The sequence below is a fragment of the Ambystoma mexicanum genome, chromosome 1q (assembly GCF_040938575.1).
Source record: "Ambystoma mexicanum isolate Mex_15411 chromosome 1q, UKY_AmexF1_1, whole genome shotgun sequence".
NCBI lineage: Eukaryota > Metazoa > Chordata > Amphibia > Caudata > Ambystomatidae > Ambystoma > Ambystoma mexicanum.
Genome location: NC_090922.1, coordinates 519,771,351 through 519,843,439, shown reverse-complemented (window position 1 = coordinate 519,843,439; position 72,089 = coordinate 519,771,351).

The following is a 72,089-nucleotide window of genomic DNA, read 5'->3' as shown; positions in this document are numbered from 1 at the left end:
ACCCCATTAATAATTCAACACTTTCATTTTCCCCAACAAATAAATAATGAAATAGTTCCACTTCCTCCCTAACTATACCTTGGTCCCTACCATCTCCTTACCACTTCTCAAGGCATCCCGCTTTCTCCCTGGGGCCATGCCCCTCCAGGTTCAATACCTGTTCTCCCGGGGTAGCCCTTTTGTGCAAACAGCACCACCCCCATCCTTTCCCGCGCCATTCCCCCATTGTGCTTCCCTCCCCCCACATCTAAGGGGCCATGCCCCCGGCAACAGAAAAACCCTCCACTGAGGTGTTCTTTCTGCCCCACCCCACCATTTCTTTCTACTTCCAACTCCTTACAATCTCTTCCACCTGCAAGGTCAAATCCACCGGATAATAACTACTCCCGAAAACTGACAAGTGGACGCCATCCTCTCTGAATATCATGAATCCTTCATAAACTATTTCTTTGTGTTCCAAAACCTTTACCGCCGCCGAGGTACACATTTTTACCATCTCTCTATTTACACTTCCTTGCCTGCTCTATTGCTGCCTCACTTCTCGCTCCTCTCCAAACTATCCGCAGCAACAACTAAGTCCAAACTACACATGCTTGGGGCCATATTTCCTGCACCCATACCAAATCCCTTTTCATTTTTCTTCGAAGAGCCACACCTGTATCTCTTACCAGGTTATTTTCCCCTGCATGAATGATCACCCCCTCTGGAGACTCATAGCGTTCCCTCAACCCCGCCAACATAGGCAGCAGCTGATCCCAGCGAAGCCCCCTAAACCGGACCATTTTACCAATGCCACTTTGTAGCTTCAACCCAATTGCCTGCCAAAGACCTTTTTCTCTGCCTCCTTCCCCGCCCACTTAACAATAGACTGGCCCACAATCCATATCTGTGGCATCTCCCCCGGCCTCCGAGCCGCATCTGAAAAAGAAATTACAATGTCACTTACCAAATCACAACCATCCTACCACATTTGACACTCCTGAGATCCTCCAAAACCTTCTTTCAAACGTCCCCATAACCAAGTCCCTGACATACCCTTTGTATCTCCCGGACTTCCACCGGCCCAAACCTTTTACCTTATTCTTCGATAAGCCCAATCTACTACCTTCAGATGCTGCACCCATCCTAAATGAATGAGTTCCAAACTCCTCTGCCTTTTCCCCTACCGCTACCAAAACCTTTCGTAGCACCCCCAAAACTTGCGCCACTGATACTGCCGCCCCATCCTCATGCTGAAAAACCAAACCTGTCCTCCCCCACAACGCTCCTTCCATACCAAACCTGTCCGAACCGGGCACAAATCCCTGCTCCCCCGACCCAGTAAAACCCAGGAGCCCTTTCCTTTTTGATCTGTCTTAGCCTCTTAATCTTGATGTCCAACCCTAACTCGGTAAAATGAACATCTTCCCAAAGAAGTCCACTTACCCCACTTTTTCACCCCACCAGCTCAGAAACACTAAAGGCCCCAACGAATAGCCATGTAAAGCAAGTCGCAAACATCTCTACTTCCCAGGCCAACCAGCAAACCCCCACCCTCAGCCCGACACAACCTTGCTATCAGTTCCACCAATACCGGTCTCCTCTTGTCCTTTTCCCTCTAACTTTCCCTTGCCCAACCTTCCAACATCCTGTTTGCCATTTCTCCACCGCTCGGCTGAAAACCCCAAAACCATTTCCCATGGAAAGCGATCCCTGCCAATTTCCCGTTATAGTTGCCCTAGACAACCCCTATCCATGCACCTCAAGAGGAAGTTATTCACATCATCCCTTCTCCGCTCTTCCGCATCCCCCCTACCATTCCAACTACGAGCTCCCCCTCCTATGAAATCCTCCCAAGCTCTCCTGTATGCCTCCCTAGATGCCGGGGCAAGCAAACCCTCCACCAATGCAAGCGCTCTCAGCTTCCTATCTTCCACGGCTCCTCCGGAATCCACTGCCCCTTCTGTTCCGCTTCTGGAGCCAATCCACGGAATCTCTGCCATTGAAAACGAGATAATGCATCAGCGATGCCATTATCCTTCCCGGGCACATGTGTTGCCTTAAACACCACATTCCATTCCATGCAACTCAGAACAAACTCTCTCATCAGTCTCGCCACCCAATGATCCCTTGCTGACTGCCTGTTCACTACATGAACCATGCCTTCGTTGTCAATGTTGAAATTCACTTTCCTGTTCTGCAACTCCTTCCCCCACAACTCCAATGCAACCAGCAAAGGAAAGAATTCAAGGAATGCAATGCTCCTTCCTTCCTTCAACCAAAGCGATGGCCACTTCTCCGTGCACCACTTTCCTCCCCAAAACACTCCAAAACCTCCCGCACCTGTTGCATCTGAAAATATCTGCACTTCCCATGACACCGGATCTCCCTGTAACAACATGGACACCCTGTTAAAACTCTCCAAAAAACGCAGCCAAATCCTACAATCTTCCCAAACTGCACCTGATACCCTTACCCGATGATGTGGGCACTTTGCTCCTACCATAGACCTGCCATGTTTCTACAAAAATTCCACCCTGGGGCCACCACCTTGCATGCAAAATTCAAATGCCCCACCAAACTCTGCATTTCCACTAGCATCATCTTCCGGGCCCCCACAGCTTTCTCCAGCAATCCTACCAGTTTGCTCACCTTGTCGTGCGGCAAGCGTGAGATCATGGCCACTGAGTCCATTTCAATTCCTAAAAAGGTCAACACCACTGCCAGCCTCTCTGTTTTATCTACTGCTAAAGGCACACCCAACTCCCCCATCAAGTCCTGAAACATTTTTAGCATCTCCCTGCACTCCCTCTCTCTGTCTGCCCTGCTAATGAACAGAAAATCATCTAGGTAATGCAATACCCCTTCCAACTGGAACTGTATGAGAAAACCCACTGTAAAAAGGAACTGAAACGCTCAAACAAGGCGCAGGAAATTGCGCACCCCATTGGCAAAGCTTTGTCGATGTAGATGCAGTCCTCAAATTGCATTCTCAGCAGCCAAAAATCCTCCGGGTGCACCGGCAACAACCTGTAAGCCGCCTTAATGTCACACTTGGCCATGAAGGCCCCACACCCAGCTTTCCTCACCAAATCCACTGCTTGGTTCACACTTGCATATACAACCCCGCACTCCTCCGGGGCAATTAAATCATTGACAGACATGCCCTCAGGCCATGACAAGTGGTGTATCAATCTAAATTCCCCCGGGGCTTTCTTGGGTACAACACTCAGTGGGGATACTACTAAATCAACCGGCAGATGATCATATGGCCCTATGACCCTCCCCTCTGCTATCTCCTTGCCCAATTTCTCTCTCACCACCTCCTCATTATCCTTGGCGGACTTCAAATTTTCTGCCCACCGACGCACCTTTGGCCCCTGGTAACCCAGCGTGAAACCATGACAAAAACCTTCTCCCAAAACCTGAGCCCCTTCCCTGTCCGGATATAATTTCAATCACTTCTCCAACACATCCAATTTAATTGGCGTAAAAACCTTTCCCCACAACCCCTCTGCCGGATCCTCTCCCCCTTCCCCTATCTCCTTGTTGGAAACACTGCGTGAGTGGGTGCTTCCCTGCACATTTGCTACATTCATGTCTGAACCTACATAAACTCCTTGTGCAGCCATCCTTGTTAAATGCCCAATATGCCGCTGAGGGCTGCCCTCTGCCTCCTCCCCCACCCCCTCGTGGGCGGGGTGACCAAGAAAGGGCCGGAAACGCACAACCAAACCACTTGCTGTGTGCAATGTCGGGGCAGGCCCCGTCGGTGCCATCCACTGCAGCCATAGATGGATGTCTATTTCCCCCCAGACCGCCTGGCTATCCTCTGCCATCCTTGCTCTAAATTCTTCATCGTAACGCACCCATGCAAATCCCCCAAAACGTGTAAATGCCTTTCTAATCACATCCATGTATTTTAGCAGAGCCACGCAATGCTCCAGGAATTTCTCGCAATAGACACTGGCGTAGATAGTAAATGCCAACGTCCAATTTTCAATTGTCAATGGGACCCTTGGGAGCGAGGCCAATTCCCTCTCCTCTTCCTTAGAACCCTCCTTTGCCCTTCCTTCCCTTTGAAGCAGCTTAAAAATATCCACAAATTCACCTGCCTGAATCTTATCCTTAGTCGCTGTCATCAAGGGTGCTCCCAAAGGTTTTGTAATGCCCATGTATGGTAGCTTTTTCTCCTTGCCCTTCACTTCAACCTCTTTTTCTTTTGAATCCTGTACCTCGAGCGCCAATGGCTCAATTACCTTGTCCGTTTGTACCTCCACCGAGCAATTTTTCCCTTCTCCCACCAAGGCTCCAATTGTCATGACCACTGTGAGGGGGTACACTTTGTGCCACAAGCAGGCTCCCACCAGAACCCTGAGGGCCTTAAAACCACTGCAAAAGGACTCCTGGGGCCAGTCCTGGTGCCTTTGGCCCCAGGCTCATATGTAGGAAGGAAGGGCTGTTCAAACTAGGTCCCATTTATGTACATGGGCCTTTAAATCCATCATGGAAGCACCCACAGAGCCTAGTTCTAAGAACCAAGCTATGCGGTCTAGTGTTTGGGTGTGGTAGGCCTGGAACTACATTCCCTGGTACTAATTTACCTGGGCTATATAAACCACACCCTGACAGCAGAACACGCTTCGCGTTATTCTGCAACCAGCAGCATGACACTCACCGTGTCCAGCTCCTGGTCTTCAGCATCTTTCTGTAGTCCTGCAAGAACAAGAACAAGATTATTCTGTCTTACCTGAGAAAACACCATCCAGCACTCAGCATCTCAACCGGGCTGCAATCTGTGGAAACCGAGAGAAGAAGAAACATCACTCACCTGTGAGTACTAGCTTAAGGACTTCTGGTGAACCGCTACCACAGCTGCTGCTCGAACATCACGACCTGCAATAACGAGAAAAGGAAAAACAATATTAGAACGTGCGTGCTTCCAAAACATCGAATTCCATCAGTCTGACCTGAATTCCATCGCGCTACGCCGCGCTTCCATCCGGAGCACCTCAGCAACATCTGTAAAGGAAAAAGAGACATATTCAGGTTCGCTTTCAATATTAAACAACCGCACAGCGCTGTACTTACCTTAACGGATTCCGGGGGCCTGTTTTTCATAGCGCTTTCATCCACTCGCAGCACCACAGTGGCCTGTGAGGAGAAGAAGGAGAAAACACAGGGTAGCTTTAAAAGACAATAAAGGCGCTGCGCTTCGTGCTTTCTCTTACCTAGAAACTTGCCTCTCCATCGGCACGCAAGTATCAAGGCCTTCGCACCTGAAAAGAAGGAGATAAAGACATTAACGAATTCCCACAATAAACAGAACAAAGACTTACAATTAACAAACCTACCTGCCTACTAGCAGATTCGGGGTCACAGCAGGCCTGGGCCCAAGGAAGGCGCACTGCACCAGTGAAGCAACTCGGGCAGCTCGCCAACACACGTCAAGCTCCCCTGCACAAGAAACGCAGGACGGATAGCTCACACTACAAATAACTCAGGTGAGAAAAGAACCCAGTGGGAAGGGAATCGGTCAGAGGGAGGTGGGAGATTCCGTTCTGTAATTGCAGATTCATTATTCATCACTGGGCAACAACGCATCCAGGGTTCCAGATCTCAGAACCTTCCAGACACCCCCTGGGGATATCAGGTGAGCGTAACACCAATAGCCTGTACACCAATCTCTCTCCTTACCCCTTGCAATCCAGACCCTTCACTTCTTACCCCCGCTCTCGTGTCCCCCCTCTGCCATGCAGTTGACCAGTCCCCTTCCCACTCACCTCTTTCCGCCCTGCCATCGCGCGTCTGCAGCCTGGCCTCCACTCCGATGCTTTTTATCTCCTTCCTTAATGGGCTCCTGCTGCGGGGACAAAACATGTAGGCAGTCTCACCCAGCCAATTGTTCCCCGCCCTCTTGCCCCCCAAACCTCTTGCTCTTTTCTTTCACAATCCCACCTAAAGCCCCTTCTCGCTCTCCCCCTCCTCCATGCCGACCTATATCCTTCATCCTCACAATGCCCCATATATTCTTCCATCCCTTCATCATCACCCATGAAATACCATTGCTGTTGCGAGCACATGCTCAGATAGAGTAGATTTTCTTTTCGTGAGCCCGGGGCGTCCGCCCCGCCACTCCTTCGCATCTTCTCGGCAGAAACCCCTTCCTGGTCCTCTTCTCTCGGGTGAGGGGTCCTCTCCTCCACCCTGTGTTCTTCCTCGCTAGGGGCTGTGCTGTGCCCTCTAGACTGCCCTTGCGCAGCTCGAGGAGGGGCCATTCCTAAACCCTCTCCATATTCATCATCTGCGACAGCAGGGGCTGCTCTGTGCCCTCCGCCCGAAATCCTCCTATCCATGAGGGCCGTTCTGCACCCCTCCCTAACATCACTAATTGATGGTGACCGTTCTCTCCTTCTCCCACCTGCACTCTTCTGCAGGTATTTACCACCCTTGCCCCTCTGCCCTGGCACCCCCCTCTGCATCCCTTCACTTCCAGTTTCCTGTCCCACCCAACCTACACCTTTCTGAGCACTCCTGACATCCCCTGCATCCTCCCGCTCATCCTCTCCCAAACCCCTATCCGTCCGCACTCCCAACTGCACTTCCCCCCCTGGACGCTCTCCTGTCAATCTCCCTCCTCATCTTCCTCCCCCTGGATTCCCATTCCTCCCCTCTACCTGCCGAAGGGCTACAAGCCACCATTGCCGTGAGGGCCCCATCTGCCGCTGCTCTCCGCTGCAACCTTCCCACCCTTTCCTCCACTTCCCCCGTAACTTCAACCACAGCCCCCTCCAGCTGGGCCTTGGATGCCCTACTAATGATCTCCAATGCTCCCCTCAGGGCCTTAGCATCCACCAGACCCTTCTTTTTTGCCCCCCGCCCCACCATCCTTAAGCAGTGCAACTCCGCACTTGCGCAATGCCCCGCTGAAAAACCTACCTAGCCCCGAGTCTTTCCCCCCTTTAAAAACGCTGGGAAAAGAGGGGGCTACGTGCCAGAATATGCCGACAGCAGCCCCCTACAGATAAAACCGACCAAACTTAGCAATTGAAAACTGGCAGGTAGCCAAAGATAACAGGCCTGCCAAATTAATGTATTGTGTATTTTAAAACGTATTCAATTATTTATCCTGTGTAACAGCCTACCAGGACCACAAGCGCAGCAAGCAGGACAATATAGTAAATAGTAACACAAACTGAAATATAATAATGATGGCTAACTGTGCCAGTAGAAAAAACTAAATTAAGATTTTTTTTCTTTAATTCATTAAATGCCCTCACTAATTTGGCAAACTGATAAGGAGGGCCCCTTGAAACACCCCACCAGCAGGCAGCCCCCGATGGAGCACTGAGAAGAGCCAAAACCGGAGGCTCAAAAAACGCTCCTCGCTAAAAGGAGCGCGGCTCCTTTAACAGGGCTGTACTGCCGCTCAAGGACACAGGAAGCCACCGCGTATGCAGCCGCAGCCCGTTGGGAAATGCAGCTAAAAGTCTGCTTCCCTCAACTTTACTACGCGGGCACAGCAATTACCAAAATGCTGTTTTACCCGACAGAAACCCGCGGGGTACCGGCAATGACCTTAGAAACAAACTGAGCTTTGCACACAGCGAAGACAAGCCTCCACCTTTTCCTGCTAAACTCCTGCAGCCGCGGAAGACCTGCTGAGCTCTACCTTCAGAAGCTACGAACAAAGAGACCGCAGCCGCCGCTTTCCTCACCCAGAAGCCCAAAAAACTGCCAAGCCACCTAACAGGGGAGACTGACAACACAGCGGCAAGAGGGGGTACCTTATGTATGTTACTCCCGGCTATGCAATATACGAAATTATATTACTGAAATTATACTAAAACTATATCTACCCACCCGCCGACATTAGCTAAACCCCACACCTCACCTCCACTACCGTACACCCCACAGGCCCAAGAAAGCAGGGAAGGCTCTGGAGCAGGCGACCAGGTCAAACTCATGTACCAACCGTCGCCTGCTCCAGAACCTTCCCTGACCCCTTAAATACCCCGGAGGGCACTCTATGCGCAGGCCAGCTCGCTGGCCTGTGCAGCACCAAAAATCACCCCGGGGGGAAACGCTTTGCGTTCCCCCCAGGGCTCCCCCTTTGAAGCACTGCTCTTCGTTTTCTATAACAGTTTTATTGAAGTTTGTAATAATCAGCAGCAAGTGAGCGACACTGCATTAGTAATGAAATAATACCAGAATATGCACATGCACAAGGTAACAAGAAACAGTTAATCTCAAAGCAGTCTAATGCGAGAACAACATGGACATAACAACATCTACAGTGTTGATTATAATTTCTTTTACTTAGCGGCAGCTAGAAGCAAGGAGCGGTCAAAACTCCACAACTATGCCAAGAACACACCGGACAATGAAAAAATGAACACAATGAAAAAACACAACAAAACATAAGGTAAACAAATCATCAAAGGCTGACCAAACAGTTTGATATCCTGTTTTTGAAATACATATTTTTTGCACCAGTTTCACCCCAACCCATTGGGCAGCATGAGTTGCAAAAAGTGTGAATTTTCCTGCTATGTCCGCAGCCCACCTCTGCTTCTCAGGAGAACTCCCCTGCAACCTCTGCACTTTCCTTTGTGCCCCCCACCCCTGCACCAAATTAGGGGACAAATGCAGAACGCCTGCCACTCACCTACCACCTTGTCCACCTTAGTCCCCCCTCACCTTACAACCTCACCCTCAACTCCCAAACCATCCTCCGCACTTACCTCATCTCCACTGGCTGAGCCTGTCCTGTGCATGTTGAGTGCATGTGCTGGCAGTGATCCGGCATTAATCAAAGCCCAGCTCAGTGCGGAGGGGGGTGAGGAGGTTGCCAGGCTAGTGTTGGGGGCTGCTCTGTTTGCCGGGTTCTTGGAGGAGCCCTTTGACGGTGTATGCATGGGAGGGTGAGAGTCAGTGTTGCTGTGTGTAATGGGTTTCAATGCGGGCACATAGACAAGAGTTTCTGGCATGAAGTGAGGGGGAAAGGAGGAGGGGGCATCTGGTGCATGGGTACAGCAGGCTACGTTTGTGAGTATTGAGGGGGGCATCGGTATTTGGTGGTGCTTTGGATGGGATTGAGAAATGCGTATATCTGGAAGGGGGCAGGGTAGTGGTGTGGAGAGAAGGGGAGGAAAATTGCATGAGAGGAAGGAGGAAGCTAGTGGGAGGTGGCATGGTTGTGAGTGCAGCGCAAGTGGGTGTAAAGAGGGTTTCGCAGCTGTGGAGAGTTGGCTTACTTGGGAGAGGTAATACAGAGTGCAGCAAGGAGGCAGAGAAGGCTGGTATGGCTGAGATGGGGAGATCTTGGACAGTAGGCCAGAACAGGTATGGGCATCCATGCCCAGACAGGCCAAGACAGGAGCTGGCCTTTGTTGTGGGCCTTGAGTAGTGGCCGGCTTCACCTGCCGGCTCCCTTTTAGGCTCAGGAAGTGGTCATGGTGGTTGGTGGCCAGCCATTCAGTGTGAGCAGTGGGTGGGACCTCAGGAAGTTCTGTAGGTAGCTGGGAGTTGGATGGGGCAGCCGTAGGAATCTTGGAATGGAGCAGATGGAAGCATGTTGCTTTATCTCACCTTGCAGGGGGGTCGAAGCACAGGCCAACACAGGAGCTGGCCTATGTTTTGGGTCTTCAGTGGGGGTCGGCTTCACCTGCCCGCTCCCTGTTAGGTTCAGGAAGTGATCACAGTGTTTGGTAGCCAGCCAACCAGTGCGGGTGGCAGGCGGGACCTCAGGAAGGTCTGTGGGTAGCTGCGATGCAGCAGGGACAACAGCAGACATCTTGGAACAGAGTGGATGCTCCAAATTCAATGTGGTGGGCCCAGCAGGGCTTACCTTGTAGCAGGTGGAAGCAGGCTGCTTTATCTCATTGTGCAGGGGGGCCGGAGCACAGGCCAATACAGGAGCTAGCCTGTGTTGTGGGCCTATGTTGGGGGCCTGCTTTGCCTGCCAGCTCCCTGTTAGTCTCAGGAAGTGGTCATGGTGGTTGGTGGCCAGCCAATCAGTGTGGGTGGTTAGCAGGACCTCAGGAAGATCTGTGGGTAGCTGGGAGGCAGCAGGGGCAACAGTGACATCGTGGAACAGAGTGGATGCTCCGAATTCAATGTGGTGGGCCCAGCAAGGCTTACCTTGCAGTAGGTGGAAGCAGGCTGCTTTGTCTCATCTTGCAGGGGGACCGGAGAACAAGCCAAGACAGGAGCTGGCCTTTATTGTGGGCCTTCGGCATGGCACCTAGCCTGGCTTCCACTAAGAGGTTCCCAGCTTTTAAGAACATTGCTCATCCACACATCCCCAACTTTATGAATATTTGTCATTCTCCTTGGTTTCAAAGTTATCTTTTTATTATTGACTTTGTGGCAGGATCATGGGGTTCACATTGGATGGGGACATGGGGGCAAGGACACCAGAGGAGGTGTGGTGGAGCTGAGCAGCAGCTGCTGATGGAAGGAGGTGTCAGATGACGGGACGTGTGCGGCAACAGAGGGATTTATACTGCTGACGAGTTAATCACTGCCGAGAACACAAGGCACTTTTTTCGGCGCTGAGCAGGATAGGTGGGTGAGAAGAAATTTTGACAAACAGAATGCCGTACCAGTGGACCAGGCGGGCATTTACAAGATTGGATGTTATAACGCTTGGAAGCCCTTGTGATAAGTTGACAAGATTGTGATCTATTTGTGAAGACACCCTCACAGTACCGGTTAATGAAGTATTAATTTTGAAAATACTGGGTCTGGACATATAAGCTGCAATAGTGGTGATGGTTTTCTCTACTTCAAAATTGAGTGCTAATTAACCAAATGCTGTTGGTCCCCTGAAGAAGTTCTGTCAGAATATGTATAATTAAATACAGTGGATTGAATTTACTTTTAAGTTGTGTTAGAACCCTCATGGCATATAGGGATTTGTTTAATTGATCTCATTTATGGGGAGATAAAGAGATTAGAAATACCTTATTCACTTTATCTGCCAGACAACATTGGTTGAGGTTTTTTGCACTATAGAGGTTATAGCAATTTGTCAAAGTCGTTTTATGCATACTATGTGTTTTTATGCAGTTTGTGACATTTTGCAGTGTGTTTTAAATGATAATTGTGATATGAATTGATATGTATTTTTATGTGTTTTATTGAATTGTGCACATTGTGTTGAATTAAAATGTAATAAAATGTAATAGAATTTTACATTATATGGATAGGATACTGGACAGTTCTTTATGTGTTCCATGAACTGTATGTTTAATGTCTAGCCTATAAGGAGAAAATACAGAAACTAGACAGTTTTGTAGTATTTAATTGTCTATGGTGTTCCCTTAGGGGATAAACTCTTGGGTCATTAAACTTCCCTAGTCTCTTTGTGTGTTGTTGGAGCTGAGTTTCTGGCTCCGATATGCATGAAGCTATGCATGTACCTCTTTCCTGAACCCAGTGCCCATCAGCCTCTGTCCAGGCCAGGTCTCATCTAGTCTCTCTCAGTTGGCTCCCAAGAGACTTCAATTACCAGCATACATCAGACTCCTCAGACATCTGGATGGCAGCAACATCCCAAAACCCACAAGTACCACAGTGCACCTAGGCACAACCGACGGGACCCAGCTTGAAGAAGGAGGAACTGACCTGTTGCCAAAATGAAAATGGACTAGTCTCCCCCATTTCGGAGCTGGATGGGAGACCAAACACCTACAGCAGTCTGCCCAGGCATTCTTCAGGGGAGCTGGAACCAGCAGAGCATGACAGTGCCCTAGGGGGACCAGGGAACTCGCCCCAGTGCATTTCTAAACATGACCTTACTTGATAGAGAGAGAACAACGGACCCCATTGACCACAAGGCTGGCTGGGAGAAACTGGAGACAGAAAAAGGGTCAGGCTAAATGACCTTATGCAGACTTCCTGGGAAAATCCCAACTCACAAGCAGAGGAGATGGGAGGGGTTGGGAGTAGTTTAGGCAGAGATGAGCCCAGGGAACCAGGTAGCCAATGGGTGTGGAGAGAAGCTTTCAGGCAGGAAGTGTATAGGACTGATGTCCATAAGTCAGGTGAATGCTGCCTTCCTTATATTTTGTATAGGTGGAAGTTAATAAATCAGACACACACTTGGCCCAATGTGTTGCAGCGAGATGGCACCAGGCAGACACCCAGGTAATTAAGAACAGCCAAGAGAGAGAGAGAGATTAAATTCATGATTAGAAGTCCAAGTTCAATTACAACACGCTCTGGATTCCACAAATCAGCGCAAACCATAGTGTGTCGAATGAGCAAAAGGAGGATTAAGAAGAAGTATAACCAAAAAGTAAATGTATCCCCTATTGCCTGTCTGAGATCAAATAAGGTGCTGGGTCCAGGTGGCTTCACAGTCAATTTCTGTAAACACTTTTTCAAGACACTCCTGCTGCCTTTCCTAAACCTATGGAACGTTCAAGGCAAACCGGAGGTGTGCTGGATCCTATGACAGAAGAGATGCCAGCTAGTAAATTAGCTAAATTGCTACATATCCCAGCCTCTTCTGATCAGACCCCCTTTATTACAGGGAGACAGACTTTCAATAATGATCAGACAGTGGCACCTCTGTTGGGTGACTCTTGGTAGTTCCATTAGGGCCCTGCCAATAAGTTCTCTGTAGATGCGAAACGGCGTTTGACAAGCTCCTCTGTGCCTTCCGGTCTTTTAACTTGAAGGAAAATTACTTAAGCCTGCAATTCATAAAATGTATCTTTGCAAACTACATACATCCTGCTTCAATGATAAGGGTTAATGGAGGCTCATCTGAAGGCATTCACCTAGGTGTGCCAATGGTGCCCACCAAAACTCTTTTTCTGTCCCATTTAATGAACCCATTTGCCAGGCAGGTCAGATATAATGATAAGATACAAGGAATCATATTCAGCAACAATTAATGTAGTTTAAGGTTAGGTTAAGTTCAACTTGTAGAGCTGTCATGAGTTTCCCACATTGTCCCATATAATGCCTACCTGTGGTTGTACTGAGGAGTTGCCGCTTACATCCTTTTTGGTTCCTATGGGGCAGGCAGCAGCAATGAAGTGGGCAAGGGTCGGCAATGAGCAGAGTCGCCTCTGGGAATCATCATGTACTGCACTTATGTGCAATCTTTGGGCACAGCTGTTACATCTTTGGTACGAATTCGAGAACAGGGTGTGGCTGCACATTCACAACGGGGAAAGCATCCAAGTCGCTATGGCTACTCGCGCTGTCATCAGGGAGCCTCATTTTAATGGTGACGTCTTCTTATCTGGACACTATCTTTAGAGAATGCACAACTTAACTCAGTTCTAGTGCTCGCTTGATCCCTGAGAGTAATTCTGGGTTTCTATTCTCCTTGCACCAGTCTTCCTCACCAGTCTGCGCCACCTTTCTTTCCTGGTCCTCCCGAAGGTTAGTCTTCTCCTCCCCCTTGCCCTGGCCGGTACTTTCCTCCTTGCCCTGCCATCATCTGGATTCATCTGCCGTTGTAGCCTCTGTTCATCCGATTCTCCTGCTGGCTGCTTCGGAGACTTCCAATTCCACAGTCTCATTGCCCATATTGCCTTGTAGCCAGATTGATTCCTCTTTGGTTTTCCTGTCCTGGATTCCTGTCCTTGGACACTTGGTTCATCTTGTTATACGCAACCATCTAGGCTTCCCCAATCTGTGCTTGCACTATCCCCACGCCACATTAAACATGGGAGGCTGTCCCGTGGTTTGGGGTGTTGGTCCCGTTCAATCCCTGGGCTTCCTTGACCTAGGCACGGCAAGAGCCTTGGTCGCTGTAATACCAATTGCCCCAGGAAGGAAGGCCAACTACCTGGACTCCACCAGGAGGAAACTGACTAAGACATCAGGTACTCGCAGCTTGACAAGAGCGCAGATACACTGCAGAGTGAATTTGTGGGCACTGTCATCCATGGCAACCGAATGGGGAAGATGGAAAAGAGGCAAGACAAATTAGATCTGGAAAATAACCATGTTTAAAATGCCATCTCAATGAAGAGAAACAGGGTAAGGAGAGTAAATTGAGAGGAAGGGGATTCCATTCTACAGTCTCCAGGTTAGAAAAAGCGCATCCTCCCTCATGGCCATAGCGGAAATGAGGAGCTTTCAGAAGGAATTGATTAGTGGGGCAAAGTGCGCTGATAAGGGCTTATCTGGCAAATCCATGGAAGAGAGTGGGGGAAGCTTTGGCATTAAAAGCATGAGGGGCGATGCAATATACTTAAAATAAAAAACTCTGCCTCATGGGGGTCTCGCAAGAAAGGGGAAATGTGCTCAAAGTTCCTACTTCTAGTAATTAATCTTGCTGTAGTATTTTCAGTTCTCAGTTTAAGTCGATTTGAAGTGAAATGGGAGGATGAAATAGAGCGGTTTGCCATAACTAAGATTCCATTGTACTGGTGCGGTCACCGGGGAAGTACATGTGGACAAGGAGAAATCTGGTGATGGAGATTGGGCTGAAATGCACAGGAAGGGGATCCCTGGTTACCCTGGGGTGAATAGAGGCAGATCTTGAGAAACTTTTAAACAGAGTTTGTTTATTACCAATGAGACATTAATAGACAAGGCATCAGTGAGGGGGCCACATCCAAGGGTTCCTGGTGAGTGTATGTCCTCCTCAACATCCTGAGCTCTGTGTTATCTGACTCAAGTTTTAAAGCCCTGTGGCTTATCTAGTCAGAAGCAGCAGATGTAACATGATGTGTGGTGGCCCCCAGATCACCATCAAAACAGAAGAGGAGTTGGATGTCATGTCCATAAATGTCAATCAAAAACTCAAATTATGGGAGGAGCATGGCAAGAGGCTGCACATATAGGTTATAACTGGGGAGGGGAAAGAGAGGATCCTTGGGGGACCTCACAGGTGAGGGTGTGAAGTGGGTCAGGAAACAGCTTAAATACAATCAGAAAAAAAGGAGGGAACACAATCAATGGAAGAGCCTTGGAGGCCTGCTGAAAAGAGGTAGTTGGACAGGATGGCATGGTCAACGGTATGAATGGTGGCAGAGAGAGCTAGAAGGACCGATGCAGTAACACCATTTATTTATTTATTTATTTTATTGCATTTGTTACACGCCCAGACCCTTAGGTATCACTGCGAGGTTACAGACAGCTTAATATAACATACATTGAATAGGACATTATGGCACAATTACAGTAGAATTTACGGCCATGCAGTGGTACAGATCCAGAGAGATTAACAACCAGGCATGAACAGCGTGGAGAGCATGGTTATTTACAAACGTAATACAGACAGATTCAGAAATATTTACATGTACAATGATGGTAGTTGTTATTGGTGTAAGTTAAATAGCCAAGTTTTTAACATTTTTTTTAACCCTGTGAAGGTTTCCTCATTTTTAATCCACTTGCATTACAAGTTGGAGGTCATTGAGAGTGGCTACCTTGATGGATTCAGCACCCCTTCCATTGGGAAAACCATGCTTGCATAAGATGGAGCCGAGAATGAGTTTGGGGAAATTCTTACAAATACCAGGTTCAGAGGGCGTACATGGTCATACCTGGGCTATGCAGGATGGAATTAGGCGGAAGGTTTTGCGATGCCAAGTGATCAAGAGAAGGTTTTTTTTAGGAGAAGGGAATAACTTGTAGTTTTAAAAGTTAATAAGAGTGAGGTGTGTCAAGTCAACCAAGGATACTGTGTGCTCTGGTGGAAGAGCACTGTTTAAGGAGCCTGAAGGGGAAGCCAGATTTACTGCACACAATCAGCATTGTCTCAAAATACAGTGAAACCCGGACAAAAGGCGCGACAGCAGCGAGAGAATCAGGCAAGAAACATATGTGATAGGGTCAGAGGCGGGTGCTAGAAATGTTAGTTTGAATGGCATGGTGGATTTTGATGGAAAAAAAGAGTAGCATGTTGCTTTGCCTGCAGAGCTCCAAAGATACCGGAAATGGTCGAGGCACTTGCAGGAGGTTTGATAGTTATTGAGAGCAGAGAAGGACACTTTTTTGCTTATTGTTGCCAGCCTCAATAGGAGTCAAATAGTCCCGTTTTTTGGTATTGGGTGACATTTTTGATTTATTTTAAACTAAAAACAAATCAATGTAGAAAGACCGCTCTGAGACCGGAAGTGTCGTATTTCAGCATATTGAAGCCGCACATTATCTACCGAAAAAAACCTGCATTGCTGTGTTCGGCCTTTGATATGCACAAACATCACATAGAAACAGTTAATTCTAGATGTTCACCTGGATATTACATATGTCATTGGTGTCTTTGCTGGAAATGGAGCCACGTGAGTCTTTCAGCTGCCCTATTAAGTGGTCTTACTTCAGAAAGGAACCTAGCATGAGGTTTAGTGTTGCAAAAGCTTAATGCAGAATTTTGAACCCAAGCAGTAACAGTCAGGGCATCCATATGACTATAAGATCTTCCCACAGGACCCCATAAATATATGACTTTTTCAATGAGCCCTTGTGCTCTCAACAAAATGTAAGAAGTCTCATTTGGCTCTACGAAAATAGAATACCATGATTAAAGCGACCAGAGTGGTCTTATAGGACTAGAACCTATGAAAATGTGTCAGAGCCAGCATTTCATTAATTGCAAAACCAGATATGTTGTATTATCTGCATATCCCTTTTTATATTGTCCACACAATAGTATAACTTCAGGAAAGACTGAAAGAACACATTAAAGTGGTCAGAGATGGAGAAAAACGTTACCCGAAGGCATGACACTGGAAAATATGCATATGACTGATAACAGCTTAGAACTCTGCTACATTAGAATCCGCCACATTAAAAGGCCCCAGAGAGATGGTGACAGAAGGCTCGAACTAGGAAGCAAACACACTGAGTATACTGTGTAAGAGCAACAAAGGTTAACCTGAATTTACACCCAGAACTGCCGTTCGTTTTGAATTAAGTGCAATATTATCTTGATCATTGCATATTCCCTGTGCTTTTTCCCGCAGCTTTATACTGTAATTTTGCTCTCGTTTTTAAGTACAGAACGCTTATCAACCAATTACTTTGGCAATGCCACTGCTGTCATAATTTGGCATCAGAATCCATGACATTAAGAAGGGGTGGCTTTACCATCTCAAATCACTAATTATGTACATTCATTTTCTGAAGACATTCCTCGATTCCGCTATCTCAGATACATATCACATTTTACTGATGTGAAATATTGTAATTACTCATGTTCTTAATTACCTAGATACATATTCACACTTGTAATCAGGGCTAAACATTAACCATTTGTCTTTTGTTAATTAAAATACATATATACTTCACAGTTGACATGGCACCTAAAGATGGCTGCCAACATTCTTGACAGAAAACAGTAATGTTTTATGTTCTTGAATGTTTCATATAGATATTGAGTGCTGGTTTGCATACTTTAAGAAATACAGTACTAGTTGTTCTCCATGTGTGGGCTCCATTTGTGATTTTGACACAAACAAACCTTTTAGAATATCAACCATCAGCTATGATGGAATGTGGGATATCAGTGCACCAAATACACTGCAACCCTGGCCTTCTCATACTTTACCTCTTTCATCTTTAAGAAAGAAATGCCATCAATAACTGAAGACAGCTGACATTTGGTGTGAGAGACTACACATGTCCCGTTTCTATATTTAACGCCATTTTTAACGCCATGTGACTTCATCTCTGGAGATCTGTATTGGTGAAAAGCAGTACACTCACAAAGCATACTCGCTTACAGGCAGCAGAAGTTGCAATGAAAGTGTTGAAAGGGTTGAGTGGGGGGCTAGAACCCTTTTATTTATAAGCTGGGAGGCTCATCGAGGGGTTCCAGGCTGGTGTCTTGTTGCCAGTCAGCATGGCATTTCTTTTCTGAGTTGATGATATCTCTGGGGCTCTGGTATCCAGGAGGGATACCGCCAGAAGCGATACGGCTGAGCCTGCCAGCTAAGAGAATTGATCAAAAGTACCCGCAAAGGGTAATTTGATAACCACACCCTTATGAACTCTTACGCTTTTCGGTTGGTATGGGTGAAAAAGAAGATTCACATATAAACCTTTGGTGGATACAATTGTGGTTCATTTTGGCAATGGGGAAATTGACAGTGAACAGAAATGACGAGCCCCAAACATGTAAGAAGATGAGGACACATTGTTCCAGTTCGAAGTATTCCGACTTCTGCAACCAATGAACGCTGCATCATGTGAAGGCTCGTGTGGCAGAAGGGCCAGACACACAGTAGGGAGGCCCGCAAGTGCATGCCGGTGTCGCCAAAGGTCACACACAGGTGTATGCCACCCGTACTGCCACACTACAGTGTGTGGTGGTAAGGGGTGACATGTTTCACGGGAGATGGGGAGCAGTCACTAATAAGTTTCTTGTGCATAGGACAATTCCGTGGACTTTGGCAAGGAACAAAGTGAATTGAAAGGAAATACGATGAGAGTATTTGCTTTCAATTCACTTTGTTCCTTGCTAAAAGGAAATGAAAGAGGGTCATATAAGATTTAGAGGGCAGTGAGTAGAAGGGGTCCTCCGCAATTAGAAAGAGAATCACATAGCAAATGTGTCACTCGGTTTGCACTTTAATTGCACTTGAATTGCCTTTTGCGGCTACAAGCGATTTTTCTGGGAGCAGGCTTGCCATTTTATCTGCACCTTCTGACTACCGCCATTTTTTTGACAAAGGAATGAACTAACCAGAATGCTGACATAGAACCAAAAAACAATGATCATATATTACAGTAGAGAACAGCATCCATGCTAGTCTTGTTTGCCTCTGTCGTTTCATTTATTTGCATTAAGGAAAAAGGTATTTTGAACGCATTAACTAAATCTCTTTGCTTCCAGAAAATGTTTAGTCTGGTGGTGGATCAGTGTTGATGCAAATTAATATGTGTTTTCACGGACTTTAATGTAATCCCGCTTGTGTTATGAAGGGGCTTTTGAAGGATTTCCATTCTTTGCCCTGCCCAATACCCCATTTATAGTACTGCTGCCAAAGCGTATAGGCTTGAAAGTTAGCTTTTCAGTAAATAATGTGTGTTGTGACAGGGTTTAATACAAACAGGCCTGTTGCTTTTAAGGGATTTGCTAGTGTATGAAGTGCTTAGATGATCATTTCTATTGGCTCTAAATTTGTGTGTCTGGCAAATTCATAACTGTTTCAAGCCAATGTGCCACATTCCTGGAATGTATACTGTCAGGGGACTTTGGGCCTGAAGACTATTTAGTGCTGTGGAAAGAGCAGGTTCTCCGGTAACTGGGCTGTTTCCCCAAAGCTATCTGGGGTTTCCTGACTGCCACCAGTTAAACCAACTTGACAACTGCAGCAATCGGAAGGGGGTTGAAATATCGGTTTCTAAACCATCAATCAGCCCCACACCTCTAGTACACCAGAAGGGATCCAAACAGATTGGAAACACAAGCAAATGATATACCTCCTTGTCCAATTTTAGTAACGTGGACGGAACAGCAGGCTTATCTCCGTTAGGTCCTGGATCATTGGTTAGTTGCAACACAGCGAAAATACAATTATTACCCAATGATAAAAGGGACTGTTTAGTCAAGGTTGTATACACATATCTACTTTATTATGACTACAACAGATAGTTCTAGCACACCCCAAAATAAAACCCACACTGTAAAGGAACACAGAGGACAGACAGTTTCACAAAGGAAAGGGATGCACTCTGGAAACTGACAGGAGGGTAGTTAGTAAAGTAATCAGTCTCAAAGTTCAAGGTTATCTGGTTTCAGCACCATGGGGCAAAGGGTCATAACTGTCTCTAGGGGCCTTCGGAGAAGGACCGGGAGGCAGAACCACAATGTACCTGATGCTTAAGAAGTTCTTGATGCTCAACAGCATTGAGGCGGTTCCTGGGTGCTTGGCAGCTCCTAAAACAGAGTTTGAGATGGGAGACAGCTGCAGGTATCAGGCGGCAGGCAGTTCGGCAAGCAAGGCTGGATGAACGTCTGCAGGCTGGCCTACATGGCGGCTCAGGGTCAAAAAATCATTGTCTCTGGGCTGGTTGGTGGATCTGGAATCCTGGTCAAGGCGTCTCGGATGGCTCTTGTGACTTTGGCGTGACAACAGTCAGTTGTGCAGCCGGTTGCCGTTCGAGGACTCAACTGTCTCGAAAATGTCCTGAAAAGATACATGCTAGTTGGTGCTTGTGCGGCCCTTCCCCTAGCTTCTTGGCAGGGGTTGTGCCATCCTTTCATGGCGGACAGCCCAAAGCTTAGGAGAGGGTTTGCAGGCAACAGCCTTGTCCTTAGTTCAGATACTCTCCGGCCCATCCCACCTAGGAAGTTACTGGCAAAACCTAGCAAGGCACGCTTTGTGCTGGCTGGGTACCGGTTCTGGAGCTACTGGACGGGTCCTCTGAGTTCGGTATCTCCGTCTGTTGTCTAGAAGATTTTTAGGGGAGGGATCCTGCTTCCCTCTTGGAACTCCTGGTCTTCCTTCACTGGCGGAAGATGTAAGGTAGACTGTACCTTCAGCCCAAATGAGTCCTTCTTACTCCTTTCAACGTCATCAGATGATCTCTAAGGGAGATGTTCAGCCCTCTTTTAAAGCCAAATGGGCCCCAGTGATTGGTGCAGACTAAGCCTACCTTAATGGACCAATATTGGGTTCCCAACAACAATTTATCTTCAGTTATGCATGAGGTCAGGAACAGAGTGCTCTGCAACAGGAAAGGTAAGGCATGACAACATATATCTAAGTCCCACCCATCTTCCTGTAGTTGTAGATCAAAGTGACGCTGTGTGATACTTTTGATTAAAGCACACATCTCCCTTGAAGCTTGTAGCGAGGGCAGACTTCCTGTCTCCCGCAATTCACATACTTCTCCCTTCTGAAAGGGGTCCACTCTACAGGTGTACCTACGGTAACTGATGGACCCAGACATGCCATTCACTGCCTTTCATACAGAGAGGTGGGAACTAGCTTCATGTTGACACATTGCATACCAAAGGGGTGTTATGCCTGCTTTCCTGTTGTCTGTCCGGCAACCAAGCCCCTCCCAGGCTTGCCTCAGTTATCTCTCATTAGTATGGCTGTCATGGCCACTGGTCAAGGGCCAAGCACTTCACCACCTGCAGGATCCCAATGGACCCAGTCTTGGTGCCTATGGCACCAAGCTCATTACAAAGTGTGCTCTGCACACAGAATACAGAGGGCACATGCATCTAGGCCGGGCGGGGCAGTACCAATACAAAGAAGGCACGTGCAGAAGGCAGGAGGAGTGGCAAGGTGGGGCCACAAGGCGGGGCTTAGAGGGAGTGGCTGGGGCCAGGCTATATAAACCAGCCCCACCCACATGCTGGCGCTTCGCGTTAGTCTACTAGTGCAGCGTAATGCTTACCGCCGTACAGAAGACTCTTACGTGGTTCAGCATGTGCATCTTCAGTCTCCGGAACCCTCTAGCATCTTACCTGGAATCAGCCACGACATTGCTAGAAGCACTGCCATCGGCTTCCCTCTGCAGCGCTGCGCATCTTACCTTGAGACCACGCCACCGCTGGAATGCCTGTTACCTGCTTCCGACTCTTGAGTCTCCGTATGCATCTTACCTGAGTCAGCCTCGCCATCACTTGAAGAAGCTCTGCTCCGCTTCTGACTCTGCAGCAGCCACATCCAATTTACCAGTCTTCTCGAGTCCTCCGTGGGTGACGCCTAGCATCCTTACCTGTCCCGAACTCCAATCTACATGGGCCCATCACCCGGCGCAGGATCCACGCAGATCTTCATCTCCGGCAGCCTGCAGGAGTCTGGAAACCGTTCATCAGCTAACACCGACCAGCTACACCTGCAGAGGGAACAAGAAACACTAGGTGAGCAATCGCATAGACTATAACACGTCACGAACTTGGCTCAGTTTCTGGAACAGTCTACTTACCACCAGTAGGTTCTCCGGGACAGACTTTTTCATCCTCACATGCTCGTGGGCCATCTTCATACCTAGGGAGAGAAAGGACAACATATGGTTACGGGCAATAATCATTGGGGAAAATAATAACAAAGGATGCAGACAATAATCATAGCAATAAACCTACCTTCAAGCCAGAATGGTCGCAGCCGGTCTGGACCTCCACACTCAGGACCAGTGACACAACTAGGTTCATCCACGGGGCCCCTGCTGAAGGAAAGAAGGACGGAGAGCCCATCTTTACATCAATACAGGTGAGCTTGCATGGGCAAACTCTTGCCACTACCTTTTGGCACGTGAATGTAAGCGTCCCCAAAAATGCACCCCCCTTAGTGAGAGGCAATAAAGGACACACCCCAGGAGGGGAATGAGACCAGGACCAAGTGCGGGTGAGATCAAAAAGGGCTTTATATAAATCAATATAGGGCATGCAAAGGACTCTGCAAACTCCGAGAACACTCTGTCTGACAATAGCAAAGACAGGCCTACTTATTTCCAGAACACGTCATGGGTGACACAAGCTATATGGGGCACATAATCGTGGGTATTGGGTGGTGATGTCTAGGGGGTATACACAGTAGAGAGTTGCTCCTCCAGGATTGGCGGACGTTGGTGCTGCGCCACGTGGGGTTGGAAGGTCAGCTGGGCTAATCGGGGTGGAGTGCCGGGCCGGACATGCCTTGTAGCGATGATTGGTAACTAAACTGACATTTGCTCTTTTGGCCACACATTCATACCCATTCGTCACACTTCATGCTTCCGTTGGCTTGTAACTCTTGTAAGCACTGACCTTAGATCAATACGCAGGCAGGAACATTGATATGCAATCTGAAGTGTCCCAATACATCAGTTGTGAGGATACCTTAGGTTCAAACAATCTGGTCCCATGTGCATAGTCAGGGGCATGGGAGGGGTCACTTGACCACCCTGTCTTGGTAGATTTGGTGAGGGATAGTATTACAATCTGTTGGTACAAAGGTGGGCGCCCCCCTTTTGAGGGCCATTAACTTGGGGTCGGCGGAGATACAACTGGCCCGTGGGGGGCATGTGACTAGTGCCTGAGAGACGGTGGGATTTAGGACCAGGTAGCTCGTAAGTCATGTTGTCAGGCTGTGGCGGCCTCTTACATGGGGGAGGCGGATGCATGAAATGGGTCCAGCCGGGTCGGGATGGGAGGCGAGGCTGTGCTGTTTGAACACCAGCTATCTCTGGAGGGCCTGTGCGGGAGGAGGGGGAGATGGCCTTGCAGCTCTGTGCACGGCATCCTGCACAAGGCGGTGTACTGTCCCTTGGGTGAGGGGCAAATAACAACACGAAGGGGTCTCTAAAATGACTCGTATGCATTTGTATTAGAGGGGATACTAACTGGGGGCCATACCTTTTAGTACAACAATTCACATCTATAGTTGACATACGAACATGAGGTAGTGTTAGGCAGGTGTATGTGTAAAGAGAACAACACATATTATTGCACATTGTCATCAGTTATCCAGTCTTTGTACATCTTCACATTATAAACAATATCTGTTGCATATTTACTCTTTACCCATTCTTCTTCACGTTAGCAGCGAACGTTAGTCAACACGACATATATTACATTACTGGTTTCTACACATTACAAGAGTCCTCGGGGTAGGCAGGGGTGTAGGGCGCCACACAGTCTAATGCTGGGGGCTTGGTACAGGGTCAGGGCATGCAGGTTTTGGGCTGGTTTCAGTTACTTCCTAATGTTCCCATTCATGGCTGGGGCAATGATGTACTGCGGAAGGTTAACAGCTACAGTGTTTTATTTTGTTGTTTGTTCGTGTCTGGTGGCTCGTGAGAACGAGTCCTCAGCGGATCTGCCATGCGGCAGGGGGTGGGGGAAGTGTGGGCCTCTGTGAGCACAGCCGAGTGGGGGTCAAGCTGCAGCTTTATGTGTGCACGTTGGCTCTGCCTGGGTTATGTCTAAACATTTCTAACAAAATGGAGTTAGCTTAGTACAAGATGGCGCCTGTGCTCTGCCACATAACGTGGTGGTGCAGCCTCACGTGTCGGTCTGCAGCTGCCCTGCCGCCTCAGCCCGGGCGCCGGTGGGCTGCCGACGAGCCATGAGTCTTCAACAGGGTAGGAGATGTAGTGGAGAGGGGGGTCCTATTGACCTGTCCTCCCCTACATTTCCCCCCTTTCGTTACTTAAGTAACGGATACCTTAGCTCCCCCAACCGCTCGCGCTCCTTCTCAGCTAACACTGCTTCCTCCCAGGCCGGTGTTCCCTTTATTGGCATCCAAGCCCTGCAAACCCCTCTGAGGCTTTCCCCCCTTCTAGCATACTCATCTGGTGTGCAGGTCATGTATATACATCCCCTGTCTCCTTCCAGGTCCACCCATACCTCCGTATGCCATTCTAATTCCAGGGGCTCTTTTATTGTGGTATGATATAACCTATCCACTATATCCCCGTCAAAATATTTAGGTACCATTCTAAATTTGGGCTCTGAATTCTCACCAGTTTGTACATGTGCTTCCTGTTGCATTCGTGCCCCTCCTCTCGCATTGTCCATTGTCACCATCATCATCGCTCCATTTGGGACTGCGTTTGCGCAGCACCGAAGACCCAGCTGGCACACACAAAAAATCACAAGCAATAACACAATGAGGGGCATTAGTAGTTTCACTGCGAGCCCCATCCAGGATGGTACCCATGAAAAATGTTGTCTAACCATGTGCTTGATTCTGCACCACCTTCTTTCTTCATGCATTCCCCTAGGTTGTGCACTGCAGCGATGACGTGTGATAGAGTCCCATTATCAGCATCTTCAGAAGGTCCGAAAGTGCAACAGGCACTTCCGATTTTTCGGCAAACACCCACATCCATTGCCGTCAACAGGTCTAAGACATACCTGCTTTGCATTGTCATTAGTCTCAGAGCCCTTAGCTCCACCTTGATCACGTTGAACCCTTCTTCAGTGTCGTTGGCCAATTGGATCAGCTCCCACCGCGTAATCTGTAGCCACTTTGCATTTGCCCGGGCCTGAATGCTTGGGATGAGGGAGGTGAAGAAGGTTTCGGCTGAGCTGAATAGCCTGTACCTGTCTGGGATCTGTGCCAAAAGTTCTGAGGAGGCCTTTGATATGTAGTTTTACGACCTACGTTTTCTGGATACGATTCCTTCGGCGTTCCCTTCTGACAGGGCGTACAGTGGTGGCTCTTCAGTGGGTGGGGCATTGGCTGCTGCTTGGGTCATCGTCCTGGCCCCTTCTCCGATGTGGCTTTCCGGTATTACCATTAGAGCTGAGTGCAGTGTCACCAGGGAACACGTGCCCCTCCATGATGGTGGGATGTGCATGTACGCCCGTTTGCCACAGACCCAGTAAGTGTCCATTAAGGCTGCTGTTCCTTTCTTCATATCTGGGATCATCAGGCTTTTACTGCAGTTTGTGTTTCTTCCCATGTCGATTTTCCCTTCTCCCAAGAAGCAAAGTTCATGTGAGATTTCTTTCTGTAGTTTCAATGCTTTTTCTATAGCGCTCACCCAGGTCAATTTTGCTATATGTTCTGACCAGATTGTGGTACATGTTTTCGCAATCCATTGTAGTTTTTCGGTCGGTAGCCCTCGCAGTGCTTCAGCCTTGCACGTAACCACATCATCTTTCCATTTGTTTTCCGAAAATAGTGTTCCTGTTATTACAAAGAACGGTTCTTTTAAACAGACCACTCCTTTGGCTCTCCAGTAGCATGTTTTCTCGTTCTGCAGCATTTCTAAAGATACCGTGTGTGCCTGGAAGGTGTTCTTAATTCTGCACAGGGTCAGATGGATGAGACACTGGGCATCTGCGAGAGGCATTTCTTGTGGCATTAAAACTTTAGGTGTGCCTGCGGCATGGGGGTTCAGTGAGCACACGTAGCAACTTTCATTAGTCGTTCGTTTAGCTGTGGAACTCATGTCTGCCTACCATTTATTCAACTGGTGTGGGTGCCTGGGATCTTCTATTGTATCTAGTCCCAGGCCATAGTATTCGTCATATCTCTTCCTACCCGCCTCCCTCCTCCTTCTCCTGCTTTTAAGAAATGTTTTCGCGTTTCTCGCTGCATGCAATAGGGACTCCCTTTCCCTGGCTCCCCCCTTCTCCCACTCCTCGTACAGAGTCATAAATTTGTCCGCCATTTCAATATTTTCTTTCATTCTCTCTGTGGTGTAGTCATTTTCTCTAGGAGGATCGGTTGTTGTTGTGGGCAGGATAGCAGTGGTGTCCTATAGCCATGATATAACAGAGGGATGCCGGTCATTTATTTCATGTACGCTAAAATTTATAGCATTGTGTTGGAGCTTCGGAGGGGTGGTTGACTTGTTGTTAGTATCGTTCTGATGTTTTGCCTGGTCTGGATGGGGGCCGTACCCCCATACCAGCTGGAAACCATCCCATATTAATAAGTTACCCTCCTTAAATGTTTTGCTTGCATTTTCCATGTTGGTCCCATTACTTCCCCCCTCATTTTTCTCAATGCAGATAAATGCTATTATCGAATAGAGTATCAGGCCGAACATGAGTGTGAAGAATATAATTGCACAGACAGTCAAACCGCATTCATATGAGTATGTTCGTAAATCAAAAGTAACATTTGTACTCCTAGCATCCCTACTTCTAGTTGTTGCAGGCTGCCTGATCGTTGCCATCATTTCTCCTATATGTTAAGACATAAAAGGCACATTAAGCATTTAGTTGCGATTATTTTTGCATTTCCAACTTTGGAATGATCATCGAGAGAGAGAGAGAGAGAGAGAGAGAGAGAGAAAGAGAGAAAGAGAATAAGAAAGAGAGAAAGAGAGAAAGAAAGGAAGAGAGAAAGAGAGTGAGAAAGAGAGAAAAAGAGAGAGAGAGAGAGAAAGAAAGGTCATTTTCAGTCAATACTGTTTTACTTCTTGCTGTAAACATGGTCATAATACAGTTGTTATTCAGTAAACCTTGCATGCTAATAAAACTTATTTTTTTATACAGTTACTTTTTTATTCTTGCATATTTTCCCTGTCAGGGCTCTCTGCACTTTCTACTGGTCCCACATTGTCATAGGCTTTTCGGACGTCTGTCAAATGTATCCAATATCTCAAGCCCTTCACTTTCACCGCCGCGGGCGTGCAAAACACTACTTCATATGGGCCATGAAATCTTGGAGCATTCCATCTACGAACGAAACTCCTAAAATAGACCATCTCACCTGGTTCTAGCTGACCCATTGGGTTTTCTTGTTCTGGAGTACGTGTTTCACTTTCCCCGTCACTTATGAATGGTGGGTCGAGTTGTTTTGCTATCATGCGTGCTGCCTTAGTGAGCTTTGTCAGGTAATCGTTGAATTCCTCTCCTAGTACAGTAGCGCTTCTGTGGGCATCTGAATGTCTACGGAGAGGTGAATGTGCTGTGTGCATTCGTCTCCCTGTCACAATCTCATGTGGTGACAAATGGTGGTCTTTGCTGGGCTGATTCCTCAGCTCAAACAAGGCCAAGGGGAGACAATGCACCCAGTTTTTCTTAAGGGTGAAACACAATTTTGAGAGTCTTCCTTTTAGTTGTCTGTTTATCTTTTCTACCACGCCGTTACTTTGAGGGTGATAAATTCAGCATAATTTGTGTTTGATTCCTAGCATTTATGTTATTTCTTTGAAGAGATCGTTCACAAAAGTGTGCCGTTGTCAAAGCGAATTAAGTTGCAAATTCCCCAGCGGGGGAATACTTCCTGCACTAGAAACTTTGCAGCGCACTTAGCATCTGGGCGGGCACAGGGACCTGCCTCTACCCATCGTGAAAAGGGGCAAACTACCACTATCATGTACCTTGCTCCGTTGCACCTTTCACCCATGTCTGCATAATTTATATGCAGCTCTCTGAACAGTCCTACCGGCTTGGGTATCGTCCCCCTCAGTGTCCTTAGAGTCATGCCGGAGTTGTATATCTGGCACATTGTGCATTCCATTGTTAGCTTGGAGAGTTGTTCCTGCAACCCTGGAATGAACCAGTGTTCCTGTATCTCGGCAGCAATGTGTTGTCTTGCATTGTGCGCTGTGAAGTGTAGCTGCTGGAATGCTATTTCTAATAACTTAGTTGGCATAACCACTTTACCTGTGTTGTTTTGCTGCCATAATAAATCAGTGGCTGACTGGCTGCACCCTCTTTTTGTCCACAATTCCTTTTCGTCCTCAGTTGCCCCTTCCTGTAACTCCAATATTTGAGATCCTGGCATGGTATTGTACCCGTCTGGAAAATCGTCCTCCGATTCTTTCCGCACTAAGTACTCACCTGTTCTTTCTTTTGTTAGATATGACGCTTCTTTGGCAGCTGCGTCTGCTGCCGCATTTCCCAAAGAGACAAAGTCTGTATTATTGGTGTGGGCCTGGCATTTTACTATTGCTACCATGGTGGGTTCTTTCAACGCTTCTATGAGTTCCTTTAGGAGTTCTGCATGTTGCAGGGGTGAGCCATCTGCCCTGTTGAACCCCCTTCTCCCCCACCTGGCAAGCCCTCCGTGTACTGTTGTGGCCATGTATGCTGAATCTGTGTAAATTGTCACGGCGCACCCTTTTGCCACACGTGGTGCTTCAATTAATGCTACCACTTCTGCTGCCTGTGCTGAGAAATGGGCGTGCAGTCGCTGTTGTACTAGGACCTCGTACTCACCTTCTTCCATTCGCACGACCGCCACCCCCACATGCTTTTCTCCAGTTTCTGAATTTATGGAAGCTGACCCGTCTATAAAAAATATCTCACCTTCAGCCAGTGCGTTTTCACTCACTACAGTTGTTCCATTTACCTCGCCCTGATATGTTGCACAGTCATGTGCCTGTACATCCTCCACAGTGCATGGTTCTGAGATGAATCTTGCAGGGTTCACTACCTTGCACCTTACTACATGTACATTGGCGCTTGACAGTATTACCTCATATGCAGTGGCTCTCTGTGTGGTTAACATGCTTTTTGATCGCTCTAGTATGGCGAACAATGTATGTTCTACATACAGTGTCAGAGAGCACCCCATTACTATGGTGGCACTTTTTTCAATGGCGAACGCAGGGGCTGCGAGGGCCTGTTCGCACGCGAAGTGTCCCTGCATTACTGCGTCTAATGTCCCGCTGTAGTATGCCAGAGGCTTATGACCTAGTGAGGTTTTCTGTGTTAGGACTGCTGTCATGAGTGTTCCCTTGCAGTGCGAGAACAGGTAGAACTCGCGTTCATAATCTGGGTTCGCGAGCACTGGAGCGCTTGAAATGAGTTCTTTGAGTGATGTGAATGCATCACACAATTCTGAGTCCCACTGTATCTCTGTATTTTCCTTCTGGGCTTCTTTTAGTGCCTGGAGCAATGGGTGTGTGTATGCAGCATAGTCTAATATCCATGCACGACAATAGTTGCACATCCCTAGGAATTTTTGCATGTCTTTCACTGTCTTTGGTCTCCCTACAGCCGAGATGGCTGCCACTCTGTCTGGGATTATTTTCTTGCCATCTTTTGAGATCAATTGCCCTAGGTATAGCACTTCACGTTGACAGTATTGCAACTTTTCTTTGTCCACCGTATACCCCTTTTGGGCTAGTAATGCCAAAAGGGCAATGGAGTCTTTTCTACATTCTTCCTCGTTTTTGCTGCAAATCAACAAATCATCCACGTACTGTATTATCGTGCTGTCGGCTGTCATGTTCCCAAGATCTTCCTGCAATATTCTGTTGAATATGCTGGGACTTTCGCAATAACCCAGGGGCAATCTAAAGTGTTCATACCTCCTCCCCCCTAGGGTGAATGCTGTCAGGTATCTGCATTCTTCTGCGAGGGGTATTGAAAAGAATGTGTTTTTCAAATCCACCACGGTGAAGTGGGATGCTTCTTTTGGGATGCTGCATAGAATAGATGCTGGGTTTGGGACCAAAGGGAACTCTTTCTGAATGACGTCATTTAGTGGGTGTAGGTCCTGGATCATCCTCCAGGCCCCTTTTGCTTTTTTGATTGGGTAAATACATGTGTTACATGGGGAGTTTGAGGGTACTATTATCCCCTGTGTGAGTAGGGCATTTATTGTTTCTTTTATTCCTTCTTCTGCTTCCCGGGACAGGGGGTATTGTTTGACCCGGGGCAGAAGTGCTCCAGGCTTAAGGTTGATCTTCACTGGTGTGACTCCGTGTAGCAGTCCTACGTCATGTGGACCTGTTGTCCACAACTGCCAGGGCACCGACTGCATGTCATCATTAAAGAACGAAGGTGGGGCCCCCACTACCGCCATTCACTGTACTGGCACCTGCCTCTGCTGTATCATTATTTCACAAGGGATGGCTATTTCCATAATGATTTCTCCATCACTCTCTGAATCTGTGAAAAGTTCCTCGTCTGACAAATCTTGGAGTGCAATGTCAGCGTTTATGCATAATACTTTACGCCACTCACAGCCATGTATGTCCATTGCAATTACAGCTATTCTTTTGGCTGCGATTTGTACTGCATGTATGTCCAGTGACATTACTGTCCCTGGCATTATCTCGGGGCTGGCTATTGGGCGGAAAACAAATTCTGCTGGTACTCTCCACTCCAGTTTCTTCAACTCTGGGACCACCCGTGCCAGTGTTTTTAACCCATGGATGAACATATCTGGGTCCACGGGTATGCCGCGCACCTCTAGGCATGCTGCTCTCGAATATATCACTAGCATCACACGCATAGAACACATCCCTGGGGTTGAGCAAACCATCCCTCCTCTCTTGGTAAAAGAAATAGTGATGTTGAGCTTGCTGAGGAGATCCCTTCCCAGCAGGTTGACTGGGGATGGCTTCTAATACAATAGGGGTGCTCTTACTGTTTTCCCCCCACTGTCACGTCCAAATCTTCTGTGTAAGGAACTTAGACCACCTCCCCAGAGAACCCCTGCGTCTCCAATTTACGATTAGATAGCGGAAACCAGCCTTCAGGTATACATGATTTTTAGGCTCCCGAATCTACCATAAAGATGAAATGTTTATTTCCTATCTCTGCCCCTATCAATGGTTCCTCGCTTGCATTGAAGGTTGTCGATATGATTGGACACGCGAGTGTTCTCTGTGGGCTGTCCTATGCTGGATGCCTGGTTGTACCCCCCTGGCTGAAAACGTTACCTGAAACTACCGCTACTCCTCCATATGGGGCAGGCGCGCCGTTTGATGTTGTAATGAAGGGGTTGTTTTGAGTTTAGGGAAGCTGCTCACTGCTTTTTGGATGTTGTCGAACGCTGTGTGGTCGTTCACTATCTTGGTCTTGCCCCCTTTGGTCTTGCTGTTCTCTTCCCCCGTCCCGGGGCAATCCGTATGGGCTCCCCGGATGGGGGTGCCCGTAATATTGGTCATCTTGGTAACCTGGGTTAGGCCTGCTTCTGCACTCGCGCGAGAAATGTCCCCACCTCCCACAATTCCAACAGTTTCCTTGTCCCCCTCTGGGTCCCGGCCCCCCATTTCCGCCATTACCTCCGTATCCCTGTCCACCCCCTTGTCGTCCTCTGTACCCACCTCTCCTGTTGCTGGGGTGCCACACTTGCCACTGCTGCCTTCCGTATTCCTCCTGTCCATTCCACTGTCTTTGCCCGTTGTCTGCCCAATTTGCAGCCATCCTCCCCTGTATCGCTACCAGTCCCTCCTCCTCCTCCTCCATGTCTCTATCGCGTGGGAGTGCTGCTACAGCGACCTTCACCAGTTTCGTTTGTACTAACTTGGCCTCGTCTGCCAGCCTTTTTTGTGCCACCTCCTTCTCCCTTTCTTTGGTTCTTTTGCAATGGTGCACTATTATGCTCTGTATCTCTGGCCATCCTTTTGCTTCAATCCCTGCTATTTTGTCAAGCACTTTTTGCACTTCTTTTGGGAGCCCCCTCTTTATTGTGAAGTAAAATAACGATGTTGACTGATCATATGGTGTGCCCATTTCAGCTCTCCACATCTCCTGTACTCGAAAAATGTAATCCATAACCTCTTCCCCATCGTTCATAGTGCATTGCATTACTGACTGTAAATCTGACGTGTCTGGGAATGTTTCCCTTAATGTGTCCCACACGCATGCGCACACTGTATTGAAGGCAGCGCCATCATGTCTGTCACTATCCAGTGTTATTCCCAGGAAACCTGCTTTTTCCCACACCCGATGTGATTGGTCACCTACTGCTGACACGAGTAAACTGTGAACATCTCCTATGGCCAGGGGCACTCCTGCGGTGTGCTTCTCGAAGGCATATATCCACTTGCTAGCTCTGCCTGATAGTGGGGGCAGTTATTTTAGTAAGTTTGCCTTATACATCTATGCCCAGGGTATATAATTTGGTCTTCCCGCCCCCGATGTATTAGTGGGAGTTGTAATCGTCCCTTACTTCCTTTCCCAATACTCACCTTTGTTCCTTTCTTCCCCACCATAGCTATCCTTCCCATCCTGTTTCTCAATCTCCCTGTACACTCCTGTTCCATTGCCCTTCCGACCGGTGTCTCCCCGAATTCCAATAAACTTCCTCCTGCAGCCATTCCCAATCTCCTAGCTTCCTGCTCATCTTCTTCTATGTCACATCATAGCTCTACTCTCCCATCACCTTCCACTTCTCCTCCCTCCACATTTCCTCCGGTATTGTTTGCTCCCAGTTCTAATATCTGTGTGGGCCCCTCTTGTATCCTGAATAGTATCTCCCCTTTTTTCCACCCTTCCTCATTTGACTTATCTAAGGTGTGTGACCGGTTCAGTCGCTCTGACCTTGTCGTACCGCGCTCACCTTGTTCACCTATGCTTTGTATCCTCGACAACTCCTCTCTGGCTATCGAGAGCCTGGCGTCTAAGTCTTCTGTTAACTTACTTATGTTTACTGAAGGGGTACTCACCTGTCCATTTGATCGGGGGCCCTCATATGGTGGTGGTGCTGTTGGCCGTGCTGTCGGGGCAGTGGTACTAGTGGGCACGTATGTGGGATCACTATATCCTTCAGCAGGTGGGGGTTTATTCAGGAGTGGGTACAATCGGGTCACCTTTATCACTCCCTCTTTCCCCCGTCCTCCTTGCCACCCTCTGCTCTTGCAGATGGAGTAGCCGTGAGGGCAGGTTGATCGAGTGTGGTGCTATTTTCTTTGGTGGGGGTATTTCCTTGAATAGTCGCCACAAATCTAGTATCTCTCTTCTGTTATGAAAATGTTTTCCTTTGTATTTTAAGAATATGCAGGTGGCTACCATGTCCAGAACGCTTTTATCAAAGGACCCTCCTTGTGGCCAAACCTGGGGGAGACCCTCCCCCTTCAGTTCCGTGACCCACTGGTCATGGTACTTAGTTATTCTTTCCGCATGTCCCGTTAAACTTCTACAAATGTGCGCTAAGGGTGTCTCTGCCCCCATGCTTAGACCTGTGTTACTCTATTCTCTGGAGTCACTCACTTCTATCACTATGCGTGTGTAACTGTGTGCATGGGGCTTTAATCACTTTCAGGTTCTAATAATCAATCTATACTCTTACTCAACAAAAGGCATTGCTTTGTCAATTCTTACAAGGTCACACTTACATTGCCCGCACCCCCTGGAAAAACACTTAAATCAGTATTATTATATAGAGACAATTGGTTGCAAAAAACCATAAACACATGATGTGCACAACACACAACAGACATTCATCATACCTCAGCATACACACATAGCATTTACCCTCCCTGCCTTGCCCTTCGCCTTCTACAGCGACCCCCTCTAGCCCTCACACAGCTTCGTTTATATATATATATATATATATATATATATATATATATTTTTTTTTTTTTTTTTTTTTTTTCTTTACAGTCCTTATTTTACCCCAAATAAGAGGAATTAGAGAAGAATAAGAGAAAGAAAAGCTAGTTCTAACGTATTTTCCGTGTCTTTTCACTCAGACACCCTTAATTTATTCCTTCACTGTTTTTACTTATTCCCAGCAGTAGTCGAGATAGCACTACGCGGCGCCCCTTTCTACCCCCTTGCAGAGTTAGGTTCCCGTCCTCTTTTGCCTTTTTCACTCTTGTATCCTAATGGCCATATGAAAAGAAAAAGTATTGGAAGTTAAGAGTCCCCTCTATGTCCCCGACTTGTTTCCCCTTGTCATCTAGATTTTTTCCCCTTTTAGTATCGCTCGCACTTAATACTCACGTGTCTGTCTTGATCCGAGACTCTCCGGACTTGGTCCGTCCAAGCGGCACGGCCTCACACTCAATGGCCCCACCCGGCTCCGGCGAGCGGTACTAAGGGTTTTTTCAAACAGGACCCGTACCCTCTCGCCCTAACTGCGTGCGCACATCTCTGCGTACCAGTTGCCGTAGGTGGGCAGCTCTGTTGAGCAGCGCGCAGTGCGTCTCCACTGCGACCGGGGCGTCTCGTGCCAAGGGGACAGTTTAAAGTTAAGAAATATATCACGTCTATGGGGTCAGCACTGAATGTAAGCGTCCCCAAAAACGCACCGCCCCCTTAGTGAGAGGCAATAAAGGACACACCCCAGGAGGGGAATGAGACCAGGACCAAGTGCGGGTGAGATCAAAAAGAGCTTTATATAAATCAATATAGGGCATTCAAAGGACTCGGCAAACTCCGAGAGCGCTCTGTATGACAATAGGAAAGACAGGCCTACTTATTTCCAGAACACGTCATGGGTGACACAAGCTACAGGGGGCACATAATCGTGGGGATTGGGTGGTGATGTCTAGTGGGTATACACAGTAGAGAGTTGCTACTCCAGGATTGGCGGACATTGGTTCTGCGCCACGTGGGGTTGGAGGGTCAGCTGGGCTCATCGGGGTGGAGTGCCGGGCCGGACATGCCTTGTAGCGATGATTGGTAACTAAACTGACATTTGCCCTTTTGGCCACACATTCATACCCATTCGTCAAACTTCATGCTTCCGTTGGCTTGTAACTCTTGTAAGCACTGACCTTAGATCAATATGCAGACAGGAACATTGATATGCAATCTGAAGTGTCCCAATACATCAGTTGTGAGGATACCTTAGGTTCAAACAATCTGGTCCCATGTGCATAGTCAGGGGCATGGGAGGGGTCACTTGACCACCCTGTCTTAGTAGATTTGGTGAGGGATGGTATTATGATCTGTTGGTACAAGGCTGGGTGCCCCCCTTTTGTCTTTTGAGGGCCATTAACTTGGTGTCGGCGAAGATACCACTGGCCCGTGGGGGGCATGTGACTAGTGCCTGAGAGACGGTGGGATTTAGGACCAGGTAGCTCGTAAGTCATGTTGTCAGGCTGTGGCGGCCTCTTACATGGGGGAGGCGGATGCATGAAATGGGTCCAGCCGGGTCGGGAGGGGAGGCGAGGCTGTGCTGTTTGAACACCAGCTATCTCTGGAGGGCCTGGGCGGGAGGAGGGGGAGATGGCCTTGCAGCTCTGTGCTCGGCATCCTGCACAAGGTGGTGTACTGTCCCGTGGGTGAGGGGCGAATAACAACACGTGGGGTCTCTAAGACGACTCGTATGCATTTGCATTAGAGGGGATACTAACTGGGGGCCATACCTTTTAGTACAACAATTCACATCTATAGTTGACATACGAACATGAGGTAGAGTTAGGCAGGTGTATGTGTAAAGAGAAGAACACATATTATTGCATATTGTCATCAGTTATCCAGTCTTCGTACATCTTCACATTATAAACAATATCTGTTGCATATTTACTCTTTACCCATTCTTCTTCACGTTAGCAGCGAACGTTAGTCAACACGACATATATTACATAATTGGTTTCGACACATTACAAGAGTCCTCGCGGTAGGCAGGGGTGTAGGGCGCCACACAATCTAATGCTGGGGGCTTGGTACAGGGTCAGGGCATGCAGGTTTTTGGCTGGTTTCAGTTACTTTCTTATGTTCCCATTCATGGCTGGGGCAATGATGTACTGTTGAAGGTTAACAGCTACAGTGTTTTATTTTGTTGTTTGTTCGTGTCTGGTGGCTCGTGAGAATGACTCCTCAGCGGATCTGCCATGCGGCGGGGGGTGGGGGAAGTGTGGGCCTCTGAGCACAGCCGAGTGGGGGTCAAGCTGCAGCTTTCTGTGTGCACGTTGGCTCTGCCTGGGTTATGTCTAAACGTTTCTAACAAAATGGAGTTAGCTTAGTACAAGATGGCGTCTGTGCTCTGCCACATAACGTGGTGGTGCAGCCTCACATGTCAGTCTGCACCCGCCCCGCCGCCTGGGCCCGAGGCCGGTGGGCTGCCGACGAGTCATGAGTCTTCACCAGGGTAGGAGATGTAGTGGAGAGGGGGGTCCTATCGACCTGTCTTCCCCTACACACGAAAGGGTCGAGGGGAATCACAGCACCACCACGTTATTCTCATCACCTCTCATCTCCTCCCAGGAACCGTACCAGCACCCCTGCCCCTCGATACTGCTGCAGCTGGGGGAGAGAAGCGATCCAAGGGAGTCAACTCCTAAGAGGGCTCCAAACGTGCCCCAATGTCCCCGTAGAGACCACGTGAGCGTAAAATAATGCGAAGCCTCTCTGAATCTCTGGCTGGGCGTTATGAATGCCTCAGAGACTGACCAGTTAGCCCCATTGCTGGGGGAACTACGGGCCGAAGTGCATGCCTCCAGACAAGAGACAAATTCCTTGAGATGGGATCTCATTGTTGCCCGAGAACGAACCGGCAAACTGGCAAAACAGGTGCTTCATACTCATGCAGGGCAAGTTCCGCTACCTGGAATCACGCCAATCCCTTTGCCACCATCATAACCAGTTCAAGTGGTACTTCCGGGGGCTGTACCGTTGGCTCCACCTGAATGGTTTACCGGTGACCCCAACAAATATGCCATATTTATGAATCAGTGCTGCCTGCACTTTTTGTGCCGTCCAGGTGCATTCCTGAATGACAGTTCCAGGGTGGCCTTTGTACTTTCGTATCAAGGAGGCAGCGCAGCAGACTGGTCGATACCTTTGGTCAATCAGGATGACCCTGTACTTCACAATTTTGGGGAGTTCCAACGGGAATGGAGAAGCTGTGGAAACCCCGGAAAGTCCCGCTTAGCCCAGTGTCGCCCTTCAATCTTCTGTGGACTCGTGTACCGTCGACGTTGTCTCCTGCATTTATACTTGCATCAAGCACTTCATTATCCACAAGGTGAAGATTTACTGCAGAAGGACTTTTATAAGCCTTATATTGAGTTACATAGACTTTTAAACCTCTTTTCTCTACTTGTTTAGGCTTTGCTCACACAATTTTGGAGGCATGTCTATAAAATTGTGCTTGTGCACGCAAGGCATGCACGCACCCGTGGAAGCCCCGGAAAGTCCTGCTTAGCCGCTTTGCCGCTTTGCCACGCTTGTCGCGGTCTATGGTCAGGCTGCGGTTCGTTCTGGTTCTATCTCTTTTTACAGAGTTTTGTGTGTTGTGACCTGAGTTACCTCACGCTGATAATGAAACGAGGCATTACAACTTTGAAATCGGGCACGCCCGTAGTGACAGCCATCCATTGCACGAATGATGAAGGTTCCTTACATAATTCGCTCCACTGCCCAATAAAAAGATCCTGTTTAAGCTCCACGCCTCGCATGGGCACAATAAGACCCAAATCAAGATCCAAGGCTGAAATCTTACTGGGTATGGATATTCAACCTTTCTGTCATGACGTAAGCCACCTGGATTCTAATGATTTGGAATGTGAAAATATCTTGGTTGTGTCTAATCGCCTCTCTGAAAACTCAGTCGCCTCAATTAGTTGTCCTCAACATGGCATCCCACTTGGACATTCTGGCAAACAGGACACAAAGGATGCGAAAATATCAGATGAACAAACAAAGCATGCAACAGTGGCTGTCCCAACGGTAACCTTTGCAAACGAAAATGTATCTTTAACTGACAGCATTTTGCTGAAAAAGTGTGTTAACTGGTTCTGGCGCCATATCTGTCAAAGCGCCTGTTTTGTCTGTATCGTCTGATAATGACATTTCCTATGCTAAACTGTCCAAAATAACCATTTCTGGTGACATGTCTGTAATTGATTTAGACACAAATGCATCTTGTTTCTCTGCACACACTTTATCTGAAAATGTATCTAAATCACCGGTTTTATTTACAAACATTAGCAACACGAATTCAGTGGACAATTTATCTTTTATCACCCCAACACCACGGAAAACTGGGGCTAATCATTTCTCTTCTGTTGAACCGGTTGAAAACCCAAATGGCTTAACTGAAATTGCTTTAACTTCAATGAACACAGCTATTCTCTCCTTAGCTAAATTGTTTGAAGCACTAGCTAATAAGGCCAATGTTCACTCACACAAACTCAACCAAATGTTATCTTGCCAACTTTTCATTGCAAATAAACTTGAGAAATTAGGTGGATCATCTATGCCGCCCATCTTGAAAACGTTGGTAAACTCCCAAACTCACACGCAGACAGGAGAGCCTCCACAAAATGTTCATAATATTCCTTTTATATTGAATCCTATTATTGATTTGACAGGCATTACAAATGAACCTATGGCTGATTCACAAAAAAAAACAAATTATGCACTTTTTGATGGTACAAGTACAAACGTATCTGATTTGCCCATGAAATTAGGGAATAAAAGGGTAACTCATCTATGAAATCTAAAAACATCAGATCTGTGGCCAAGCGAACATCCCAAATCAAATCGTTTGTCAAAAATCTTTCGCTACAACCAACAGCAACATAAACTGCTTCTAAGGCCATAGCTAAAAAATATTTGTTGCAATTCCAGGCGAAGAAAACCAAGGCTTCATTAGAAAAGACTATTTCTGTTAACTCGTATAGCCCCTTGAATTCCGTGGTAAGTGCAGTCGCAGCTGCTGCCAATGAAACTAGTGGTAAACAAATTGGTGAAGTAAAATACTCAAATCCTTCGTCAGTACTGGAAGATCAGGGTCTAATTGATCGGCGTAGAGAAATAAGACAAGCAGTGGACGAATATATGGCCTCCAAACCAGCCCCTAAGAAGCTGAGCTTGGCGATATGTGAGACTACCGCACCCACTCCAAAAACACTCTGTGTCAACGCAATTTCAAGCATGAGTGAGACTGGCCCTCCATTGGCACAGAAGCTCAATTAGCTCAAACACAAGTTTCAGATAGCACTCACCTAATACATCCAGTGACACAGACGCAATATCGAAACAAGAGTAATGAGCCATCATCCCAGACTTCCACTCCCCCAGACATAAAAGAATTGATTAAATCCACATTACTGAAGATTCTTGATGTTCGCAATCTCACACATGGCAGTGACACTGGGTCCAAAGTCATAGAGAACGGAAATCTGAATGACTCTCGAAAACTGACGAAACAAACAAATCCAATCACTGTATTAAGCGGCCTGCAGTTCACTCACTATCTATGAGATGTTGACCCTCTCCGGCCCCTCAGTATAATTTGAACCGAGCCTCAGTCTTATCCATATTCAGCGAAATTCCCGAGCTCGACGATATTGGTACCATCGATATTGAGCAAGTAGAATTTACTGATGCATTGAAATGGTGATCAGTGACCTTATGGATAAATTCAAGGGTCGTAGTTAATACCATCTGGGCAGTTAAGTCCCAGCTTTTTGACCTTGGATTTATAATTCTGGCAGGGCCGGGCTCCCCCGAGCACATTCAATCTGAAACATCAAAGCAAATCTCACAATCACAACCAGACAAAAAGCAAAGTATCTGCTCACATAACTGCACTTGCACCTAAAAAATGCACAGTGTTAGCATCTGGATACTCATGAAACTGCTGTCCCTGATCAGCTGGAACTCTAGAGGGTATAAGCATTTAATCAACAACCTGGCTATCAATCTGTTAAATCATGATGTGATATCAATACAAGAATCTTGGCTCACTTGTGCCCCATCGTGGAACAATTACGATATCCTCCTGAGTCCAGCAGTCAAGGGCATTTCTGGGCGCCCTGCTTTGGGTTTGCTAACAGCCATTAAGCAGAGCTCATCCTTAAAAACACAACCATGGTTTTTGCCAAATTCATTTATACAAATATCCAGACTTATTCGAGATAACTATTGTGCACTCATCAACGTTTATTGGAATCCGCTGGGCATTACAGATGATAGGTTTCTGGACTCAATGAACAAAGCTCTGGATGTTATAATTTTGGATGGCAACTGTGACACTATTATTATAGCTGATGATTTGAACCTACATTGTCTGGGCCCAAAACGGAAATCTGAAATCAATCGACTTGCTAAATGGACAAGCTTTGTAGAGTCCAGAAACCTGTTCATCCTAAGTGGTTCATTTTTCAATGATATCCCTGCTAAAGCAACTTGGCATCGTGCCTCTAGCAATGGAATCATGATTATATCTATCTCAATACAAACATGTTGAATAAAATAAAATCTTTTCAAGTTATACACACAGAAGAGAGCGATCATAGCATGCTTAACGTGACCTGGATTTCTAAACTTAATATGACCCAAGGGCAATCTAAATATATTAAGGGCTCCATTATAGTAAATACAGCAAGGAATAGGTTAATCTGGACGGAGTCTTCCTTGCAAGCGTTTAGGCGCTGCTATGACGCTCAGCTAAAGTGTGAAATTACATGGAAACAAGGTCCACCGGTAATTTATCATGAACTAATGCAGCTGTTTCAGCCAGCTTCCATTAGACACAAGCAAAAACAAACACCTCATCTTCACATATCATGAAGTCAAAATTAAGAAATCATTGGTTCAGGCTGAAAGGAGGGACAAACGAGCGTTGGCCCTGACTCAAATCAAAACCAGATATAGGAATTGGACGAGGGGAATGCAGGCCAAATTATATCAAACTGATGGCTGCAATATGTTAAAACTATTGTCCGGTAAAAACTCTGCAGACTCTTGGAAAATTATCAACCAAGCCACTGCAGGCCATCAGGTAACAGTCCAGACCAATGACGTGAAGGAAGAGATGTGGGTTCAGTACTATTCTAAACTATATGCTGCACCTCTGAGGAACGGCGTTTACCTAGGCCCTTGTCCCAAACTAATTTCCATCTAAGGTTTGACAAAGACGACATTTTACATTTCATCAATAAAGCCAGTCGTTCTAGGGCGCCTGGTCCGGATGGTTTGTCAAATATGCTAATGATACAATTCCCGGTTATATGGGCTGATATACTGTATATCATGTTTATGAACATACTTTCATCACAAAAAATACCGGTATCTTGGAAACAATCCATCACTATTCCGATTTACAAGAAAGGAGATCGGGCCAATCCGGCCAGTTATAGACCTATCTCCTTGTTAGATTCTCCCGGGAAGATCTTTTGCTGTCTAATTTTAAGGGATACAAATAATTGGTCCAAGAATCACCATAAGAGAGATCCTTTCCAATCTGGATTCGTCAGTTGGCTCGGTACCTTACCTAATATCATCACAATTAATATGCTTAAAGCCCAGTATGCATCCCGGAAACAATCTTTGTACTTTGCATTTATTGATTTTCGGACGCCATTCGACTCTATAAACCGTGTACTATTATTCCAAAAACTAGAACTTCTTGCTTGTCCAACTTCATTATTACCATTAGTAATCCAGCTGCATACAGAGACTACCATGCGAGTGAGATTATCTCTGGAGGGACTTTTGTCCTCGCCTTTCAGTACTCATTTGGGTCTTAAACAAGGCTCTATTTTGGCCTCTATTTTGTTTAATTTATTTATTTTGGACATGGGTAAATCATTCCTCCAGGTTGTATCTGATGCTCCTGAACTCAGGGGGTCAGCGTATAGCTTGGTTACTGTACGCTGATGATCTGGTTCTAATATCACAAACCCCAAAGGGACTCCAAAATATGCTATCTGCCCTATCCACCTATGTCGAAGCGAACCACCTCATTGTGAACCTAGACAAATCGCAAATTCTAGTATGTAAAAATCAAGGTAAAAAAAGAACCAATAATTGTATTTGGTCCATTAGAAATGAACCCTTGAAATCATTCTCAGAATATAAATATTTGGGGCTCATAATACAGAACACGGTTACAGACAACCTTTATTTGATCAACATACAGTCTAAACTTTCAAACCTGATTTCACAGGCTAGAATTCTCATTTATAAATATGGAAAATTTACTTTGAAACATCTTCTCCTTCTTTATGAACAAAAGGTAATCCCCATAATGATCTATGGTGTTGAATTGAAACTTTATATTAATGACAAAATGTGGAACAAACTGGAGGCCTGTTTTTGGAAAAGGGTTTTACACCTGCCGAACTGTACACCCATGCCAATTTTGCAATTTGAATTAGGCATGAACTCACTGGCTTGTAGAGTAAAGTGGCGGATGTCCACTTTCTTTCACAAGTGTTTGTTGGGTCTGGAAAATAACAATATCTTAATTACGGTTGCACATTATTTGTCCTCATCAAATCATGTTTTCCCGCTTACATGGTGTAACTGTGTAGTGAATACTTTGGCCAAAGCCCACATAACGGTAACACTCTTAATTGAAAATCCTTTGCGTGCTAAGACAAAGTTTCATCACTGGGATTGGATAAAAAACAGAGAAACCTGTCTAAAATACAAAGATTTTAACAGTAGTAACTTTGGCAACAGAAAAACTGGGCCAATTTGTGGAATCAGAAAAAATACAATATTACAGCTGTTACACCAAGCAAAGGAAAATACACCGACACGGGCTTGTAAAGATTCCCAGAATCTTTATTACAAAACTGAACAGTATTCAACAAAGTACACAAATAGCTATTTGGCCGTCAATACATCACAGAGACCACCAGCAGGGTTCAATGTGAGCAGTGAACAGAATTTCCTCGACGCATTTATACAATTTGTAAAATGATGTCCAGCCCTCTTACAGGTTAATTATTCACTGGGCTAGGGTCGCGCCAGGTTCACTTTCCTAATTTACATATCTCGTGCATGCGGTTTACTTTTGAATATATTTACTAACACACTTCATTATTCTTTAATTTAACATTTACACTCTTTACATGCTGTTTTAATACAGACCAAACAAATGTTTCACATATTATATTTGGATAGCATTACTGTTCTTGTATACTTGTAGTTTAACATTGCTAATTCAAGTAATCCCCTGCACCCGAGGTCAACAAAGGACAAGGTCTACATGACCCTAACATGTAGCCTGAAGGCAGGTTGGACATTAACTCCCCTACAGAGGTTGGAGAGGTTAAGGCAAGAACAAGGGCACACGAGACGGCCATTTTAGATTACAGGGTGACTTTGTACAAAAACCCCAAAATGGCAGTTCTAACCTAAAATGGAGGCTTGATTCAAGATGGCGGCTTACATCAATTTCTAAGGTCAAGACCTTGCCGTAGAGAGTTATTCACGTACAATTTTAAGCAACTTGGCGTAGGCCAATATACATACAAATCGTTATAATAGGAGGCATAATTTAATATCCGGTTTGACAAACCCTCCTTTTGGCCTATGCCAAGTGCTAACACTACTTCTGATCTGCTCGCAAGTAACTCCATATGTCATCGTCCATACACCCCGAATCATTGTCGGACATATCTATTGCTATTAGATCTGACACCAGAGTTTCTTTCAACACATACTCTTTGGAAACCTTCCTTGGGGCGTATATTTTATGCCCTAATACACTTGTTGCTTGCGCGCAACATCCCCCTAATACTGAGCATATACCAGGGAGACACTGTATACAACAGCAGAGAAACAGAAAACTTCCCAAGATAATCAGCAGGGCCGAGAACAACTTCCATCCCCATGACCGTAGGAGGTCCCAAAACCATGTACCAAGTTCCCAGTTTCCCTCAGGAACATTTACTTCTGAACTAAGAACATGTAGATTTTGGATAGCCCCAAAGATCGTTGGAGAGGAGTCTGGTACATAAATGCAGCAAGCGGACTCCACTAATTTACATACTCCTCCTCGCTCTGCCAGGATGACATCTAATGCCATCCGGTTCTGAAGAGCCACTAATCTTATCGCTCTCTGTTCTAACGTCATATTATAGAGTATGTCAGTGGTCCGGTTGACGGTTCTCTCCAATACTCTTGCTAGTCCCCTGATATCTTCTGAATTCGTAATTTGCCCAAAAAATGGCACAAAGGATTTCATAATATCTCCTAGAGTTTGCGCTGGAGTATCCCCTTTTACACCTCGTTGTGGACGAGTCCTTGAAACTTCTACAGTACTGGCAATAAATACCCCAGGTAATAGAACCCCTAAATAACAGGTTCCTTGCCAATCCCTGGGCAACCATGGAAATGCCACATCACCGCAAACAAAATAGACAGGTTCACCTACGTACAAAGGCCTGTTTTCACTAGTCAAATTCGCAACATTAGCGCACTTTCTAAAATTACCTATTGACCGTGTTCCATTCCTCTGTATGCAGAAGGATACTGAATCGGGGCTATGATTAACAGAATAAGATGGAGGCGTGGCATCCTAATTGCCTATAGGAGCCATTTTGAAAGAGATTAAAGAATGAAAGGGACGAGACAATCTATCAGAGGGCCTAACAGAAGCAACGTTTGGCTTACTTCTATTTGCAAAAAGCGAGCATCCCAGGGGCATCAAAACATTCTTTTCAAAACTATTTAAATTTGTACCATCACAGTTCCCTGAGATGCTGTCATTCCTTCGACCAAAAAATAGTGCTCTAAGAGAAGCGTAACAGGCAGTTGTCAAAGGTAAGGTATAAATATACCAACCTAACCCCTTATCCCCATGTTGCGGTAGATGTGTACAGATCTAGCAATTGGTCTTATTAAAAATTGCATGAGTGGCATTCATTATTAACATAAGGGTATTATTCTGATAGTTCCGTCTATGCAAAGAATCCCTAGGTGACAAGGTATGCAATTGCACAGAAGGAGTGGGAATAACAGATGCATTTTCAATAGGTAAAAAGTCCTCTAATGGATATGCTTCTTCCAGATACCATAACCCAAACCCAACAGTTACTAAAAATCCAGTAATTATCACGAAAAGGCAACAATACACTTTGGGGGTCCCCTTACATGCTTGATCATTGTCTCTGCTAGTCACATATTTATCTAAAAGTTTGGTACGAGCAGTAGCGGGTGCAGGCATTGGGCCTCATTAGGACCCAGGCGGATTTCGCGGTGCTAAATGCACCGCGAAGCACGGCGGAAAGCCGTCGATAGCGCCATGGGGGTTGGCGGATTTACCGCCCCATTCCGACCTCGGCGGAGCGGTAAATCCCCAATCCCCATTCTGCCCTTCCCCATTCCCATTCTTGCCCCATAGGGTATAATGGGAGTGGGGAAGGAGTTAATTACGCCACCGTAAAATACGGTGGCGTAATTAACAACGAGGTCCCGTAGCGCCATGGTTTTCTCCGCCTGGTAAAACCAGGCGGAGAAAACCTCCATGGCGCTAAGGGAACTCGTAGTACGGCGGACGGGTCCGCCGCGATTAGCGCTGGCGGAAACCCACTCCGCCTGGGTCCTAATGAGGCCCATTGTAGTCTTCAATCGAAAAAACACAAATTGTTTGTTTGCTGGCGACTCCAGTCGCGCGTCTTCTTAATGTCTTTCCCACAACCCTTAGCCGACAGAATCTTCCCGCACAGTCGGGCCAAAAAGGCAAGCCTTCAAATGATTTTCTCAATCGCACAGTCAGACCATGCTGTACGTTTACTTCCTTCGGCGCAAATTATATTTTGGAGTTTCTGGCGAGAACAAAGTGTCGTCACTTCCTTCTGGAAGTGGTGAATGGACAGAAATGGGATCAGAAAAGAATTGATCCGTAAGTTCCACTGTTGGGGAGTGCGGAGACAAGAGGGATGTTTTGTCCGGCCTTGCGGATTCTGAAGCGGTCTCCGATTCTCCGTTGTTGGTTGCTGCTGTTTCAGGCACGCTAGTTACAGCAGTGGAAGGGATTCTGTGCCTTCTGTATCGTATGGCACGGGCTGTGGGATCCGTTTGCTGTGCATCGCATGGATCCAGTGTTTACGACCAGCTACCCGCACGGCAGTCTGGGTGACTAGCAGAACTTGGTAGAGACCCCTCCACCGAGGTGCAAGGCAAGACGACCTCTCAAAAACCTTCGTGAGGATCCAGTCCCCCGGGCGTAGACTGTGACAAGGACCCTCGTAGTGCACAGGTAATGCCTCTCGCACCTGGTGATAAATTGAAAACAGATTTTTAGTCAACTGGTTACAGTAATCTGAAAGAAGCACATTTTCTATATCCCGTAATGAGAGACTTTTTGGCATACCCCAAATATTAGCAGGTCTCCCCATTACCACCTCAAAGGGATAGAGCCCAGTCTTAGTTTGAGCGGTTGTTCTCATCGACAGTAACACGATCGGTAAGGCGTCCGGCCACTTTAGCTTGGTGCCACCACACGTCTTAGCAAGTTTGTTCTTTATAATGCCGTTGTGCCTCTCCACTAATCCGGCACTTTGGGCATGTCTAGCTGAATGGAACCGCTTGTCAATCTGTAATCCTTTGCAAATTTGTAGGATTACAGTGGCAATAAAGTGTGGCCCATTATCTGACCAGAAGACTCTCGGCAGCCCGAATCTAGGAAAAAACTCTTTCAACAGAGTTTTTGCCATGGTTATGGCTGTTGCATCTCTAACCGGGAAGGCCTCAACCCACTCACTAAAGGCACAAATAACAACCAATACATATTTAAGATTGTTACACCGTTCCATTTCAATAAAATCAAAGTGAATAACCTCAACCGGGACAGAAGGTGGAGCGAAACTTCCTCTAGGAGTCGAGGTACCTTTTCCTACATTGTGCTGCAAGCAAACCATGCAGTTCTGGACAAAACACTCTGCAGTTCTGAAAATCTTATCATTGGCCCATACACTGTGTAGCATTTTTGTCAATTTTCGTGCAGAAACATGTGTCGGACTGTCGGAATAGAAACAATATTATGCCTCCTATTATAACAATTGTATGTGTATTGGCCTACGCCAAGTTGTCTAAACATCATGTGCGAACAAACTCCACGGCAAGGTTTTGACCTTAGAGAAACCAATGTAAGTCACCATCTTGGATTGAGCCGCTATTTTAGGTTCTCTTATGTAGGAGTCACCCTGAACATCAAAATGGAGGCCAAATGACATTCTGAGTAAGATTCTGGCCGTTGTGACCTCCGTACAACTGAATAATTAATATGCCTGCAGGCCACTTGTCGGGGTCGCGAACAGAGACCTTGTCCTACCGTTGACCTATATGTAAATGTACTACTTATATCAGCGAAACTAATCGAAATGCATATATTAAAGGATTGACCTGGCAAGGAACCCTAAAACCAGAATTAAATATTTCGCAGAATGGTTAACCTGCAAGAGGGTTGGCCAAGGGCTAGACAAATTGTATAAAAGGCCCGGGTATTCCAATATACGGTCTCTCACTAACACATCGAACCCTCGTTGAAGTTCGTTATGTTATACTGAGAGCCGAATAGCTATCCGTTTGTCAATTGACTTGGTAACTGTTGTAGCTTTAAATAAAGCACTTGTATGTTTCTTTGTAACCTGTGTTGGTGTGTTTCTTTTTGGGCTTCCCGGCCTCATATTATCTTTCTGTTTTCACAGTTGGCGCCCGAATAGGGACCCTTAAGATTGATGCCGAATCATTGAAGGATTGACGCAGACTATCGAACCGGGATCGGACGGTGTGATACTGCGGGCCCGACCGAACGAGACGCGATACCTCGGCAGCGCTGCACAATCCGATCCTTGGACGATAGTCGTGTGGTCTGACACGGCATCTTGACGAGGGTCCATTTTTGAGGCTGGCAGATTTGTCAAAAACCACCAAACACAAAACCACCAAACACAAGGTAAAATGTGTTAGGTAAGTTCTTTGGTAAACCGTACGGTCCTCCTTAGGTTTGGTCAGGTGTAGTCGTGACCCGACTCTTAATTTAACCCTGACAATTTGAATTTGGCAGACACAATTATTGACCAGGTAACACCCATTTTTTGTGAAATGCCTGGGAAATTGTCTAGCTGCTTTGGGGCTCTGTTCCGCAGCGATCGACAATCTTTGGAATTTAGCCGCCCGGCACCACAGGAGGGGTCGCCGGCGTGTACTATGTACTGTAAGCATGGCATTGGAAGTATAGTATTTAATGATATTTGGCACAGACAAACCAGACATGCCTTCGAATTTCAGTGGCCAATCAATGGTAGTTTCGAGATCCCCCGTATTGAATACCTAGAATCGGTCTTGCTAAAGAAGAAGGCCAGACCTGCAGCATTTGATGTTTTGCAGAATTGGAAAAAAGAAGCGTTGCAGCAGCTTAAAAGTAGGGATAAACATGCACGCCGTCATAAAACGAATGCCGAAAAGGCGTTGTTATATGATAAGGAAAAACATTCAGAGTCAGTCAAGAATATGGATAGGGCTTTCTCACTCGGTATCCAGAAAATCTATCCCTCTAAAGATTTTCATGTTTCCGAAGAATTTATTGATAAATTGTTAAACGAACGCAGGCCTGGTGCCTCTGCGCCACCTACGTATGATCCTCTCCCTGGTACTCTGACCGTTCCTGCTGTTATTCCTGCTGTTATTCCTGCTGTTAGTCCTGTTCCCCCTGTACAACCTATTGTTCCTATTCCTCTAGTTGTTGTTCCTCCACCTATTCTACCACCCCTTCCTCTTGCGCCGATAGTCGCACCTCAATTGATTTTGCCCACACCTCCACTCCCGAGTGGTTCTGTACTGAGTGAAGTTGATCAGGGTGCGGGGTCAAAGATTGTTACTCGAAATACTGTCTCTGCAGAAAAGAAACAGGAATTATTTGCATAGGCTAAGCATTGTATGGTGAGAGGTGATCAAGCTGACGTTTTCTCCACATTATCAAATATGGGCAATTTTCCCGAGAAAAATGTTTTTATTGAAGGTTTGGGGGCTCATTTATGTGTAATGTGGGGCAGATTACATAATACGGATCTCCCACAAGGGTTGAGGGATCTAAATACTTTAGCGCTTTCGAGGGACACTGAGGAGAAAGTACATGGTCATGTTGAGAGGTTATTTGAGTATAGGAGGGACTTAGAAAGATTACGGGATGAGGATGGTGAAGACGACAGTATGTATGTACAGAAACGGTTCCTTCCGTGTCGTAAATCGGCATCTGAGGAAGTACGAATTTGTACCAAAAATGCGATTCGATGGATCTCGGATTCATCAATACCGCCGGATGAAGTATATGACACGTATAGTCAGTATACAGTAGAAATGCAGAGGAAGGTGATTCAGGTAATGGTACAGTACCTACAGGATGAATGTTTAAGGAAGAAGATTAGTTGTCCTATAGAGTTATTGGGTATTTGTAAGAGGTCTTTTTTCGCCCGACACTTCTTCGGCTGCCTTAGCGCTCGACCTGGCTCTGTTGCTTAGTAAGCGATCGGAATTACCTATATCTCAGTTGCCAATGAGAGAGGTTCCTCCGACATTTGTCCCAAAGGTTGAGATTCCCGCTAACGTTGGGACAGGTGCACCCGCTGTGGACATCCCTGCACATTATGTATCGCAATTTGTTCACGTTCCGTTTTCGTGACAGGAAGTGAACACTATTAGACAATCAATTCCTGATATTAGGAAAAATCCGACAGGATTCTACATAGAGATAGAGTCTGTGTTGCAGTCCTCTGTGTTCACCCTAAGTGATATTGACTTGCTATTCCCTGTACTCCTGCCTGTAGATTTTTGGAAGCAGGTTCGAACAATAGACGATGTGCCAGGGTTGGGAGATACGTGGGCTAACATAACTCGGCTTGATGGGGAAAGACCAGCTGGTGAGAAACCACCTCAGGTAATACTCACTTTGCCTGATAGAATTGTCGCGAAATTGAAAACCATAAATCCTGAGAAAAGAATTATTTGGGACAAGCTTACGGCCTGTGTTCAAGGAAAAACTGAAGGTGCCACCGAATTCTTTAATACATTCGAACAGGTATTCTCTGACTTCAGTGGACAGGACTTGGGCACAGAGTCTGGGAAAAGGTTGTTTGTGGACAAATTTGTACGTGGATTGCTGCCCAACATCCAGTCACAGATTATGTCCTCTGAGAGCGCTTGGCAGGCGAAATCCCAATCTGAAGTTTTGCACATGGCTCAGTATTATGAGAACCGTGTTAATAATGAAAAAGAGAGAATAGAGAAGAGGAAAGGAGATTTGAAGACTAAAGTATTGTTACAACAAATTGTTAGAAATCCCAGAGGAGGTAATTCACAGACCAGAGGTCAGTATGTTCCGAAAGGGAACGTTCCCTTGGGTCCTGTGAATATTAATCAATGTGCCTATTGCTGCCAGGAATGTCATTGGCGTGCACAGTGCCCCATCCTTCGACAGAGGTCAAACAACACATTCGGGAGTGTGGGTAGACGGCCTAGAGGTCACTCCGGAGTGGGGAGCCCTGATAGAGGTCAGTTCTCGCAAGATCCTCAGCAACCTTTTTCACGGGATAATCAGACTTCGAGTGTGGACACGAGAAACATATTTGATCACCCTTCTGCTGCCTACCTTTCTGAAGAACTTCCTTCCGACGACATTTTATTTCGTTAGGATTGCCCGAAGCAGGGTTTGGAACCTTCACCTATTCCCGTTAGTCAAAAAGGTCCCTACGTTGAATTGTTAGTGGGGAATAGGAAACATCAGTTTTTGATAGACACTGGAGCACAGAAGTGCTCCATTGATCATTCTCGGGTTCCAAACATTCCACTGTCAGGGCAAACTAATGTTTCTGTAGGGTTTTCTGGTATACCAGTTGCTTGTCCGGTTTCTTCGCCAGTTCCTGTTTCTTTGGGTCCCTTCACGGACCACTGTCCATTCCTCTTGACTTCAAACTGTGGAGAGAATGTGCTGGGGTTAAATCTGTTGAAGAAACTAAATGCAGTAATTCATTGTTCCTCTGACGGAGTGCGACTGACGGTTTCACCACAGCAACTTCCCAGTTCTCAGTTTTTGACTCGACCATTGCCTCCTGAGCTTAGCGTTGTCCCGGAATGTTTGTGGGCGGTTGACGACAATAATGTCAGGGTAGTACAGGTTGAACCTGTTAAAATAGTTTTGAAACATGGAGTTAAACTACCACGCATTCCGCAATATAAAATATCAGTTGAGGGCGTGCGTGCTTTGAAGTGCATTGTCTCTGATTTTGTGCATCGAGGAGTGATTGAAGAGATTGCAGGTAGTTTATGTAACAGCCCGATTTTACCCGTGTACAAGAAAGGCAACAATGCAATCCCATTCCGTTTCATAATTGATCTACACGCTATTAATAAAGTTGTCGCCCCACAATTTCCAATTGTGCCTGATGTGACAACAATACTAACGATGATCCCTGCTACAGCTACTCACTTGTGGATCTGGAGAATGCTTTCTTCAGTATTCCGATACACAAGGATAGTAGATATTTGTTCGCGTTCACCTTGGAGGGACGTTCGTTCACATTTACTCGTGCACCTCAAGGTTATACTGAAAGTGCGAGCATTTATAGTAGGGCTTTGAAAGAGCAGCTTGACACCCTTGAATTGCCATCTACTTGTACACTGCTTCAGTATGTCGATGACTTGCTTTTAGCTGCAGATTCTGAAAGTGCTTGTAAAGAAGGCACGGTATTGTTGCTTATTCATTTGGCTGAACATGGTCATAAAGCTTTGCTTAAGAAATTTCAATATTGTTGTCAGGAGCCGCCTATTTAGGCTATCTCCTGTCAAAGGAGGGGAGAAGATTGACACCTGAAAGAATAAAACACATTTCTGGCATGTCTGTTCCAAATACACAGAAGGAAGTCAGAGCCTTAATAGGTATGGCTTCTTACTGTAGGCTGTGGATCCCGAACTTCTCACTAGTGATAAAACCGATGTTGGCCTTGACGCAGAAGGGCATTTCTTCGCCGCTGCCATGGAAGTCGGAACATCAACGATCATTTGAGCTTCTCAAAGCCGCGTTATGCTCTGCACCGGTTCTGGGTACTCCAAATTACAATAAGGCCTTTGTGTTGTTTGTGCATGAATGTGATGGATGTGCTTTGGCTGTGTTAACACAGGAACAAGGAGGGAAGAATAGACCGTGCGGCTACTACTCTTCTGCCCTTGATCCTGTCGCATGCGCTTTGCCAAGATGTTTGCGAGCTGTCGCTGCTGCTGCCGCGTCTGTAAAACAGAGTGAGGGAATGGTCCTAGGCCATGATTTAATCCTGATGGTACCTCACTCTGTAGATGCCTATTGAATAAAACCCAAACACAGCACCTCACCTCTGCACGGCTGACGAGGTATAAATTAACTTTGTTTGCCCCTCACATTCAAATTAAGAGGTGTTGTGTTCTTAATCCGGCTGAACTTCTACCTTTCCCGCAAAACACTGTTTGCGGTGACGAAGAATCACATGACTGCCTGTATACTACTGAACAGGAAACGAAGGGCAGGATAGACCTTATAGATACTCCCTTGGGCAATGCGGAAGGGGAGCTGTTCTGTGATGGCTCCTGCTTCAAACTCCCGGATGGTACATCTACAGCTGCCTATGCCGTTACTACATTGAGTACGGTTGTTGAAACTAAGAGAATTCCGCATAACTCCGCGCAGGCCGCAGAGATTATAGCGTTGACCCGAGCTTGTGAACTCTCCGAAGGGCATACAGTAAACATATATACTGATAGCCTTGGGGTGGCTCACAACTTTGGGAGGCTCTGGTCGGAAAGAGGGTTCCTAACCTCACATGGGACCCAGATTCAGCATGGCCCCCTGATAGTGCAATTGCTCTCGGCACTCGCGCTCCCTAGTCAGTTAGCGATCATGAAATGTGCAGCGCATCGTAAGGTCATAGATGATGTGGGAAAAGGGAACGCTTTTGCTGACCAGATAGCCAGGCAAACGGCCACAGACCTTAGCGCAGACATGTATGCTCTAAGAGAAACAAAAGATGCCTATGTAATGGATGAGGGTATTGGGTCTGTACGAGATATCCAAGCTGATGCCACGATAGGAGAGTCTAAGAAGTGGGCCGAAGGGATGGGGAAACTAGATGAAGATGGGTGTTGGGTGGATACATCTGAAGGGAAATGGTTGCTCCCTGATTCATATGTGCTGGTGATGGTGACGATGGCACACGGTCCTACGCATCTGTGTGCTCAGCAGTTCACGAAAATGTTAGAACAAGTATGGCTAAATGATAAAATTTTGAAGATTGCGCAGCGCCATGTCTAAAATTGCATGATATGCTTACAGCAAAATGTGGGCAAGGGGACAGCAACTCCAAGGGGTAGTTTTGGGCCTCCTTCTGTTCCCTTCGAGGTCATCCACTTTGATTTTATTGAGATGGAATGGTGTAACAATCTAAAATATGCCCTTGTGATTATTTGTGCTTTTAGTAAATGGGTTGAGGCTTTCCCCGTTAAGGATGCTACTGCCATGACCACTGCAAAGACTATGGTAAAGGAATTCTTTCCACGATTTGGGTGTCAGAAAGCACCCAAGTATTAACTGAAAAGGATACGGTACTCAAAAGGATACAGGTGGTAGGGTCTTCCGGATCCCTGTTCACGCGTTTTGATAGTTGTGAAGTCAAGTTAAGACCTTCCAAATGATACAACTCTCTGACCGGTAAAACAGGCAGAGCGATGGATCACTGGAAAGGGCGTGGGTAAGGTATAGGAAGTCAGCCTAGAACAAAATAAAGTATCATGAATAACTGCCCCCAACCTGGGTATGATGGAATAGAAAATGTCATGAATACACACACTGACCTTGAGTCTAGGGCAGAACGAATCCAGCAGAGTCTCTTGAGGAATCCAAGGTAGAACAAACGACAAGGAAGGGAAGATTAGTAAGGGAGACTTATCCCGAACGGAACGAGGCTCACGCTAGATACCGGGTTGAAGCACCACAGGATAGCGTCCAAAGTACTGTTCACTGTCACCTTCCAATTTGAAAAGCTTCCTTCCCACGTAGAGTAAAGTATAGAAATGAATCACTCCCCCTGTTAATATCACAGGTGCAGGAGTTGGAAATAGCGTTCCTTTTAAGGTATAAACAAAGTTCACGCGGTTATGTACAGCCGCGAAGAAAAGAGCGCGTGCGTGTGGATTTACACGCGATTAGGATTCACGCAGTCCAGGCCAGCAGCGCTTGAAGATAGCGTGCGCGTGTGGATTTTACACGCGAGCAGGATTCACGCAGTCCAGACCAGCAGCGCTCGAAGACAATATATGCGTGTGGATTTTACACACGAGCAGGATTCACGCAGTCCAGGCCAGCAGCGCTCGAAGACAATATATGCGTGTGGATTTTACACGCGAGCAGGATTCACGCAGTCCAGACCAGCAGCGCTTGAAGATAGCGTGCGCGTGTGGATTTACACGTGAGCAGGATTCATGCAGTCCAGACCAGCAGCGCTTGAAGATAGCGTGCGCGTGTGGATTTACACGCGAACAGGATTCACACAGTCCAGTCCAGTAGCGCTTGAAGATAGCGTGCGCGTGTGGATTTACACGCGAGCAGGATTCATGCAGTCCAGACCAGCAGCGCTCGAAGATAGCATGCGCGTGTGGATTTACACGCGAACAGGATTCACGCAGTCCAGTCCAGTAGCGCTTGAAGATAGCGTGCGCGTGTGGATTTACACGCGAGCAGGATTCATGCAGTCCAGACCAGCAGCGCTCGAAGATAGCGTGCGCGTGTGGATTTACACGCGAACAGGATTCACGCAGTCCAGTCCTTTAGCGCTTGAAGATAACGTGCGCGTGTGGATTTACACGCGACCAAACAGCTCCAGGAATCAGCGTGTGACGGAAACACGCTATAGAAGGCCCAATAAGTAGCTATAGTAACCTGCAAGGATGCAGACCGGAGGATCAGCTACACAACGCCAAATGATTCGATCAGAAGCAGCGAGTGCAGTTTCCACGCTGCTTAAATACGTAATGCCGTAGTTCACGTGACGAAGCAGAGTACACGTGGAGTTAGCGACGTGAAAAGTGCAAACGTCGTTTTCCCGGCAGCGTATCGAACAACCGCCATTTGGAATAGAACGGTCTAGCTGTTCTACGAGCGTAGGAGGTAGGACCACGTCCAGCATGCATGACAGTGCCATCCCCCAAAGGGGCAACCTCTCCCCTTCTCGCGTGAAAACGCTTCAACAAAGCAGGAGCATGAATGTTAGAAAGAGGTTCCCAAGACCTATCTTCGGGACCATAGCCCTTCCAGTCCACCAGATAAAACGGCCTACCAGAACGTAGTCTCATATCCAGTATGTCTTGTACTTCGTATTCATCCGAACCCCGCACAGAAACAGCAACAGGCCGGACAGGCAATCTAGTAGCTTCAGAACATGGCTTAATGAGTGACACGTGGAACACGGGATGCACTCGCCATCGTTGTGGCAAAGCCAGACGGACAGCAGCCGGATTAATCACCTGGAGCACTACATATGGACCGATGTATTTAGGCAACAATTTCTTTTTGCCTGGAATTCTCAGGTTCTTAGTGGACAGCCATACTTTCATACCAGCCTTGTAGACGGGTGCGGGTATTCTCTGAGCATCGGCATAGAACTTGTCGCGTTTTTTAGCCAGCTCTAATTGCTGCTTCACTTTCCTCTGTAATATCTTCAGATCACGAAAGGTACGGCCTGCGGCAGGAGTATCCAAAGACAAGCTGGAATCCAGAGGTATTGATCGGGGGTGCTGTCCATAAAGCGCATAGAACGGTGAAGTGCCTATGGCACTATGATAGGAGTTGTTATAGGCGAATTCAGCTGCTGGCAGGACCGTGAACCAATCCGATTGGTACTGCAGACATAGACACCGCAGATATTGTTCCATAGTGCAGTTGACCCTTTCGGTCTGTCCATCAGTTTGAGGGTGGTAAGCACTGGACATTCTATCATCAATCAGTAATGCAGAGGTAAGTGCTCTCCAAAAGCGTGACGCAAACTGTGAGCCCCTGTCTGTAATGATTACTGACGGTAGACCAAAGAAACGAAATACATGTCGGATGAATAGGTCAGCCAGAACAGCAGCGGTTGGTAAACCCATACAGGGAATATAAAGAGCCAATTTAGTGAAATAATCCACTACAACCCATATGGTATCGTATTCCTGGTTTGGTGGGAGTTCTACCACAAAGTCCATAGATATCATGTCCCATGGTTTGTTAGGGACAGGTAGGGATTGGAGTAAGCCCACTGGTTTACCAGGAGTGTTTTTACATTGGATGCATACAGAACAAGATGATACGTGATCTATAACATCTTTTGACATGGACGGCCACCAGCACCATCTTTTGAGTAGTTCTAGTGTCTTCTTCCGTCCAGGATGGGCTGCGATCAAGGAATCATGATTCCACTTGAGGGCTTTATTCTGCGTTGAAGACGTCGGTAGGTAGAGCACTCCTTGTGTGAATGGCAAACCGTTATGTACGTCCAGATTCATATCCTGGATAACTTGTGGATGATTTTTTACCCACTCTTGTACTTCGGTTTTTAAGGATGGTTGAACAGAACAGCTACATATTACATGATCTGCCAACAACTGACTCTGTACTTGTGCTTCTTCCTTCGCCACTTCACCCATACGAGACAACGCATCCGACTTAACGTGTTCTCGGGCAGGACGATATGTGACCTGGAAATCGTATTAGGCAAAAAAGACATGCCATCTGGCTTGTCGGGCCGTAAGGCATTTCATGGATTTGAATGCTTGAAGATTCCTATGGTCAGAGTACACTAACACCTGATGCTTGGCCCCAAGAAGATGATGACGCCATTCTCAGAAGGCATCTTTGATAGCCAGCAGTTCCCGCTCAGTGACGGTGTAGTTTCGTTCATATGGGGTAAGTTTGCGAGAGAAGAAAGCCACTGGGTGCTCCTCCTTGGTTTCAGTGCAAACTTGTGAGAGTACCGCTCCAGTAGCGACACTGGATGCATCCGCTTCAACGATAAACTGGCGATCTGGATCTGGATGTTGGAGCACGGGTGCAGTGGTAAATGCTTCCTTCAACTTTTCGAATGATGCTTGAGCATTCGAGTTCCAACAGAAAGGAACTTTAGAACTAGTCAAGGCCGTCAAAGGAGCTACTGTTTTGGAGAAGGAATGAATAAATCTGCGATAAAAATTCGCAAAGCCTAAGAAAGACTGTAATGACTTGACATTGTACGGAACCGGCCAATTCAATATGGCCTTCACCTTGGAACGGCTCATTCGAGCCCCTAGATTGGTAATGTCATAGCCCAGGAATTCCACTTCCTGTGAATGAAAGACGCATTTCTCGGCTTTCACATAAAGGAGGTTCTCCCTGAGTCTTTGTAGGACTGTAGAAACGTGTTTGACGTGTTCCGAAATAGATGACGAATAGATCAAAATGTCATCCAGATAAATCACCACAAACTGGTCCATTATGTCCCTGAATATATCATTCATGAAGAATTGAAAAGTGGCGGGAGCGTTGCACAGACCAAAAGGCATCACCAAATACTCGTAAAGGCCATACCGCGTCTTGAAAGCGGTCTTCCATTCGTCGCCTTCACGAATGCGAACTAAATTGTATGCTCCTCGCAAGTCCAATTTGGTGAAGTAACTGGAAGTACCTAATTGATCCAATAGAACGTTTATCAGTGGTAAAGGATATTGGTTTTTTATGGTGATGTCGTTAAGTGCCCTGTAATCTATACAAGGCCTTAGATCTCCCTCTTTCTTCGGAACAAAAAATAGAGGAGAAGCAGCAGGCGATTGTGATGGCCGTATGAAACCCATCGCTAAAGCTTTGTCAATGTATTCTTTCAACACAACGTCTTCTTTTGGGGTCAGTGAATACAAAAGGCCTGTAGGGATTTTGGCACCAGGAATCAATTCAATAGGACAGTCGTACTGTCGATGGGGAGGCAATTGTTCTGCCTGGCCCTTGTCAAAGACATCAGCATACTCAGCGTATTCGCATGGTATGGTAGTGTCGCTTTGATGAACCACGCTGATAGTTGAAGCTCCCACCATAGAGGCTAACATGTGTTGCTTGTTTGACACCTCCTGACTGGTAAAGCAATGTTCATTGCAATGAATCGAAGGATACTGGAGCAATCCCGAAACCCAGTCAACGGCGGGATTGTGAAGGGTTAACCATGCAAGACCAAGTATGATCTCGTACTGCGGAGCGGCTATGACATCGAAGACGATTTCTTCCGAATGATTATCCGATAATGTCATTTGAACAGATACCGTCTCCTGGGTTACCATACCAGAAGTCAAAACAGATCCGTCCACGGTATTAACCGTTTCAGGTTTGTTCTTGTTTACAAGGGGTATGGAACATTTCTTGGCATATGTGATGTCTATGTAATTGTTGGTGGCTCCGGAATCAACCATGGCCTTGGAAACCAATTCTCGTTCACCACAACGTAACGTCACCTCAACAATTACGGGTGCGTGTTAGGAATGGTACTGGAGTCCGATGAAACACTCGACATAGGGACCCCTGCTATTGTCGAGTTTTGGCGTTTCCCGAACGCTTGATGGGTTTTTTAGGACATGTCGCCAATAAATGCTCAGAAGAACCGCAATACATACATAAATGGTTCTTTCTTCGGTTCTCTCGTTCTGTATTGGACAACCGGCCTCTCACGACGCCAATCTGCATGGGTTCGGGGTCGTTAGAGAGGACTGCCGGTGTCTCTGAACGCCCCGAGGCTTGCATGAAAGGCTTTTTCTCTCCTTTCCGAGCATTCCTTCGGGCATCGATTTGTAAAACCAAATCGAGCAACTCTGTGAATCCCGTAGGAACCACAGGAACTGTGGATAAGGCATCTTTCAGTTCTTCTGAAAGACCCTTGTAGAAAACAGCCGTTTTCTTGCCGTCAGGCCATTGAGTTTCGGCTGTTAGTTGATTGAACCGGGCAATGTAAGGCAAAAGAGGCTGATTGCCTTGCTGTAGATTAAGTAATTCCAGATCCATGGCTTGAGTGGCATAACGCATGTCAAAGACTTTACTCATAGCAGCCAAGAGATCGTCACAGTCGTACAACAAAGGGCTATTAGTTTCCAACAAAGGGTTAGCCCAAGCAGCAGCTGTGCCCCCTAAATGGGAAAGCACGAATGCTGCTTTTGTGGTTAGGTCAGGAAACGATGTAGGACGGCAAAGAAAATGAAGTCGGCACTGATTAACGAAGGTTCTATAGGTTTTGGGATTACCTGTGAACCGTTCCGGAGGGGCCAAGGGAAACTGAGTGGGCATAACCACATTGATAGTTTCCTGTGGGGGTGTCATAGTCCCCGATCCAGATGCAGTGGCCCTTGGAACCTGTGCTCCCTGAGGACTACCGTGCATGGCGTCTTGCATAACGTCCATACGGTGCCGTAACATGTCCTGTGCCGTAACCATTTCATTTCTCAAATCGCTGATCAACTGAGTCAAAACAGCTAAAGGATCCGTACCCTCCATGGCTTCTGATTCTGTCAGAAAGCACCCAAGTATTAACTCAAAAGGATACGGTACTCAAAAGGATACAGGTGGTAGGGTCTTCCGGATCCCTGTTCACGCGTTTTGATAGTTGTGAAGTCAAGTTAAGACCTTCCAAATGATACAACTCTCTGACCGGTAAAACAGGCAGAGCGATGGATCACTGGAAAGGGCGTGGGTAAGGTATAGGAAGTCAGCCTAGAACAAAATAAAGTATCATGAATAACTGCCCCCAACCTGGGTATGATGGAATAGAAAATGTCATGAATACACACACTGACCTTGAGTCTAGGGCAGAACGAATCCAGCAGAGTCTCTTGAGGAATCCAAGGTAGAACAAACGACAAGGAAGGGAAGATTAGTAAGGGAGACTTATCCCGAACGGAACGAGGCTCACGCTAGATACCGGGTTGAAGCACCACAGGATAGCGTCCAAAGTACTGTTCACTGTCACCTTCCAATTTGAAAAGCTTCCTTCCCACGTAGAGTAAAGTATAGAAATGAATCACTCCCCCTGTTAATATCACAGGTGCAGGAGTTGGAAATAGCGTTCCTTTTAAGGTATAAACAAAGTTCACGCGGTTATGTACAGCCGCAAAGAAAAGAGCGCGTGCGTGTGGATTTACACGCGATTAGGATTCACGCAGTCCAGGCCAGCAGCGCTTGAAGATAGCGTGCGCGTGTGGATTTTACACGCGAGCAGGATTCACGCAGTCCAGACCAGCAGCGCTCGAAGACAATATATGCGTGTGGATTTTACACGCGAGCAGGATTCACGCAGTCCAGGCCAGCAGCGCTCGAAGACAATATATGCGTGTGGATTTTACACGCGAGCAGGATTCACGCAGTCCAGACCAGCAGCGCTTGAAGATAGCGTGCGCGTGTGGATTTACACGCGAGCAGGATTCATGCAGTCCAGACCAGCAGCGCTTGAAGATAGCGTGCGCGTGTGGATTTACACGCGAACAGGATTCACGCAGTCCAGTCCAGTAGCGCTTGAAGATAGCGTGCGCGTGTGGATTTACACGCGAGCAGGATTCATGCAGTCCAGACCAGCAGCGCTCGAAGATAGCGTGCGCGTGTGGATTTACACGCGAACAGGATTCACGCAGTCCAGTCCAGTAGCGCTTGAAGATAGCGTGCGCGTGTGGATTTACACGCGAGCAGGATTCATGCAGTCCAGACCAGCAGCGCTCGAAGATAGCGTGCGCGTGTGGATTTACACGCGAACAGGATTCACGCAGTCCAGTCCTTTAGCGCTTGAAGATAACGTGCGCGTGTGGATTTACACGCGACCAAACAGCTCCAGGAATCAGCGTGTGACGGAAACACGCTATAGAAGGCCCAATAAGTAGCTATAGTAACCTGCAAGGATGCAGACCGGAGGATCAGCTACACAACGCCAAATGATTCGATCAGAAGCAGCGAGTGCAGTTTCCACGCTGCTTAAATACGTAATGCCGTAGTTCACGTGACGAAGCAGAGTACACGTGGAGTTAGCGACGTGAAAAGTGCAAACGTCGTTTTCCCGGCAGCGTATCGAACAACCGCCATTTGGAATAGAACGGTCTAGCTGTTCTACGAGCGTAGGAGGTAGGACCAGGTCCAGCATGCATGACATTGGGCTGCCAAGAGTAATTTGGTCAGACAACGGTCCCCATTCTGTTGCAGCAGTAATTTTGCAGATATGCACAGCGTTAGACATTGAAAAGCGATTTCACTCGGCTAGACATCCTGAAAGTGCTGGGTTGGTAGAGAGACATAACGGTATCCTAAAGAATAAGCTTGCTAAAACATGCGCCGGCACCAAACTGAAATGGCCGGACGCCTTACCTATTGTATTGTTAGCCATGCGTACCACACCTCAAACTAAGACTGGGCTCTCTCCATTTGAGGTAGTGATGGGGAGACCTGCTAATATTTGGGGTCTTCCGAAGCATAAAGCACTGAGGGAGGTTGAAAATGTATTGCTTGTAGACTACTGTAACCAGTTGACTAAAAATCTCTATCTCATTTATCATCAGGTTCAATCAGATTTACCTGTGTGGTTTACGGGCCCAGGACATAATTTTGAGCATGGAAGTTGGGTCCTGGTGAAGGCCTACGAAAGGTCTTCCTGCCTCGCACCTCACTGGCGGGGACCATACCAGGGGCTGTTGGTCACCCAGACAGCAGTGCGGGTGGTTGGAAAGAAGCATTAGATCCACGCGACGCATGTCAAGAAACTTCCTCACCCGACGCCACACGTTACAGAAGAAGCAGAACCCCTCGCTGATGCTACAATCTCAGATCCTGGAGTAGCAAATAACGCTGTGAGTGTGTCGGAGAATCTCTCTGAACCCGTGGAGCTTGGGGAACAGTCCATTTTGTCTCCACACTCTTTGGAAAGGTCACTTCCGGAAAACGTTGTTTCAAGTTCTGCGACTTCCATCGCCTCTGATACGTTGCTTCCCTCAGGAAGTGACTTTACCTTATTTCCGGATCAAACAGTACCGGGAATCACCAGGTACGACCTTCGACGAAGAAAATAGAACTACGGAACAGGTTTTTTCTGTGCATCTGGAGAAGAAAAAGAGTCATTGAGAGTTTTTTTCTTGCAAAAGAAAGTTTTGAAAAAAAAGGGGATTCTGCTGGCTAGGGTTGGGGAAGGACTAAGAAGTCGCGCGACCGTAATGTCGCCAGCAACGAACATTGGGGTCGTCGATTGAGAAACTACGATGCCTGCCACCTCCACCGCTGCTGCTCGCATTGGACTTGTAAATAAGGGGGTGACCAACTCGGACAATGAACAATGTGCCTGGGCCCCGAAAACGTATTGCTGTGTTGTGATAATAGTAATTGGAATTTGTATAGTTACTGCCGTGGGACTCTGGTACTTCGAAGAAATTTATCGTCTAGAGCCTCTTCTGCCAATTGAAATTGTACCTACTGCTTTGACTCCCTCTGTACACCTTCATACTTTGTCACCTAGGGACTCCCACCATAGACGAAAGTACCATAATAACACTTTAATGATAATAATGAATTCAACGCATGCCATTTTTAATAAGAGTAATTGCTGGATTTGCACCCATTTACCGCAACATGGGAACAAGGGGCTAGGATGGTATATTCACCCTTTACCTTTAACGACTGCTTGCTATGCCTCTCTTAGAGCACTGTTCTTTGGCCGTTGGTATGATAGCATCTCAGGGAACTTTGATGGAACTAATTTAAATAATTTTGAGAAACGTGAATTGACTCCCCTGGGATGCTCGCTTTTTGAAAATAGAAGTAAGCCTAAAGTTGCTTCTATTAGGCCATCTGATAAACTGTCTCTTCCTTTCCAAACTCTAATTTCCTTTAAAATGGCTCCGATAGGCAATAAGGACGCTGTGCTTCCTTCCTACTCCATTAACCATAGCCCCGATTCAGCCCCCTTCTGTGTACAAAGAAATGGCACTCGGTCAATGGGAGATTTTGAAGGTTGTGTGAACATTGTAAATTTGACCGGAGAGAACAGGCCTCTGTATGTAGGGGGGCCTGTCTATTTCGTTTGCGGTAGTACAGCATTTCCCTGGTTGCCCAAGGATTGGCAGGGAACCTGTTATTTAGGAATCCTGTTACCTGGGGTATTCATAGCTAGCACATTGGAAGTTTCTAAGGCTCGCCCACGGCGGGACGAGAATGGAGATACCCCTGGGCAAATATTGGGAGATATAACAAAATCAGTTGTGCCATTTTGGGGACAGATAGCAAATTCAGAAAATATTAGGGGGCTAGCAAGAGTACTGGAGAGAACCATCAACCGGACCACGGATATACTCTACAATATGACACTGGAACAGAAAGCAATAAGATTGGTAGCGCTCCAAAACCGGATGGCATTAGATGTCATTCTGGCAGAACGTGGTGGAGTATGTAAATTAGTGGGGTCCGCTTGCTGTGTTTTCGTACCAGATTCCTCACCGACAATTTTCAAAGCAATACAGCACTTGCACGTCCTTAGTTCAGAATTGCATGTTCCTGTGGGAGATTGGAGTATTAGTGCTTGGTTCTGGGATTCTCTACGATCCTGGGGTTGGAAGGTGCTTTCTGTCATACTGGTTATTTTGGGAATCCTGCTATTCCTTTGTTGCTGTATCCAATGTCTACCCAGTATATGTGCAATGCTAGGGGGATGTTGCGCTCAGGCAGTGAGCACGATATGGCACAAAATGTATGCCCCAGATACAGCATCTAAAGAGTTTGTGTTGCAAGAGGTTTTGGTGAACGACCTAATGGCTATAGATATTACAGATAACGATTCAGGATGTATGGACAACAATGCATGGAGTTATTTACGAAGACATTAGAAATGGTATTAGCACTTGGCATAGGCCAAAAGGAGGGTTTGTCGGAATAGAAACAATATTATGCCTCCTATTGTAACAATTGTATGTGTATTGGCCTACGCCAAGTTGTCTAAACATCATGTGCGAACAAACTCCACGGCAAGGTTTTGACCTTAGAGAAACCAATGTAAGTCGCCATCTTGGATTGAGCCGCCATTTTAGGTTCTCTTGTTATGTAGGAGTCACCCTGAACATCAAAATGGAGGCCAAATGACATTCTGAGTAAGATTCTGGCCGTTGTGACGTCCGTACAACTGAATAATTAATATGCCTGCAGGCCACTTGTCGGGGTCGCAAACAGAGACCTTGTCCTACCGTTGACCTATATGTAAATGTACTACTTATATCAGCGAAACGAATCGAAATGCATATATTAAAGGATTGACCTGGCAAGGAACCCTAAAACCAGAATTAAATATTTCGCAGAATGGTTAACCCGCAAGAGGGTTGGCCAAGGGCTGGACAAATTGTTTAAAAGGCCCGGGTATTCCAATATGCGGTCTCTCACTAACACATTGAACCCTCGTTGAAGTTCGTTATGTTATACTGAGAGCCGAATAGATATCCGTTTGTCAATTGACTTGGTAACTGTTGTAGCTTTAAATAAAGCACTTGTATGTTTCTTTGTAACCTGTGTTGGTGTGTTTCTATTTGGGCTTCCCGGCCTCATATTATCTTTCTGTTTTCACAGGACCATGAGCCATAATAACCATCATTATAATGTAGGCGTCAGGGAGTAAACATTTCCCTTCAATATTGTCTACCCAACACCCATCGTCATCCAATCTCCCTGCACCCTCGATCCATCTCTTAGTTTCCTCTATGGTGGCATCTGCTTGAATATCTTTTCCAGCATCGATACTTTCACCCAAAGTGCAAACATTTACAATTTCTTTTACAGCATACATTTCTGAACTGAAATCAGTGGCAGTCTGTTTAGCTATCTGATCGGCAAAAGCATTCCCTTTTCCTACATCATCTGTAACCTTTTGATGTGCTGAACATTTTATGATAGCTAACTGAACAGGGAGTGCAAGTGATGAAAGTAATCGCACTATTAAAGTGCCATGCTGGATTTTCGTTCCATGCGAGGTCAAGAAACCTCGTTCTTTCCAAAGTCGCTATTCAAAGGCGTATCTTTCAAATCGATTCTGCCTTTAGTCTCTTGTTCTGTCATATAAAGGCAATCGTGTGACGTATCGTCACCATCAACAGTATCTTGCGAGACAGGTAAAAGTTCAGCCGGATTTAATACACAACACCTCTGAATTTGAATGTGGGGGGCAAACAAGATCAGTTCATATCTTGTCAATCGTGCAGAAGTGAGGTGTTGCGTTTGAGTTCTATTCAATAGAATATCTACAGAGTGAGGTACCATTAGGGTTAACGCATGACCCAGGACCATTCCCTCACTCTGTTTTACAGACGCAGCAGCAACAGCGCGCAAACATCTTGGCAAAGCACATGCTACAGGATCAAGGGCGGAGGAATAGTAGCCGCACGGCCTATTCTTCCCTCCATGTTCCTGCGTTAACACAGCCAAAGAACATCCATCACGTTCATGCACAAACAATACAAAGGCCTTGTCATAATTCGGAGTTCCTAAAACCGGCGCTGAACACAGCGCAGATTTGAGCAAATCAATTGCTGTCTGGTGTTCCAAAGTCCATGGCAATGGCAAAGAAATGCCCTTTTTTGTCAAAGCCAACATTGGTTTAATCGTTAACGAAAAGTTAGGGATCCACAATCTACAATAAGAAGCCATACCTATCAAGGCTCTAACTTCCTTTTGCATATTTGGGACAGACATGCCAGAAATGTTTTTTATTTGTTCAGGTGTCAACCGTCTTCCCTCCTTTGACAGGAGATAGCCTAAATAGGCGACCTCCTGACAACAATATTGGAATTTTTTAAGTGAAGCTTTGTGGCCATGTTTTGCTAGATGACAAAGCAACAACACGGCACCTTCTTTACAGGCGCTCTCTGAATCAGCAACCAAGAGGAGGTCATCTACATACTGCAGTAATATGCAAGTAGTAGGCAACTCGAGGGTATCAAGCTGCTCTTTCAATGCCCTACTATAAATACTTGGACTCTCAGTGTACCCTTGTGGTGCACGAGTGAATGTAAACAAGCATCCACCTAGGGTAAACGCAAACAAATACCTGCTATCCTTGTGTATGGGAATACTGAAAAACGCATTTTTAAGATCAACAACGCTAAAATGAGTGGCAGAAGCCGGAATCATGGTTAGTATCGTTGTAACATCATGTACAATAGGACATTGAGGAGCCACAATTTTGTTAATAGCGCGTAAATCAATTATAAAATGAAAGGGAATCGCATTATCACCTTTTTTGTATACTGGCAAAATGGGGCTGTTACATATGCTACCCGTAATCTCCTCAATTACTCCACGATCTACAAAATCAGAAACTATACCTTTCAAAGCCTGCTCGCCTTCAACTGAGATCTTATATTGCAGGATGCGAGGCAATTTTACTCCATGTTTCAAAATAATTTTAACAGGTTCAATTTGAAGAATGGTATATATAACAAAAAAAGGGTGTAAACACCGTACAATATACCACAGAGGTGACAAACGCCAGGGATCGTATATTCCCGAATATACTTGTTCATACATTAATTTATTTAATAATAACTCTCTTAAAATGATCACATTACATAAAATTCATAGTTAAACACATAATATATAAAACATCAAAAGACTGTACTTCACAAAACACATACAAATGCCGAATATGGGTTGATTCTGCTGGTCTGTAAATTGACTCCGTGTGGAACTCCACACTGGAGAAATTTCTCTTTTAACTAGGTTTTATTGGTCCTTGCTCAGTAACCCAACTTGTACAAGTTTCTGTCCTAGAAACACAGATTAAAGTGGGACATTCATCAGGGGTAAAGTGATATGTGTTTTTTTCTCTCAAAGGTGATGGTGATTCCTCCTACCACTTTCTTGCAGCCATAGAATTTCTAAAATTGACTCCCTGTGGAATAAAACAAAATCTATTACTAATTTTGTACGGCTGTTTGTATCTTATAATTTAGACTACAAACATCAGCACCCTGATCCAAAAAAGGGTGTTAGAGTATATATTTATTTACATACCTTATCAATTGTGGTAATAACTTCCACGACAACGCCAAATTTATGGTATTGATAAAAGCGACTTCCAAATGGTTTAGAGAAGGTCGCTCCAAAACTTCATCTCAAGTTCTACAAAGACACATAGGGAAAAAAAATATTTTTATAGGGAAAAATATTTTTTATAGGTGAGAATTCAAAGATTGGCTTCAAAATGATATGGGAATTTAGCATGGTCCTCTATATTTTTTTATAAAATACCCAAATCTTACTTACCGATCCTTTAATTAGATCGGTGCTTTAGGATAAGAATTAGCCTCCATCTTGAAGGATGTTGATTAAATGGACGGAAGAAACTTCCTGTAGAATGAAAACACAGGAAAAAAGGTTTGGGTCTAGGAGTCTATAGATACAAAGTTTTTCTACATGATGTCCATAAATACTATTTCTGAAATTTTTATTTCAAAGTATAGATTTCAAAAAGAGGGAGTTTTTTGCATGTCCCAATGTGTATACTTTATGCATTAGGGAAAAAGATTTCAAACTACACCCCAGGTTCTAAGGGTCGAGATAGATAATCTGCCTGCTGTTGATTTTCTAATGGCAGTTTCTCGTCCCATAAAGAGTGTCAAATCCTCCTTACCTTAACAGGAAAAAGAAAGGAGAAAGAAATTCCGGCCACAGAACAGGTTCCAGTCACATCTGTGCCGTTTTAAGAGGAAAAAGGGCCGCCTTTTAAATCCCTAATCTGTGGCGTCTCACGTGATGCGATGACATCACCCGCAACATGGAACGCGCGATGGCGTCATCACGCCACGTGCAGTGACGTCATAACGCTCCGCGCCATAATGGCGTCCGCCCAAATAATTAGGGCAAAAAAACAGCAATAAATTGGGAAACAAACAGAGTGAGGTACAACCTCACTTCCCTAGATTTACTGGGAAATATAGAGAGGAGCCTAGTCGTGGAAGGGAAAGAAAGGGGAAAGAAAAAACCAGAGACTGGACACAACCAGCTTCATAGTTGCCCTTGAAGCCAAATAATAAAGGTAAAAATACCATAGCAGAGTTTATTGAACCCACACCAAAAGCTGTTTATAAAAGATACATCTTATTTGGGAAATTTTTAGAAGGTCACTGTTCACTACACCCCCACAGGCGGAAGGGGGGGGGGGTTTGGACAACAGCATAGTCAACCAAGCGCTAAGTATGGCAAACATAGCTGTAAATGTAAAACATTCAGATATAGGAAAATAGTTGTCTCCTGATCTTCCAAAAAACTAAGTAACAAGAATGACTGTAGAAAAAAGGAGAAGCGTTAAGCATTGTGCCACTCTACATTTTCGTTCAAACCACAAATATGACTTTTTGTTTGGAAAATTAGTTTTTGTTCCAGACTCAAAAGTTTCTTGTTGATCAAATTCTGTGTTTTACCTCTCATATGTTTTAGAATTGTCCAATTAAAGTCTGTACATTTATGATTTTTTTCTAAAAAGTGTTTGACGAGTGCTGCTTGTTCTACCTTGTTCCTAATGCAGCTTTTATGCTCAGTCATTCTTATTTTACACTTGCGATTAGTTTTTCCAATATAGATGTATTGACACGGGCATTTGATGACATATATCACATTCTCTGTATTGCAGTTTGTATGCTCAGTAATGTTCCATTCTTTTTTAAGACCTAGGTCTACTTTAACAGTTTTTCTGGTCTGTGCACACATGCTACATTTGCCACATGGGTAGTGTCCTACTACTGGAGGTAAATTCCACAATCTTGTCTGCTGTACACCTTTATTTTCATTGTTTCCAATGTCATTCCTCATCACCAAGTTGCGTATGGTGATACTTTTCTTGAATGCTACTAGTGGTTTCATATTCTCCTTTGGCATCACCTTTTTCCAATTTTTATTGATGATGCCTTTGATCTTATAGGATAAATTGCTATAAGTGTTCACGAACACTAAAGGGCTCTCCTTACGTGTCCTGTTCTGGTGTAATTGTTGATCAAGGAGGGCTTCTCTGTTATTGTTGAACGCCCTCCTTGCAGCATCTTTAACTAAACGTTTCGGGTATCCTCGATTTGTAAGTTTAGTAATCAATTTATTGGCACCTTCCTCGTATGACACTCTAGTACTACTGTTTTTCTTAATACGAAGAAATTGACCAAAAGGCAAATTATTTTTGACATATTGGGCATGATGACTAGTGAAATGAAGAAGAGCATTTCTATCTGTCTCTTTGTTGTAAGGTTTAACCAAAAGGGTGCCTTGGTGATGATATATCGAGATGTCTAGAAAGTTCACCATGTCATTACTCATGTTCATTGAAAATTTGAGGTACCTGTTTTGTTCATTCAACCATGTGTTGAATTCATTGGCCTCTTCTGCGTTACCCTTCCAAATAACAAAAATGTCGTCTATATAGCGTAGCCAACATATTATGTTGTCTTGAAAAGGGTTGAGACTACGATATATGATTGTTTCCTCGAACATGTTAACGTATAAATTGGCTAAATTCGGTGCCATGGCGGCACCCATAGCGGTCCCTTCAATTTGTACATAAAATTGGCCCATAAATTGAAAAAAATTGTTTGTCAAGGCCATCTCCGTACACCATTTTATAAAAGAATTGGATACAGGATGATCATCTTCTCTTTTGAGGAGGGTTTCTTCTACAACTTCGAGGGTAGCTCGTTGGGGTATGTTGGTATATAGAGCTTGTATATCCAGACATAATAGTAGATTAATATCTGGGTTGAACTGACTGCCCTCAATTCTAGTTATGGCATCAGTAGTGTCTTTCACGTAGCTCTTCGTGCTGGATATAAACGGGCGAAGGTAGCAATCCACATACTTGGATAAAGGTTCCAATAATGAATTAATCCCAGAGACTATAGGTCTCCCGGGAGGATTCCTTAAGTTTTTATGGATTTTGGGGAGTATATAGAAGATTGGAATTCTGCCATTCTCTCTAACAAGATATTCTCCTTCTTGTTTACTAATAAGTTTTAAATCCACTGCTTTGGTCACTTTATCTCTGATGATCGTAAGTAATTCATTGCTAGGATCACTGTCTATTTTCTTATAGTGGTTAGTATTGGACAGTAAATTCAAGCATTCTTCCACATATTGAGTTCTATCCAGAACCACTATCGCGCCCCCTTTGTCGGCTTGTCGGATGATAATATTGGGATTCCACCCTAGAGATTTTAAGGTACTTAGTTCATTTTTACTTAGGTTAGAGTGGCTAGGGATGCCCATCGATTCCAGAGCACTTAAATCTTCCAATACTTTCCTTTCAAACACAATGGATTCAGGAGAGTAAGAGGAAGGAGGGGCACAAAAAGTTGAAGGATTTCTTAGGCCACTACAATTTTCTGAACCATTAAAGGTATTCTTTTCAAAAAATTCTTTCAGGTGGACTTTTCTCATAAATTGTTGGAACTCCACTCTAAACTCAAAGGGATTATGGTATTTAGATATAACATAGTTCAAACCTTTGTTCAACACGAATTTTTCATGTTCAGTTAAAATGGTAGCAGACAGATTAACTACCAACCCCTGTGACTCCGGGTCTGCATCCGGTCTGTGGTCCATTGTCTTTGTCCATTGCCTCTTTATAAAAAAGGCTGCCTTTGGCCATTTCTACCCCGATTGTTACCTCTTGCACCTTTTCCTCTATTAGGTCTATTCTCACCTTCACTGCTGTTCCCACACGATCCGGTTCTACTGTATTCATCGTTATCATCGGATCCTGCACTAGAGCTATATGAGGTATTTCTAAATCGCACTCTACGGTTATGTTGTTGGTTGGAATTTTGCCCGGGTTTCGGGTCCCCAATTTTATAATCTTTGTTGGTGTAGATGAACGCTTTCTCATGAGAAAAATTCTGTACATCTTTCTTCATGCGTTTCACTCGTTCTGTAATAGTTTCCGTTTTGAACTCCTGCATTTCTTTCAAATGTTTATCTAGACTGGTTTTAAAAGCCTCAACTTCAAATTTTTTCTTAATCTCTTCTTCCAATGATTTTAAATCCACTTCTATTTTTTTAGCGGTTTCCTGAGCTGTTTCTATTATTAAGATAAGCCAATCTCGGCCACATTTGTTAGAAATGTAACTCCATTTCAATTTGAAATCATGATTGTTCAAAAATAATCTAGGTTCATTCTTGACTATCAATCCTTGTGGTAACGCTTGATTCTTAACGTATTCTAGCAGGATGATAGCATGTAGCTCAGTTCTTATGAGTCTTTTTCTTAATTGAGCGAGTTCGTCCCATTGGTCGTCTTTAGTGAGAATATCTAGGTCTTTGTCCAGACCCATTATTGGTAAAGATTCTATCAGTTTCCGTACATATTCGTCATTATATGCAAGACATTTTTCTGATTGAGACGCCATCCTATAATGCCGTTTTACTTGGTTCAAGTATTAGCCTATGGTTCCTGAAAAAACTTGAAAAGAGATATATTGGCTAAACACGCCACCGAGACCAACCGGTCTCTAAATATGTTTTTCTCAAACGGCAAAAACCATGTTTTAATGGATCAAATTACACTCTTTACCACATGGATAAACCTAATAGTATGTATAACAAAAAAAAGGGTGTAAACACCGTACAATATACCACAGGGGTGACAAACGCCAGGGATCGTATATTCCCGAATATACTTGTTCATACATTAATTTATTTAATAATAACTCTCTTAAAATGATCACATTACATAAAATTCATAGTTAAACACATAATATATAAAACATCAAAAGACTTTACTTCACAAAACACATACAAATCCCGAATATGGGTTGATTCTGCTGGTCTGTAAATTGACTCCGTGTGGAACTCCACACTGGAGAAATTTCTCTTTTAACTAGGTTTTATTGGTCCTTGCTCAGTAACCCAACTTGTACAAGTTTCTGTCCTAGAAACACAGATTAATGTGGGACATTCATCAGGGGTAAAGTGATATGTGTTTTTTTCTCTCAAAGGTGATGGTGATTCCTCCTACCACTTTCTTGCAGCCATAGAATTTCTAAAATTGACACCCTGTGGAATAAAACAAAATCTATTACTAATTTTGTACGGCTGTTTGTATCTTATGATTTAGACTACAAACATCAGCACCCTGATCCAAAAAAGGGTGTTAGAGTATATATTTATTTACATACCTTATCAATTGTGGTAATAACTTCCACGACAACGCCAAATTTATGGTATTGATAAAAGCGACTTCCAAATGGTTTAGAGAAGGTCGCTCCAAAACTTCATCTCAAGTTCTACAAAGACACATAGGGAAAAAAAATATTTTTATAGGGAAAAATATTTTTTATAGGTGAGAATTCAAAGATTGGTTTCAAA